This window comes from Labeo rohita, chromosome 22 (assembly GCF_022985175.1).
Source record: "Labeo rohita strain BAU-BD-2019 chromosome 22, IGBB_LRoh.1.0, whole genome shotgun sequence".
Taxonomy (NCBI): Eukaryota; Metazoa; Chordata; class Actinopteri; order Cypriniformes; family Cyprinidae; genus Labeo; species Labeo rohita.
Window position 1 is genome coordinate 9,340,905 of NC_066890.1, and position 62,758 is coordinate 9,403,662.

Here is a 62,758-nt window from a genome sequence, read left to right on the forward strand (position 1 = left end):
CTATTACAGTAAATACAATAAGACTGAATGCCAAATCATCGAAGCTTTCAACAGTACCATACAGAAAATGAGAATGAGAGGAAGAGACTTACAGGGCATGTGTATGAGAAAACGAGGGATAAACAATACATGCCAAGAATACTTTAACTCTTAGGAATCTTTTCCTTTAACCACAGAGAGCGGAGCGGACAGATTAATGGGCTTTATTTATGACCTAAAATTAACAAGCACACTTTTTCTTCTCATTGCCAAGAGCACAGTACATCATTATTTATCCCTCCCATCTCTCTTATTGCTCTGTATATGTCATACAGAACCTGAATATATATCTTTCTCCACTACACACCTGGATTATCTGTGAAATGTTGACCTACTTCTGCTGGATGTCTCACATGATGCATCAAGATTCAGTCTTTCAAAGGCCAAGCTGGATGTACTGTAAATACAATGGTTTGCTTTCAAGACAGGATTTCTTGAAAAAAAAAAAAATAGTACCACTGACATACTATTCCTGTGTTTATAAAAAAATTCCGAAATATTTTAATTTTCTGATTTCATTTTAATTTCAATTATATTTGGTATTTTTGTGTTCTTGTAATTATTATTAGTTTTTAAATAGTGTTAGTTTTATTCTTTATTATTATTATTTCATTTAGTTTATCTAAAGTTCAGTACAAGTTCAGCTCAAATCAGCAGCATTTGTAGCATAATGTTGATTGCTACAACAAAAGTAGTTTCCAAAAAAAGCAAGCAAAAAAAAAATTGGGTTACAGAGAACCCTGTACAATGAAAGTGAATGGGGGCCAATCATTAAAACATCACAGTTTCATAAGTACAGCCATAAGTCATAAATAATATGCATTAACATTCATTCGCCTAACCTTTTCTGCAAGTTATATGCAATTTTTACAACCTTGTTATCATGCCAACTCCATAAAACAACTAATAATTATGCTTTTAGAAAATTACATGCTTTAAATTTACGTTTTTAAATCATTCAACAATTGGCCTCATTCACTTCCACTGAAAATGCCTCACAGTAACCTCCATTTTTGCTTAAAAAGAAATTGATGGGTGAGTGAAAATGATCAGGTCAACTGAGCTTAACCTGTATTGAACAGAGTATTATTATTTTCAGAAATCCATCATCTGCACAGCATTTTCATTTACTGTATACCAGGAGCACAATCTTGGATATAGATCTTGAAAATGCTGGGATGGCAATATTTTGGCTGGACACAGATGTTCATTCACTTCTGCCACTTTGACACAACTCAGACCTCGAATATACACCCCTAAACTCAGGAGGAGACCACCGTGAGGAGGAAGACTAAGTTTATGGAGACTTTTGTTCCATCGGATTCACCAGTTTTGCTTCCCTTCAGCTTTCAATTCATCTCACCATGGTAGTCGTAAGATTACAAAGGCAGGAAACATCTATATTTCCTGTGGAACTCCATTCAGCTCATACTACAGCAACACTGCAAGACAAAAAAAATCCAGCATATGGCCTGTATGAGTCACAGATACTAAGAAAAGAGACTTTGAATCTACATCAAAACACATGTTAGAGCAACAATATTCCTCCAAATGTTCTCAAAGCCTAACAAAGTTGTCTGAACAGTTTCATACTGAGAGTTGGTGTTGATTTGTAAAGGGCTAGCATGTTTCCAATACGCACTGCAGTTAAATTATGCGGTTAGTGTTTCAAGAATATTGTTTTGTTGGTCGGTGTCTTCAGTTATGCAGACGATCTTTTTGTCATCACTGTTAGTTGTTTGTTGTGGTCATGTTAAGAGCTCCTCTTCTTACATAATATAATTTTTGAGTAAATTGTTGACATTTGTTTTTTGGATCTATATTAAAGCATTGCATGCAATGCCTTTGCTTTCAGAGACAAATACTGTAATGTTAATTTCATAACAACTATGGAATTTCTTGCATATCTCCTTTTTTGGATAAGAAATCTTTGGAAATTTAAAGAAATTTTTTGTCTTGACAAACATTCATTGGAATTTAGCCAAATTGTAATAGGGTCAATGCCGATACCAATTATTCTAGATCAAGTAGGCCGCTAACCGATATTTTGAACCGATGGTGTAAAAATTAAAAGAATAACAACAGCTCTGACAAAAACTTTCTTTAAATGCTTTTAAATTATTTTAGCGGCAAATCAGTTTTGACAATGACCGACACCGATAACCATAAAAATGCTTAATATTAGCGGTCATAATCGGCCTGGAGTGCGTTTCCCAAAACCAACTATGGCTGCAAGTTCCATCTTTACCAATAGAGTTCAATGAAACTTACCACCATAGTTAACTAATGATGCTTTTGGGAAATGCAGCCCAGGCCGATAATCAGTCAAGCCCCTAGGTGAAATAACTCAAAAATGTAAAGTAATTATGCTGATTTTGAACATTATTTTCATCAGTTCCTCTGAGGTAAATAGCAATGGTGCAATGGAGGGTCACTAAAGATGGTTTGCACTGGAATTAAGATCTCACTGGAAATAAAATTTAGCAATGAAATTACGTTGTAAAACTGAGAAAAAAATACATAAAAATGAGGCAACCTAATCCATTCAACCCTTATCAATGCAGCCAACATTTTTTTTAAGAAAATGTAAACATTTTTAAGACTGTTTTAAGAGTTTTATGGAGGATCTCAATAATGCAAAAATTCTGAGATCTCAAGAGTTTGCCATCAAGCTCTTCCAAGCTCAAAAGATTTGAGCTGCTATCCACATTTACTCGATAATTTTACTGTACAATAAATCATCACTTGTGTCTATTTTTATACATCCCATAAAATTTAAGGAGAAACATCTCAAATTAAAGCTGCAAGCAGCATTGAAAGGCTCCTCGCATCCGGGCTCACCACTACCCGGTGGCTGTAGCCAAACAGTAAACAGTGTGCAATATGCTTTTAAAGTGGTTAATATAGAAGGAATATGTCAAATCATTTATATGTGCCAAACTTCCTGCTGCCAGCTGGTGGTGCTATGACTATAACTGAACATTGATGTGTACATGTCTTCAAGTCAAAACTTTTATCAAACGTGAAGTCTGTTGCAGTTTGAACATGGTATGTTTGAGTTGTAAAAGATGACATTTCCTGTTGCCAGAAGGTGGTGCTGTGATTATAACAGAATGTTGACGTGTAGATGTTTTCATGGCAGGACTCTTATCAAAGATGTGAAGTTTGGTGCAGAATGGACATTGCATGTTTTAGTTAGTGTAAAACATGACATTTCCTGTTGCCAGCAGGTGGCCCTATGATTATAACTGCATATTGTCATGTAGATGTCTTTGGGCCAGGATTCTTACCAAACATAAAGTTGGACACTGCACGTTTAGGTTAGTGTAAAACAAGTATTTTCCTATTGCCAACAGGTGGCGCTATGAATATAATTAAATATTGGCCTTTAGATGTCCTCAGGCCAGGACTCTTATCAGACACGTGAAGACTGGGGCAGATTGGACATTGTATGGCTGAGTTACATCAACTTCCTTTTCCATGGTGAAACATCGAAATTTGTCAGTCCGCCACAGTCATGCCCTTCAGGGAAAACTTAAGATCTTCATAATTTATCATCTCAAAGGTCTTTAGATTAGACTGACCAATTATAATGTTAATGTCACTAAATCTCTAGTAGGAGTTTGTTACAGCATAAAACATGTCACTTCCTGTTTCCAGCAGGTGGCGCTATGACTATAATTGAAAATGGGCATGGGCATGTGTTCAGGATCGGACTCTTATTAAACGTGACATTGGAAGCAGATTATAGTTATAACATTTTTTCATTTTCATGGCGAAATATAGAAATTTGTCAGGCTGCCATGGACACGCCCTTCAACGACAAGTCAAAATCTTCGCAATTTAATGTCACAAAGAGCTTTAGATTAGACTGACCAAATTTGGTGTTGATCTGAAAAAGGAGGAGCATTTCGTTAAAATATGACGCCTAAAAATGGCAAAAACAGCACTAAATTTGTCAGGAAAATTAAAACTATAAATAAGACTTCCTGTTGGGATTCGGATTTCATACTAGGAGACTTTTTTGTAGGCATTGGTGTGTTACATTTGTGTACCGAATTTTGTACATTTTTATAATTGCTTGTACGTGAAAGACAGCTCGAGGGGCACTTTGTTGAAATTCTATAGGTGGCGCTATCGAGCCATTTTGCCACACCTACTTCTAAAACCCATATCAGATATAAATGTTCACCACTTCTGGCGTGTGTGCAGTTTCATGAGTTTTTGCGCATGTTCAGGCCCTTAAAAATGCAATTCATTGTGGAGAACAATCGGAAGAATAATTAATGGAGCAATTCCAAATAGGAATTCCACCAGCAATTCCAACATCAATGCTTAGGCCCTAATTAAATCACCTTTGAGCAGTAAAATGTTCCTCTAGCCAACTCTTGTTGCGACTGCATCTTACTCTTGATTAAGCACACTATATATTTCACCAGCAACCACAAAATATACACTCTTAATTATCGACAGCCTTTCATCAAGGCTTAGCATGACAAAGACAAGGCCAGTAATCCACAACGCTCCTGCTGTCCAGCCCTTCCTTTGTCAAGCACCCAACACTGTGACCAGCCAAGTATTCCTTCACCTCATACCATATAATACATTCATGTCTAAAATAGCTTAACCAAACACATAAAAATAAACCTAAGCTTTAACCACAAAAGATGAGCTCAAGCAGGTGCAACAGAGTATCTCTGGCAACACATATATCTCTTCACATAAACTAGCTTCTCGAATGTCTATGAGGCATTGAATAATGGAATATATTTTAAGAGACATAGCATTTTTAGTAAGCCAGAGCTTGTCTTTCACTGCACTGCACATGGCGTACTGAGTCCCAAAGGCTTTAACGTCAAATCAAGGGATGAAAATAAAGCGAGAGATGATCTGTCATCTCAACGGTACACAATGAAAGCACACCAAAGGGCTTAGGGAAGGCTTATATATGAAAATGGGCAGCAGTCCTCATCAGAAGCACAACTGTCACACATTTCCACTTCTTTGGCCTTATGAGGAATCGTAAACCAAGAGATTATGCTTTTTTTCAACAGACCTTGTTGAAGCTCACTGATCCTCAAAGCGGGACTGAATGGAATTCGCTCCTTCTAAAGCCAGAGCTGAAGATTTCTCTGTGCGCAGATTTGAATCAAAGGAAATAAGCGGTTCCTGAGAATGAACATCTTTAGCTAATTATCTTGCTAATGCAAATCAGTTGAGCAGTCATCCATCTCACAACCCAACTAATGAGAATGTACCAAAAAACGTAGAAAAGGTGCTTTGGTTGCATTTTTCTTATTCGCACGTCCTGGGATATGCATCATTTTTTAATATTCTTTGATTTCCATTGTTACTTGATTATTCTGGCTATTTTTATGTAAAATTAACTACCTGGTCCCATGGAAAAATGTACCTCTGGGAACTTTTTCGCAAGATGTGAAATACCAATAAGTACACATCACTGCAGTTTCCAACAGAAATGAACAGTAGAGGCGGTAAAACAGGGAGCACTTGTAATTGTTTTCGTACACATTAATGATTACAACGTCGTATGTTTCGCTTTCTGGACGTAACAATCTTGCTCGGTAGCTCAGTCGCCACAGAATTGGACTTAGGATGCGGAATTCTTGGATACGAATCCCGCCAAAAACATGACTCAGGATGAAAGAGCTGAAGATGGGAGATTGAAAAACAAGCTAGAACGCATGCTTGCCATGGTGTTTTTATGACACATTTGCTTTTGTTCAAACTATTGGGTAGGTTTAGGTGTAGTGCAGATGGTATGTTATTTTAAAACGTCACAAGCACTACAGTCATAGCGCTCAACGAACGATTCAAGTCAAAACTGTGGTGACGCATACAAAATTGACGACACATAAAATGTACCATTTGTGCGTTCATCTGTTCCGGGAGAAAAAACAAACAAACATTCGTTTAGCGCTACTCAGTGGACATTTCACATCAAATATGTCACAAAATGTACATGGCGTAAATATATTTTACGTCTTGCAAAAAAGTTCCCAGAGGTACGTTTTCGTCATGAGATCAAGTTGAAATATTTTGCAAAATGTTAAATGCATTATGTTTTAATGTCCACCAGGTGGTGCTTATACCAGTACAACTTTTAGTTCCATTTAAATGTTAAACAATTGTTGTGGATCTACCATTGTTCTCGCAAAGTCATAGACATGAGTTTGAATCTCAGTACCATCATTATCTGAGTGCTTCAAATATTTAAATCTGGATTTAAAATATAAATTTAATATTAAGTTAAATTTTAAGTTAGATTAGGGTTGCCGTCAGTTGTTAAAGGGATAGCTTACCTGAAAATTATAATTTTGTTATCATTTCTTCATCCTTAAGAACAAAAGAAGATATTTTAAGAATGTTGGTACCCAGACAATTGATGGTAGCCATTTTTTTTTTCCATACTATGGAAGTCAGTGGCTACTATCAACTGTTTGGTTGCCAGCATTCTTTAAAATGTGTTCTTTTGTGTCCAGAAGAATCCATTTCAGAACTTTTAGTTGTCAGTAATTTGGAATTAATTTAAACTTGCTACATCACACTGTTCACTTACAATATAGATGGTAAAAATATCTTAGGAAGACAGTTGATTTTCAGCACCAGCTTCCAGAATAAGCTTTCATTAGCTGGATTTCCATCCAAAGTTGTGAATTTGCAAACAAAATTGTCACTTCCTGATAAACTAGCACTAGATATTACTAAGAAATGTATGAGAAGCCACTGAATATAATAATTTTCATATATAATAAAGTCAACCTGATCTCATGACGAAAAAATGGCTGTGTACGTTTCGTGACATTTGATGTGAAATGTCCATTGGGTGGCACTAAAAGAGTGTTTGTTGAATGTACATACAATATGTTTTATGTGACATTGGTTTTGTACGTGTCACCGCAGTTTTCACTTGAAATGTTGAGTGGTGTTATGACTCTAATGCTCTGTGATGTTTTAAAATAATGTACCATCTGCACTTCATCTAAACCTATCCCTTAAAAACATAATTGCAAGCATGCCGTTTATCTTGTTTTTCTATTTCTCATCTTTCAGCACTTTCATCCAGAGTTTTTCACAGGATTGGTACCCAAGGATTCCACATCCTAAATCCAATTCTGTGCTGGCTGAGCTACCGAGCAAGATTGTTATTTTCAAAAAGCAAAACATATGGAGCTGTAATCATAACAGTGTATGAAAACGATTAGAAGTGCTCTCTGTTTTACCGCCTTTATTGTTAATTTCTGTTGGAAACTGCAGTGATATGTACTTATTGGTACGCATTTCACATCCTGCGAAAAAGTTCCCGCAGGTATGTTTTCATCACGAGATCAGGTAGAATAAATTACTTGCGCCTCATAACGAGCAGACGAAACACAATAAATGCACTCATTGCTTTCATAGGTGGACGCCTGCTGTTTGGGAACGCAGTCACGTAAGCCAGTTCTGGGAAGCAATTATACAGAAATACTTTGACGACATACTTTGCTTGGGCATTTAAGAATGATAATAATAACATTTCAGATGCTGTGCAACAAGATCGGTCCACTGGATAGTCAAGCATCCCGTCCCATAGCGCAAAGTGACATTTTTTAATGCGCATGGAGGCATTGACGACACTGAAGAATTTATTTTGCAAATGCGTTTCCATCTCCCATTATTTCCATTACTTTTGCAAATTAAGGGACTTATTTTCAAAATTCCACTCATTTCTGATGCGATACTTCAAAATGCACATTAAAACAGGGTGATGGAAACACAGCTATTGTCATGTTTCGTGTAACTCAACAACTGGGAAGACCCAATTATCATGGTTTTCAGGGAATTATAATCAGTATTCAGACTCCAAGATTCCAGAGTCATATGGTTAATATCACTCCTCACTATGCTAGGAATACTCTGAGAGATCTGAGGAGATTCTGTCTCTATCTTTCACTTTCTCCATTCCCCAATGTCTATCCGTGACATGCCATTCATCAGCCCTTGCTCTGAGTGGAGGTCTGCTGGGACGGAAGCTCCAAACAGACCAAATGTATCACTATGTGGGATGAAGCAGGAGGACGTGTCAATCAGACCTTAGCCGATTGGGAATCAGCATGTGCCTTGGCAACAGCATCCGATAATAACAAATCCAACACTTCATCATCTCTATTATTTTTAACATTTTATGTTTACATGCAGAACAGCTGGTAAAACCAGAGTAAGCCCGGGTGGTCTAATTTCAACGCGTGCATAAAGGAGAGCAGCAAACACTGTGTAAGTTGTGTTTCGGTTGCGTAAGATGCTTATGTTCTGCTGTCTCCACCAAGCAGGTTCTAGCAAGTTCTTCCTCAATCAGCTTTACCAAAAAAGAACAGTATCAAACGGCACTATTCAGTATAAACCAGTCTGAAAATGCACGTTTGTCTAAGAAAGGAGAACATGTACAAACATTAGCATTCATCTCAATGGCAGGTGAAGTTTCGCTTCAGGCCGACAGTGTAATCCAAATCGAACTTTCATAAACATCTTATCAGTTCAAATCTCTCCCTGTCCCAGCGTCCAGACAGAAGTATGGTGGTTTCACTCAGGCGCACACGTTTTGTCTCCATGCACACACGTGAGGTCATCTTTCCTCCACGTGCAGTCAACCTTTAACAAAGCTGTGTGCTACAAATGTCTGGGTCAAACCAAATTCCTTGGTAAATGTTTTCTTTTTCCTTTCCCTGCTATTTTACCACTCTTGTTCTAATTTTAGCAAGAGGTTAGACGTTGGTTGAAAGTACAGAAAAGTACTGACAGATCAGGAAGAGGGAAGCACTTGGGCTGACAGCCTGAGGTAGGCCACTTTTACAGTGAGGTAAACACACTTCGCCTGTCTAAACTAGCCGAGTATCAACTGTTAGCCACAGTTGTGACCTTCACTTAGATTTCACTTGTACGCTTTGATCTAGGTCCATAACTTTGAGGTAAGAACCAAAGAGGGTGCAGAAAGTAACCCAGGTCAACCACAATGTGGCTTGTATTTCATCTGGATAGGTTAATTTATGCAAAAGTGCCTAACAAGGCAATTCAGATTTGAATATACCTGAACATGTTTCATTGACGACACTGAATGTAAACAATGCCACTGAATCGAACAAAACTCGCGTATTTTGCTGAATACTGCCGCTAAAAGAGATCAGTTACTGTCATATTTTGGGCTGCATTAATCGGTCGGACCAAGAAATACATCTGGAGTACTACAGACTACCGAAAGTTATACCAAATCACGGAGAAGAGGAACAAAAGGCGAATCACTGAATCAGGATTTCCAGGGCAAGAATCTGGTCAGATAGATGAAATATTAGGCTAATATCTTAATTAATACTCCTCATACATATTCTTTACAACCAATTAAAAGGGGAAGTTCACTTTCAGAACAAAAATGTACAGATAATTTACTCATCCCCTTATCATCCAAGATGTTCATGTCTTCTTTCTTCAACTGATAAGAAATTATGTTTCTTGAGGAAAACATTTCAGGAATGTTCTCCATATAGTGGACATCAATGGTGCATCCAAGTTTGAACTTCCAAAATGCAGTTTAAATGCAGCTTCAAATGGCTCTAAATGATTCCAGCTGAGGAAAAAGGGTCTTTTTCGACGATCGTTCATTTTCTAAACAAATTGACAATTTCTATACTTTTTAACCTCAAATGCTTGTCTTGTCACGTCTTTGCAATGTGCATGCATATTCTGTGTAATCTGGGTCAATACAGGTCAAAACAGAAAAACTCCTGTCTTGTTTTTTTCTTTAACATTAAAATCGTCCTACACTGCTGTTTTACCTTTTTTTTGTAAAGGGCATTTGATCTTCTTTGCATGTTCACTTTGTAAACACTGGGTCGGTATTTCTGCAGCGATGTAGGACAATTTTGATATTAGGGAAGACGAGACGGGAGTCTTTCGACATACCCTAACTCAGGGGTGTCCATCCCTGTTCCTGGAGATCTACCTTCCTGCAGAGTTTAGTTCCATCCTTGATTAAACACACCTGTTTGTAATTATCACATGCTTCTTCAGATCCTAATTAGTTGGTTCAGGTGTGTTTGATCATGGTTGGAGCTGAACTCTGCAGGAAGGTAGATCTCCAGAAACAGGGTTGAGCACCCCTGCCCTAACTGTATTGACCGTATTGAACCCAGAAAAAAAAGTTGACGAAGAATTAGACAAAACGAGCATTCGAGGTTAAAAAGTATATAAATTGCCAATTTGTTTTGAAAATGACCAATTGTTTCAGCTGGGATCGTTTAGAGACATTTGAAGCTGCATTTAAACTGCATTTTGGAAGGTCAAACTTTGAGGGCACCATTGAAAGCCATTATATGGAGATAATAACATAATTTCTTATCGACTGAAGAATGAAAGACACAAATGTCTTGGATGACAAGGGGGTGAGTAAATTAGCTGTACATTTTTGTTCTGGAAGTGAACTTCTCCTTTAGCTTTAGTTCGTCAAAATATTGCTCCCTTTCCTGCTTACTAAGTCCTTCTCTATATGATTTAGACAGCATAAATTGGCAGAACAATGTATTCAGTAGTACATTAACCGTGCAATCCATGCTGTTGTTTACATCCAAGTATCTCCAATGTGGCTGTGCATCTATGTAACTGACCAAACCGTTGTGTAAGTGCAAACCCTCTATTTTTATTCTTGGATACTGTTATTTTCTCCTGATACTACAGTTGAGTAGGAACATCTCAAAAAACGCTGAAGAACATTAAGGAGATGTGGTCTGCTTCATCTAACTCTATGTAGGCTGATGTCAAACAGCATTTGGCCGTTCCTAGCCTGTGATGAATTGTAGCATGGGAAAAAGTGCACTAAATCATGGCTTGTCAAACTTGTGGTTAACATACATTGCTTATTGGATAATTTATCAGATGGGAAACGAGAGGAATGGCTAGGAAGAGAAAGACAACAAAGGTGGAGAACCTGAGCAAATGCCAACATGGAACACAGCAGCAGAGTGTCTTCCCATACCTTCCAACTGATTCACAAGCTCGGTGGGCCACATATCTCAGCAACAACAGCCAAAACCACAAACGCATACACGGACACAAACATATAGATCCAGACATTCCTGTAAACTCTAAATCTTACAATCTGGTTCTGAGCCCAGAACTGAGCCCCCTGCTGAGCAACCAAAACAAACACTGGGATGTTTGGCGAAGATGACTGAATGACTCAGTTGTGAAGAAGTCTTGCATTATCAAAACTTGTTTATGCTCGACATGTGAAACAATGCAGATTTGCAGATAACTTGACATTATCTACCCAGGTAACGGTAGGTGGCCAAAACAAGAGACAAGAATCTCCACTTCGATTAAATCCACTGATTCATTAAACATATGAAAGAGCTGATTTAAAAGTGAATAATGACTTACGATGACAGCTATAAAATAAACCAGGCTTCACTCACCTCCCATCCCCTCTAGTGTTATTGCACTGTTGCTATCGATGGTTCGAAACAAATTTTGACAAGTTGAGAGAGACGGCAAACACATTTTGTTTGGATGGACTGACAGAAAGACAGATTAAAGACTGTCAAAGCATCTCTGGACAAAACAGGCCTAAGGCGTTTCCAGCAATAATTCAATAATAATTGAGTTCACATGATGATACAGAGGCCATGAGGACTTTAATATAGAACATACAGATCATTATGTAACAGCACTGGAAGTGACAAATTAAAATCATCTGCAACTTATGATCAACTGTGAGGATTTTAGAAAAATATAATAGCGTCATAAGAAATGTCTGAATGAAGCCATTTCTGGTATGAAGCTAATTTGTAGGATTGCCATTTGGTTGGGTCTTTAAAGATTCTTTACATGTTAAAATACTGTCTTTATGTTAGAAACAAACAATCTGTAGGTTGATTTACTCCCTAAAAGTGCTCTGTTTTGTTTGATCCAACCATCCTGGCATAGCAACACTAGCTCAGCATAGTTATGTTTTTGTCACCATTCTAATGCGCATTTTGAAAATTCTAAAAAATAAATAAATAAATCAATAAAAAATAAAAATCCCTTAATTCACAAAAAATTCTTTAGTTGTTGTTACGCTTGCTTGAGGTGGTGAAAAAGGGTTAATGTGAATATCAGGAGATGGAAACACATTTTGCGAATAAATTTGCACCACGTGCACCAAAAACGGGACAGGATAACTTGACTAACCAGCAGACTGATCTAATAGTGTTTCACAACGTGCCATATTGGCGACACTAAACATAAAAAAATCCCACTGAACCAAACAAAAGAAATTTTGCTGATTATTGTTGCTGAATGATCAATTATTGTCATGTTTTGGGCTGTACTTATCGGTCAGACCAGGAAAACCATTTAGAGTACTACACTCTGCCAAAAGTTATAACAAAAGTACAAAATAAGTGCAAAAGATTGTCTGAGGAACAAAAGGCATTTGTGGTTGGCCAAACTGAACCAGAATTTCCAGGACAAGAATCTTGACAACATTCATGTTTGTTTTTATCATTTCCAGTCTGGTAAGTGAAATATCTTAACCCTTTGAGCGGTACGGTCCCACATATGGGATTCTTATTTCTGTGCCCCTGGGAGTACGGTCCCACATATGGGAGTTAGAACGTTCGATGACGTCATGCAACTGCCAAATTCAAACTGCATTTTTGCGCGTTGACTGGTGCTGAGCCAGAGAGAGACGCGCACTGCGCTTGTCATATAATCACAATTATTTAGGTTTCAGACATTTAAATACACATAAGTACTAATAAAAAAAAAAAAAAACATCTAGAGTTTGTAAAGTACACACGAATGTCTACAGCTTCACGCATTTATACATAAATTAGCAGAACAATGTTTTTAGTAATACATTAATCGTGCAATCCATGCTGTTGTTTACATGCGAGTATCTCCAACATGTGTAACTGACCAAACCGCAACATAAGTGCAAACCCTCTATTGCACAGCATCTAAAATGTTATAGTCATTCTGAAATGCCTGAGCAAAGTCTTTTTATTATTATTGGTGGCGCTTGTGTACAAATTGCACACTTTTCAATTAATTTCAAGTTTCAAATAAGCTTTTAAAAAGTTTTATAACAACAAAACTGTAATTAGTTGTAAATATCTGATCAGAAGTTACTAACAGATGTCTTCGACATGGTCGTTGCTTACTCTATCACAGATGAAGTGAATTAAATGCAATATTTGTCAAATACAGACGTTTCAAAGGCATTTTCATGAGAAACAGAAACACTTTTCATATACTGCTTAATATAGAGCCATGAGAGCAAGAACGATGTTCAACATAAACATATTCTATTTAAAAAGTAATAAATTGGGGTTATATAAGCTTTTATCAGTGTTTTATGACAAACGTAACTCAACATAACATTGTGACTACAGTAAAAACTATTTCAATGGGTGTACAATGGGGTTTGAGTTACGTTTTCTCTTGTTTGGTGGGTACGTCAAACGTGTCAGCCCAATCGGCAGCAACATATATATAAACCCGGTGGTATTAAAAAGACACTGATTAATGTAACATAAAAATAATATACATATTGTGACACTTGAATAAACTTATCTATCTGAACTTCTCTCTGATCCTATAATGGTAAATATGGCTATTGCGGTACGTTGATGCCACACGTGACAGTCACGAGGCGTCGGCGCCATCTCAAGTCGGACAAAATTTCTAACCGGCATGCACTGCTTCAAGTCAGAATTTGATCGAGCTGCGCAGCGCTGCGTTAAGTCGAACACACCTATTATCTAAAAAGAAATAGTCACATGAAAAGTCAAAATAACAGTCTTGTGACCCGGATCCAAGTCAGAATCATTAAAAAAGAGCGCCAAAAAGAACCACCATACTGACAGGAAATCCTTTGCCCTCTCAGCCGTCAAAACGTGTGCCAACACAAATCCCTCACACTGACAGAGGCCAGTGTTTTTTTGTACGTGCTGTACGTTTGACTGTTCAGCGTGACGCGAACGGGTCACTTACCGGCATCAATTGAGATCACAGAGACACACGATAGCCAGGAATTCCCAGAACACGGTGCTCTCTTTCTGAAAGACACGTAAGTACAGGAACGACGCAGGACACGGAAATCTAATTACCTTTTCAGTAAATTGTGAAGTGTGAACAAAACAGGCCGAAAGTGTGTTGTCAGATGTTTTTGGAAACCTTTTGGCAATACCTACCCCAAAAGTGGTAAAACCAACGGACCAGAAAGGAGAACCCGGTGCTTTGTGCACGATTCCAGACATCCTCAGCAGGATTTAATGTTAAACAACTAGTTCATACACAGTAATTGGCGTTCTTAGCCAGTTGGCTCTTCAAAAACAATCCCGAAATCTACAGGCTTTAAATCTTGCGTGGAAGAAAAGTGAGAAGGTCTGTTATTTGTATATACAATTTAATCAACATACCTTTGTGTTTACCTGTTTGTCAAACAGCACATCTGTGACGAACTTGCAGTTCGTTTATTGTAATTTCTTCTTTAGATGTTGACTGGAACAGAATGTGTGCGCCCTCTCGCGGCAGACGAGGAAATTGCGAGTGTCATAGAGTGACTTGTGACCAGGTCAATTTACCGTTCACATTTTAGCATTTACATACACATGACTGAACAGGTCAGAACCGCTATGACGACGGCCATGAGGTCATCGTCTACAAAGGAAGAGAAAACGCCTCAGTCTGTGTAAACTACCAACTATAAATAATGAATTATGAGTTATACAGAACTGTTTTATTTAAATGCTAAACTGTAGGACCGAGTAATATTCCGACTTGTCTCTGTGAGGACAGAAAATAACAACCAGAGTGGTCTGGCACCTGCACCAAAACCACTTGCTAATAACAAGAACTGGGAATAACCTCACCATGTTTTTCGCTAGCATAGAAGATTTGCATTTGGTAATGTAATTATGAATTTCTTTAGAACGGGGACATAATAAGGTCATCTCTTGTTTTGAATTTCTGTGGTCAGATCTAGTCTCTTGCCATAATGCTCATCTAACTGGTTTGACAGCTATAGTTTGAGTTAAACATGTTTAAGGGCTAAATGATTAATGTTTAACAGATTCTGAATTTCGCTGGACCTACAGTTTTTGTTTGTTTGTTTATTTTAGCTTGTCTTTCCTCAGTGCAAAGCTGATTAGTTTCAGACACTGATTTGAATCAAAGCAGAACAAAAAGAGGAAATACATATCCAGTGTACAGGTTTGTACTGAATGCAGATTACAATGAATTATCTTCTAGGTATCACAAATGTATTTTCTTGAAAATGGTTCCCCCTGGTGGAGATGCTCTCCTGACTATTACAGAAACTCTACCAAGAGCCCATGAACTTAAAATCACCATGGTTACTAAACTGATAACACAGGGTTATGTGTTACGATTTTAATTTGGTAAAGAAATATATACGATACATAAGTATCTCGATACATAAGATTTGGAAAATAAATTCAGACTCAACAATCTACACGTCATTTCATCAATGTTTAACATACGTCAACAGTTAATTAGTAAAAAAGCAATGAGTCAAACTCTAAAGATTGGTGTGTTTACAGTACATTTATATTATTTTACAATAGAGCACATCAATCAGACAAGGCAAAAACTGGCGGCTGACAATGCACTTGCTGTGCCAAACCTGACGTGTCAAGCTTTGTTCAGACAGGCAGTGAAAAACTGACTGGCATATCCATCTCAAATATTTTTAGTTTGTTGGTGTGTTAACAAGGCTATATCTGTTGTTTTGTTTATTGGAATCAGATTTCATGCAGTTTTTATCATAATTTGGGAAAACAGTACGTCTTTGTATATTCTCGAAAGGAACAGTTTACCCAAAAATAAATATTAGCTAAAATTTACCTCACCATGCAAGAGGTGGATGTGGATGGGTTTTTTTTTTTTTTTTTTTTTTTTTTTTTTTTGTTCATCTGAACAGATTTGGGGAAATTTAGTATTACATCACTTGCTCATTTGCTCACCAATGGATCATCTACACTGAATGGGTGCCATCAGAATGATGTTTTTAACTTCTAAAATATGAGTCTTCTATTGTGAGAAATCATCTAATCTGAATTAGAAGAGAAATATGAGCAAAATTTTTCACAGATTAAGCGAAAAAAAAAAAAAAAAAAAGTCTGAAACACTTCTAAACAAACATGCTAGTGGATTTTGATGTAAGAGGTTACTTTGGAAATGTAATAGGTTACAGATTACAAGTTACTCTATTTAAAATGTAATAAGTGTAACTTTTCAATTACTTTATTAAAGTAATGTAACTTATTACATTTGATTACTTTTTGATTACTTTTCTAAATTTCTAATATTGTCAACTGTTAATCATTTTGAAACATTTAAACCAGGCAGAGTTAACCTTACAGTAGCACTCAACACTGATTACTGTCAGATTTTCAAATTCATTTATAACTTGAATTAGGATTATAATAAGTAAGGGATACTATACATCTTTATTTTGCGATAACAACTGGCTGGATGTACATTATCTCACTTATTACACAGCTGTTTTCCACAGAAGTAAATAAACATAAAACACTGATCTGAGTTGAAATATTTGAACGCAAAGATTCCGTGAAGAAATCAGTTGCTAGCAAGCGGCAAATTCAAACTAGATGGACATTTAAGGGATATGGTGCAGTCATACCACTTTTATTACACTCCATTTCACCACATAAATAACTAAGTACTAGTAATTACAGTACTAGTTTGTTAGCTATCTTATAATCCATTACAGTGTACAAAACAAAATGACAGCAGCTGTGTTCGTATCAAGTGAGAGCAAGTCCACGATACCAGGATGACAGAATTAAGAAATTGTACACATAATATTGAATTGAGTTTTAATATTTTATTAGCTAACCAAATGCAAAGCTTCCACCAAGAAAAACTATCAAGCGTATAGTGCCAACTTAAGTTCCCTGGGTGAGTCTGTGTTGTTACCTTTCACCAGTTGTTATCAGGGAATAACATACCTTGGAATGTCATGATTGGCCAATCAGAATCAAGCATTACACAGAGCCATGTAATAATTTAATTTAAAGCACAGCCACCACAAATTCAAACTTAACACCTCTAATTCATTTTGAGAAAATGTGAGGTTAAATACAGATTTAAAATCATAACAAGAAATAGTTTAATAGCTATGATACTGGTTTTGAAATCGAAAGTCTGCATAGTTATGACAGGAAACACTGGCATCAAACAATGCCTTGAAAAAAAAAAATAAATAAACATTTTAAAACAGCATATGCATAAAACCAAATAGGAAATAAAACAGTTATCAAATAAGCTTGTGTTCTATTCTGTGTCCTAAACTCCTGAAACATTGGTGTCTCATTTTAGAGCAGTCAATGAAGTTTATGAAAGAAGTAAATAAAATCTGTATGTGTGTGTGAAAAAATGTAAATGTAACCCCCTTTGTAATCGTTAACATTTTCAAAAGTAACTGTAATTTAATTACACATTTTTTCTCTGTAACTGTACCTAATTACAATTACATTTATTTTGTAATTAAATTACGTAATTCCTTTACATGTAACTAGTTACTTCCCGACACTGACAATAGGGGATGGACTTCTTATTTTTTTAACTGGAGGAAGCCTTATTATTAACTATGAACTCACATTTTGTTCAAAAGCAACAGTTTAGAGTCAAAATATGTTAACGATAGATTTTTTTTTTTTCTTACAATCATGCATCTCTTCACTTTAGAAGATATTAATTGATGGACTGGAGTGGTTTGGATTATTGTGATGTTTTTATCAGCTGATCGCACCCATTCACTGCAGAGAATCCATTGGTGAGCAAATGATATAAAGCTAAATTTCTCTAAATCTGTTCCCATAAAGAAACAAACTCAACGTAATCTTGGATGGCCTTAAGTTGGCTAAATATTCAGCAATTTTTCATTTCCTCAAACTTTGTGACATTCATTAGTTATTGAATGATATTTATACTTTTGGAATGAGCAGATCAGATTGCATAACCTGAAAAAAGTGTCGACATTTAATCCTAAAGAGTGGAAATTAAAACCAAATCAGATTTGTGTGCAGTGTGAACAAAGCCCAAGAGGATTTTAATAGCATGGGCATAGAATATAAAATTGAGCTGCCAACTCAGCACTGAATCTGGATACAGTTGTACAAACATCAAGAGCTTTCTTAAATGATCTGACTCAAGCTGATATTCCTCCTTGTCTTCATCACTGCTGAGGTGAAGCCCACACTCTCACCAATGATCTACACCACCTAAAAAAGTGTTTTTAGAAGGTGGTTTGTATGTTGTTATTATTTAGATATTGTGATATACAGTATGTATTATTATTATTATTACCTTGCCTTGTCAGTGATCTGTGGATATGTAGCTTTCTTTGCTTTCTTGCTTCTTATTTTTCCATAAATAAAATGATTTCTTGTGGAGGCCTATTTCTGGTGCATGCACAGAGTTGAGAACAGCTGGATTTGAGTTTAAAAAAGGCCTCAGAGCGAATAAAATGAATATCTGAACACCCTTTGGAAATGGAAAACTTGTAATGAATACAGAAGCACTGACAATTTCATTCATAGTCCATTATCAGCTTTTTGTGCATTTTTATGCAATGTGCATTAACTCACCTGTGTTGTGTTTAGGAGACAGAAAACAACACTGAGAATTAATTTGAGAGTTTTTTCGTGGGTGATGAGCAAAATGTAGCCTATGACCCAAGACAAGCCGAGCATCACCGCCAGAGATAAACTACTCAAAATCTTCTTCTTCAAAGGAGTTTTACGTGATCTACAGAGCAACAGTGTGTTATTGGTGGAATATATTCTCATAAATCCACTTTGGTTGACAACTGATAACATTTTCTGGCACTTACGTGTTTAAGTTTGGGTTGGTCTTGCAAATGTTGTGCGAGAAGTGCAGCAGTATTGCTGTGCTTGAGATCAGCATGATCAGTAAAGGGAGTATGAATCCCCAAAACATGGGTTTCTTTATACTGAATGTTTGTTTGTGGTCCACTGAAGCCAGCCAGCAACTGTAGCAAAAAAAAAAAAAAAAAGAGTGACAACTAAACCAACATGTCCAAAAATCAGTGTAATAATTAATAAATAAAATAGTGAGGTTAAAAGTTACAACTATTTGTTACTTACAACTCTTCTTGTCGATAACCCAAAGGCTCATCCACACGGTAAGTGGAACCCAATGAGATACCGACAATAACAGCAGGCAAACCTAAAAAGACAAAGCTTTATAGACACTGATGGCATTGCATATTGGAGACATTAGTTCATGGTTAAGGTTTAGTCATATGTTTATTGTGCAATTAATACCCAGGATGTAGGAGTCGGTGAACTAAGCAATATTCTTTAAAATGTTGGGTGATAACAATACAGATTGGGATATACACTTTTTTAGACAACTGTATATAAAAAATGACTAAAAATTCAAGTCAAGTAAGATTTTTAAACAAGCGGTTCATTCATAAATTCGTATGACCTTCATGCTGTGGAAATATAAAGGGAAGACAAAAGACATAGTACATTTAGCTATATATAGCTTGAACCCATACGGTTTATTGCCAACCTTTACCAAGAAGTTGGTCATAAATTAAACAATACATCAGCATTTTGTGCATGTTCAGTGTCTCCTACCCCATCCAACAGCCATGGAGACTTTTGGAAACCATCGAGGTGTTCCAGATACTGAGCCGTGGAAGAGCATGTACACATTAATGCCGTACAGAGTGTTCCAAGTGAACGTAGCCAACAGGAAATACTGAAGCAGAGCTGTAAATGCCGTACAGGGTCCCTCATCTGGGTACTTGTGGTGGTCAGACTCAGGAACTATATTCTCCCCAGACACCCTTGCTACATTCACATGTTGAACGGGGTTGTTTATGCCGAAGATGAAGAGAAGGTAGAAAACTGTCATGCTTAAGCAGATGTTCACCACTAGCAGAGTAGGACTGCCTCCTCTTGACTTCCTGTTGTATGTGTTTGAATATATAAAAACTGCCTCACCACTTCAAAAAGCTATATGCTTAACAGTGTAAACTGTTACCTGGTTATGATTTGGTACAATGCTGTGGCACACAGTCCCAAAACAGACAGAGCACAGCCAATGATGCTGATCCAATGCAAAGCTTCAGAATAGTTATAGTTGATATCAAATGCCTGCAGAAAATGACACCTGCATTAAATTCTAGTGGAAATACACATTAATTCACAGCTGATCCATTTAACTTAAATATAAATGGTATTTACAAACTGATGCAAATATAACTTACCATCAGAATAGCAAAGTTTGCTTTTTGCTGAATTTTACAGCTGCAACCTGCACTTCCTGAGGAGCTCACAGTTTTGGTGCAACCATCTGTGATCCAGTCATTTTTAGAGTAACTCCAAAACACACATGCAAAGTCGTTGAGAGACATTGTGGAATCAGCCTAAAAGTTCAACAGTGTATTAACTTATCAACACCATTTTTGTTCCAAACTCTGTCAATGTATCTGATAATGAGGAACATCACAGTATAGTTCTGTACACTCTTAAAGGAGTCATGAAATGCAGTTTCAGATTGTTTTTATTGTTTCTCAAGGTTAGGTTTTTTTTTTAAAGTTTGACAGCTTTTCTACACCAAAAATGTTCAATGTTTGTAAAAATGATAATTTTCCATTCTCATGGAAAAAAAGGGACTGAAAGGTGCATTACCTCTTGCAGAAACAGAAGTAAACACCCACTGCTGTGACTGGCTAACTTTATTGCACTCATTAAAAGAGGGAAACTTGGTCACACAATGAAAACACAATGAAAAACAGATACAGCTTAAACGTTACAGTATACACCCTCCTGAAAAGGTTATGCCTATTTGGCATGCTGTTTGGGAAAGGGCTCCGAGCTCGGTAATTATTAGGGAGGTAAAACCCAGTCCGAGCTAGCCATTTTAGCCCACTGGAGACTTAGATGGAGCAGTGACCATGACCATTAAAGGTGGAACCAGGAGACTGAGGCGGACCTAGAAGGGAGGCAGAGCCGGGCGTGCAGGTAGCAGGCGGAGACAAATGGTGGTCCAGAGACCAGTCACAATGAGGCCCAAGTGCAGGGTCCAGAGAGGAAGGAGCCATGGTGGAAACTTGGCAGACAACACCCTGGGGACAGTTGACAGAGATGAAGCTTCTGGAGAATGGGGACCCAGGTGGAGCTGATGAGCCAAGGAGCCCACACAGCATTGATGGCACTGGAGACTTAGGTGGAGCTGTGACCATGACCATCCAAGGTGGAACCAGAGGACTGAGGCGGACCTGTGGGGGAGGCAGAGCCAGACTGAGCTGAAGGTGCAGGTAGGTCCACATCTGGCCAAAGCAAAGATGGAGGGACAAAAAAGCCCGGTGGAGCCGTAAGGACGATAGTTGTGCAGATGTGTCAACAGGCAGTGGCTGGAGCTGGAGACAGGAGATCCCCTGGCCTAGATGAAGCTGGTGCCCTGAAGCATTGAGGCAGATCCACACTTGATGGTGTAGTACAGGGGTCCCCAAGCTCAATCCTGGAGGGACGATGTCCTGCAGAGTTTAGCTCCAAGTTGCCTGGACACACCTGTCAGGAAGTTTTTAGTGTGCCTAGTAAGAGATTGATTAGCTGGTTAAGGTGTGTCTAATTGGGGTTGGAGCTAAACTCTGCAGGACACCGGTCCTCCAGGACCGAGCTTGGGCACCCCTGGTGTAGGAGATGCAGAGGGGCTGAATGATACCAGCGGAGGCAGGCCAAGGAACTGACTGTTAAAGGAGCCACAGGAAACACTGGAGATGCTGGAGATACAGGAATACTGGGTATCACCGCCATAAACCAGTCAATTACAAAACACTGGATACACAGGAGATACAGGAACACTGGGTTTTACCTCCCTAAACCAGTTGATTAAATCCTCAAACATGTCCAAAAGTTTTTCCAAATATCCTCCAGAGGCCTTGCCCATCACATTCACAGTGACAGTGGGTGGGGCTTCCTTCCATCCTTTCAAACTCCACTAATACTCCCATTGACAATCCACAATGTTGATGGCTCACACACCTGGTCAGTCTTCTCATTGGCTCGGGCTCCAGGACAATGGTTGGCTCAGTCCTTATTACTGGCTCATTCATCCAGCAGGCTCAGGCTCCACAGCTGCGGTGGGTTCAGGCAACTCTATTATCCAGGTCATCAGTGGTGGATGGCTGGTCTCTGGATGTGGAGTGGGGTTGGTGTGGTCCTCGGCTAGGCTGATGGTGAATGGGAAATCATTATTCACCAGCAGAGGGTACCAGCAGAAACTATAGTGACTCCCTTGCCACAGATGCAGTAAAGTTGTCCTTTGGACTGTCCACTGGAATGTGTGCCTTAAAAGGTGACAATACACGGGCAATTTTTTGAGGAATGTTGCTTGGGAAATTGAGAATGGGCAACAAATAGGCAACAACTGGTTGTGGGCCCTGTGTCTCCCCTTCCAACCTTGCTCAAAAAGTTGTCCTGTGTATCATCATCTTTAGACTGTTTGTTCAGGTTGGGGTGGTAAGGTGATAATACAGGGGGCAACTTTTTGAGCAATGTTGCCATCAGTGATCAACCAGATCTAGAGTATCCAGATAGAAATTTGGAAAAGTGCCCAAGCAACATAGCCTGTATTTGTTCTGGTCTTCTGTCATGTGTGGGTGCTATACTAACTGGTAAAGGCGAGGAATTTACAGCAACAGACTTTAGGATAAGATAATCCAGACGGTTATTTTCGTCAGTTATGACAGCAGCTCTAGCATTCTGCCCGCTGTGAGATGAAATAGTGTGGTAAGATCACATTTATTTGAATTAATTATAACATTTATTCCAGTAAATTATCGATCGACTGAGAGAGAAAGAGATGACAGTTGTGTGCCTGTCTGCATGCTGTGCGTCTCTTTCTATAAACAACAAATTTATTAAAAAACAGCGGTTTTACCACCTCTTTGCTGAGGAATATAATGTAGCAATCTAGTATCTAGGCTATTTTATTAATATGAAATGCAGGGAAGCGCTGACAACAATGTATGTGCACAGCGCAATGTGATTTCCGACCTCTCTCTCTTTCTGTGTGTGTGTGCGTTTGCGTGCATCAAATAAAGCAGTGCATTAATATAGAATGTTGATTAAACTGACTTGGAACTACCTGTGCATTAAACGGTTTTAGTGCATATCTGCCAGCCAATCAGAATCAAGTATCTAGACATCCTATGGAATAATTTGTCTTTTGTCATTTCAGCCATGCATTTCTGACGCTCATTAGGAAGGCTATGCAAAGTTTTTGCAGGTGAAGTTTCTTTACATCCACTGAAATAACAAGTTTGATGTTCTTACTTGACAGTTTATCTAACAGAATATCACTCTGGACAAACATGAATTGTTCAGAGCACATCTCCTTGATTACATATGCCGATGACAGACGTTAAGGGGTGTCTAATCTGGGTGTTCATATTTTAAACTGGGTAGTGAGTTTTGAGTTCTTAAACTTGCGAGATCCACTTTCCTGAAGAGATTAGCTCTAACTTTGATCAAACTCTGCAGGAAAGTGGACCTCGTGGGCAAGACTTCAGGAGGCAAGACCCTGTTGTAGAGTCACCTTCTATAATATATATGGAAATAACAAGAAGATTTGGATTCTCCATTTCACGACCCCTTTAAAAACAAAGGTTCTTTATTGGCATTGATGGTTCCATGAACAACCTTTAACATCAATAGATGTTAATGTTCCAATCAATGTTTTATTTTGGACTCACTGATGGTGTGATTGTAAAGTGAACAATTTCAGGATTTTCTTCAAGATTAGCAGATATCACTCTTCTTTTGGTATCCAGAGAAGGTTCAAAGCTTTTTGACTGGAAGAACTGATCGTTATCATAGAGGACAAATCCAACATTTTTATTAATCCCTACAGAAAGAGTGAGATTACTTTTAAAATGATCACGCTCAACAGTTCATTTCATGTAGAATAATTACAAAGTACAACAAGAGGAGCAGTAGAGTTATGAAGAAACCAGCTTTACCTTTGCTGAAAGTGACATTCATTTGAAGGTCAACTCTTTCTGTGGGAATATCAGCCTCTGTTGTATATAGTTTTATTCTGTTAGGTGAAAAGTTATCACTCAGCCCTGGGAAAATTAAGATAAGTACGTCTTTTAGTAACACGCTAACAGTACAGCAAACTACTGATTGCAAGTTTGTAATAGTTATAAAATATTCTCTTATGCTAAGAGAATACTAAGTCTGCATCATTTGATAAAATATACAGTAAAATTGTGAAATATCATTACAATTTAAAATTTCATGTTTTCTATTTAAATATATATTAAAGTGTAATTTATTCCTGTGACACAAGGTTGAATTTTTAGCATCATTACTCTAGTCATTACTCTAATAATTTCTGACTATTATAGATGTTGAAAACTGTTGTGCTGATGAATATTATTGTGGACACTTCAAACACTTGCCTTTAAAAGCAGTTAATTGCACTTGTTGGATCGGCTTTGTTGGATCAGCCTGCTCCTTCAGTGACTGCACTGCAATATTCGGTTGCACCAACAATGGATTTGGTTCCTCACGCAGAGAGACTTCCTGTAGAGTTTTTGTTAGTCTGAACAAACAATCCAAAGTCAGACAGAAATAGAGTGTTTATGATTTTTGTATATACTGTAAGATGGCACTGTATGTCAGTGCCAGTGAGTGTGAAAAGTATTGTTACTCAGAAATTGCAGTATTGTCGACAGAAGAGAATATCTCACGACTTGCGTTCAGGAGCTGACTGACTGTAGCGACTACTGATACTGCAATATCCTGCACAATGAAGAAACAAAAACAACTTCTCATGACGTTTCTGGAGAGTATTCAGTATTCAGTATATGAGATGATGTAGCATTCCGTGCTGAACCTGGATTAGTCAATTTAGTATATCTGTAAATATTATAGTGAAATTAGTCAAATTTTAGTATGTCTGTCTATAGTATAGTTAAATTAGTGTATCTGTCCATTTCATGTGAAGTTTGAAAGATGTGACACTGACATGCAATGTTTATACTGCATATGGAAATGACAACATGCAAATTACCATCTTGTATCCTAGCTTGGGAATAACACACCTGAGCTGTTAATAGCTCATTATTGTCCCTCACTATGAGTTCAAATAAATTAGAAAGACAATTATTTCACTCAAATTTTACTGTTGTTTCATTAGTTGTGCAGCAGCTATAAACAATGCTTTACACATAGTTGGGCATAACAGCAACACAGCCTGTGAGTGGACCCGATCTACTGAATTTACCACTAGTAAGCTACTACTAATGTAGAAACTTTAATTTTCTGTAAAGCTGCTTTGCAACGATTTGTATTGTAAAATCGCTATACAAATAAACTTGAATTAAATTGAAATTTGCAGAGTCTCCTTTCCTTTCTACTCAAGCCTCTCTTGTTCTCTCCTGCTTTCTTCCCTATTCACTCTTCACATTTTTAGGGACCATCAATCAATTCTAAGTGAATGAAATACACAATCTTGTCAAAGAAGACTAATCATCCTTATGAACTTGATTGTAATCAAACCTTTCTTCGTTCAACCTAAACCCCTGCATTTAAATGCATGGTCAGAAATGAACTCAATCATGCTTATGAACTGAAACAAGAGCTAAGGAGAGAGAAACATCCCTCAGCCTCACTATTGCTGAACAGAACAGAGTCCCACATCAAAGAACTGGCATCCAATGAAAGAAGCGAAGGGCCACAGCCCAAAACCCCACTGGCCTTCGCCACGCAACTCTTTCCCGTCCCTGAAAGAAGAGAGCCCATCCAAGCAGACCTTGGAGCTGCACATGGGATGACCATCAAAGACCTCAATAAGCTGTCTAACAACATCAGCAAGTTCAACCCAAACTCCAAAGAGGGCCACGACATCCAGGCTCACCTACAAGATGTCAACTTTCACCTGGAAATTAGACCTCTGACAGTGACTGACAGAGACAGGTTGTACAAAGAACCACGTCACGTCCCGAGGTACTAAACTTCTTAGATTGACAACCCAGTCACACCAAGTCAAACTACCAGCTACTTTGTGATGTCCTGACTAAAGAGTTTACAGACCCTGAGTCTAAACATGGACTGTAACATGGTAATCAAACAAGTTCGAAAAGAGACTCCACAAGACTACTGCAGCTGGCTCCAACAAGCCTACTTTGGTGGACACAATTATCCTGACCTTAAAGAGGATGTGTACTTCAATACTTCAATAACATCTGCACACTGGAGTCAGTCGTCATCTAAGCACACTCCATGAACATCCAACAGTTGCATGACCTAACACAAAAGGCCTACAACAAGCAGAAAGTGGTCTCAAAGAAAGATAACAAAACATCCACACTCTTGAACTCTGTCACCAAAAACCTTGCACTGGATGACACCCAGTGGCATCACAACAACAGAATCTTCCATCAAGAGCACAGAGAGCGTGACCCCCATGTCCACGACAACCATCAGCCCAGCCGCTGCAAAAAGCAATGAGACCAGCCACGCTTCTCAAGAAACCCAAAAGAAAGGATCAAGTGAAAACCTAACTGGACGTGGAAAGCCAAACGACTAGCTCGTCCAACTAGAGTGGGTAAGCAAAGACAAACCCCACCTCAGCACTATTCAGACCAGCACAGTACTGAGTTTACCATCAGAAGACATGGAACAAGTCATGAAACAACTGAAAGAGTTCCTTAAAAAAACAGCTAAATATGAAGGACTAGAAACATGAGTCATGCTTGCTGTGACCAGTGACAGAATGGAAAGTCGGCAATCACCAGATACACCACCATATCAGAGATGACAAGCACCTGCTCAACAACCACCCAGAACAAGCAAGTCTCTCACAACCATTTATGAAAGGTACCAAACAACACCACTTGCTCGTTGGCTGCACAACCCGGACAATGAAGACTCCATCCACAGATAGTCCAGCTGATCTGAAGACAATTCGGGGAGGCTCAGGTAGATCTGTTTGCCTCTCCAGAAACATCCCACTGTCAGTTGTTCTACTCCCTGATTGAGGGAACACTCGGCACGGATGCACTGGCACACAGCTGGCCGCTGGGCCTGTGCAAGAATGCATTTCCACCAGTGAGCCTTCTCGCACAGACACTGTGAAAGATTAGGGAGGACAAGGAGCAGGTCCTGCTTTTGGCACCCTACTGGCCCACTCTGACCTGGTTCCCAGAACTAATGCTCCTCGTGACAGCCCCATCCTGGCAGATTTCTCTGAGGAAGGATCTCAGAGAGGGGGCACCCTGTGGCACCTGCATCTGGACCTCTGGAAACTGTATGTCTGGTCCCTGGATGGGACGCAGACGTTCTAGGTGATCTATCCCAAGGAATGGTAGACACCATTACTTCGATGAGAACCCAGTCCACGAGACATGCTTACGCCTTGAAGTGAAACCTATTCGTCTAATGGTGTTGCTCCGAGAGGACAGAGAGGACCCCAGGAGATGCCAGATCAGAGTCGTGCTGTCCTTCTTGCAGCAAGGGTCGGAGCGAAGGCTGTCTCCCTCCCACCTAAAGTCTACGTGGCTGCTATTGCTGCACACCATGGCCCCATAGAGGGGAAGTCGGTGGGGAAGCATGACCTGGTCATCAGGTTCCTCAGGAGGCGAGAAGGCTAAATCCGCCCAGTCCCCCTCCATACCCTCTTGGGACCTCTTTCTAGTGTTTAGAGCAGAGGTCTGAGGTTCCTGGAGGGCCACAGTTTGCAGAGTTTAGCTTACCAGCTCCAACTCACACTTGGTTGGAGTTTCTAGTAATTCTAAATACCTTGATTAGCTGGATCAGGTGTGTTTGTTTAATGTTGGAGCAAAAATCTGCAGAGCTGTGGCCCTCCAGGAATCGAGTCTGAGACCACTGGCTTAGAGCACTACAGCAGGACCCATTTGAGCCTTTGCAATCAGTTGAGCTGAAGTTCCTATCAATAAAAACCCTGCACCTGTTTGCATTGGCCTCCATCAAGAGGGTAGGGGACCCTGCACACATTTTTCAGTCAATGAATCGTGCCTAGAGTTCAGGCCGGCTGACTCAGGCCCCGGCCCAGCTACATCCCCAAAGTTCCCACCGCTTCCTTCAGGGACCAGGTGGTGAGCCTGCAAGTGCTGCCCCCGGAGGAGGGCGGCACCCTAAGATGGTGCATGGACCGGACCTCAGACCAGCTCTTTTCTCCTGTGTTCTCACCTCAAATAGGTAGAAGCACTAATTGGTTCCAGCTCGAGTCGGCTTGCTAAAACCGCTCCAATGTGTCCATACAGTAGACCCTGTTGAGCTCCTCCATCCCCTCGGCAGCCAGACATAGCAGGGTCTCCGGCGCCAGACCCACACTCAATGAATCCATGAGAACCGGTACAGGGCTGGGATCCATATGAGAGATCTAAGTGGATCCTATAGCCTCAGAGCCTGTGTTTCCCCGGCAGACCATTTGCCATTCCAAGAAGGTTACAATTACCTCCAATCTTCCATATGTTCCTGAAAAATTTTGTAGCGACAAGCTGAGGAAAACTTTAAAAATGTACTTATTTTACAGCTATTAATGACACATTTTATTGAGCATATGTTTCATAGTTTCAACAATTAAATTAATGATCATTAGTAATATTTCAGAAAATACTAATACACCTTAAGCAATTAATTTATGGCCATGCAGATGGTGAGAATACACAGTGTACACACACAAACACACACACATATAAACCCACTGTGTTTAAGGATAACTTGGCATATTAGCTAAATCATATAGTGTTGGGTAATAACTGATAAGGCCACATGTAATCTGGATTACATAATCAGATTACACCTACTTTTCTATAGAAAAAAAAAAGAAAATGAAGAAACTGGGGAAAACAGGTAAAATCATGACAAGTAACTTTAAATGTTAAAATCTGTTTAAGGCTTATTACCTTAGTTTCTTTAGTTTGTTTGTCAGAGAGCAGGGCTTTGGCTATTTGAGCTGCATTTGTGATGTTGTGGGGTGTTAGCCGTTCTGGTATGGATGTGAGGATCTGGGTACTGGAGGCTAATTTCTGTTTTTCTTTCACAGTAGCTCCAGAAACCTTGATTTAAAAAAAAAAAAAAGGAAGGAAAAAGGGGATAAAAATCTGTTGTGAAATCAGACTGTCTCTGTATTCCTCTGAGGAAAATTTAAGATTACCCCATCTCCCATTACATACCTCACCATTAATGCTGTCTAGTGTCAAACTACAATTTAGAATATTTGGAAAATCAAATAAGTGAGTATTTCTGTTACAGAGGGCTGAAGCCTGGTGCATGCCAGCTGGAAATAAATAAATAAACAAACAAACAAATATTAGTTAAATGACAATATACGGAAAGTACATTGTTATAAAAAGGAAACTAGTAATGACACTTAAGTACCATTTGTTGTTCCTGGTGGACATCGCTCTTCAGAGGAAGCAAACTGGCCTAAGAAAGTTTCTGGAAAGTTGAATGGGCTAGCTTTTGTGGGGTTTTGTTTAGGGCAAAAATTTGCTGTTAAAAAAAAAACAAAAACAAAAAAAAAAAAACTTTAGTAACCTTGAGATATTTTAAGATTATTCATTTTATATAGTAGTCAACATCTGAAGTGGATCAAACTTTCATCAAAGTTGTCCTAACAACACTTTGATAAACATTTTTGATCCACTTCAAATGTTGACTACTGTACACTGTACAATATTTTCAATGGGTGTTTACAAATGTTGCAGATAGCTCCAGTCCAATTATCTTTGCAGATGCATTCCCCTTGTTGTAAGGTACCCCCATTTTGACACACCAGACGTGGTACGGTCAGTGTTGTGGAGAGGGGGCTAATTGTTGTGATACTGTTTGGTACGGTTACTGTTGTGTGGAGGGGGCTAATTGTTGTGATGCTGTTCGGTTTGGTCACTGTTGTGGAGAGGGGGCTGATCGTTGTGATGCTGTTGTTGTTTGTGTTGTTGGCGCTCACTGAATGATTTAGACACCAAGTCTTCTCCAAAATAGCTGTTGACAGAGACAAAACATCAGGTAAAAGTATCCAATTGTGACCACTTCCATTTAGTCTTGCTAAATCTGGTCCAACTTGACAACTTATATTTCAGCCAATAACCAACACCTTAGGAAAGCCCAGTCTGACTTAAGCCACATTCACATCACCAACAATACGTAGCGATTAATTTCAACATGATCCAGTTATATGAGTAGTGTTGGGAAAACTTACTTTTAAAAGTAATCCATTAGAACATTGTGTTATGCCATAAAAAGTAACTAACTGTGCTATTTAGTTACTTTTTATGGAAAGTAATGCATTACATTACTTTTGCATTACCTTTTGTCCCCTGAGATGGGCTTGCTTATTTATTTTTAATAACAGAAAACAGAAGTTATATTTTTGGCAACTCTAAAGGTTCTTTCACATTAAAAGTGAAATCAATAAGCCACAGTGTGAAGGTAGTGCCTCTGCCTTTGCCTTTGCACATCACTTCCAGTTTCTCTTAACATGGACAGCAAAGGTGTCAGTCAGTAAATGGGAAAATAAAGTAACTGCCGTTACTTATTTGAAAAAAAAAAAAAGTAATGCGTTATTTCGTTAGTCACTTGAAAATGTAATCTGATGACGTAACTCGCATGAATATAATAAAATAATGCATGGAAAAGAAAGTGTCAGATTCATACATTGATAGTTTTTGTTGATTACATGATGGAATGAGCAGTTAAATACTGATGTAGTCCATACTAAAAGTGTTTCCTGTGGATAATATTAATTATTAAGAAAGGAGATTTTTTTCATCAGTATGAGCAGGTCTAATAAAGCAATAAGCCCCAAGATGTTTACGGTGAATTTGTAACCGTTGTTAAGCATGTGAACTACGTGCCTTATCTGATGCAGATCACATAAAAACACATTGGAACTGTTGTCCTGTGCTGTGTTATTTATTTACTTTTATTAACTACTTTTTTATTTACTATTATTAACTTTTTATATTTCCTCACACACATACATCTGCTTAAGTTTAAGCTGAGTACTTTTTTTTTTATATTTGAACACTCTTTGGTGCTGCTCATATGGCAGTCAAAACCACATTTTTTATTTCAATTAATGTACTATATTTTAGTTTGAAAATATTTTGTATTTTCAGGAGATTTTATGGTACTGAATTTTATTTATGAAATAGTTATAATCTATTTATTACCTATTAACCACTATGAGCATAGACCTGAAAATGAAATTTCCAACTTTCCAACTTAAGTTTCCCTAGAGGGCACTGCATCCCATAACTCTGCCAAGGAACCAATTACGGACTCCTCATGTTTCCATTAAGAGGGCAATTTAAGTTGCACACTCTCACACACACATTGCTGAGTATTGTTTGTTTAACCATTTGGAGTTTCTGTGTTTTCCCGTGTTTTCATAGTTCCTTGTTTTCTTGCCGTGCATATATATATATATATATATATACAGGTGCATCATAGATTCATTACATGTAGGGTAAAATATTTCTAAAGTTTTTGTGTTTGTTTTAATTTTGATGATTAGAGCTTACAGCTCATGAAAGTCAAAAAAAAAAGTATCTTAAAATAGTAGAATATTTCCTGAGATCAACCAAAAAATGGATCTGCAAAAAAGAAAAGTTCAAGTTTTTTGAAGTATGTTCATTAATGCACTCAATACTTGGTCAGCAGCACATATTACAGCAAATGACTTGCTCCTAGCACAAATTGCAGCATCAGTGAAATGTGGCAGCGATCAGCCTGTGGCACTGCTGAGGCACTATTGAGCCCTCAGATCGCCTGTGTATTGTTGGATCGACTGTTTCTCATCTTTCTCTTGAAAGTATCCCATAGATTCTCAGTGGTGTTCAGGTCAGGCATGTTGGCTGGCCAATAAAGCACAGTAACATCATGGTCAGCAAACCACTTGGAAGTGGTTTTTGCACTGTGGGTAGGTGCTAAAGTCCTGCTGGAAAAGGAAATCAGCATCTCCATCAAGCTTGTCAGCTCCAAAATCTCCTGGTAGATGGCTGCATTGACTTTGCACTTGATAAAACACAATGGACCAACACCAGCAGATGTCACGGCACCCCAAATCATCACTGACTTCAGAAACTTCACATTGGACTTCAAGCAGCTTGGATTCTGTGCCTCTCCAGTCTTCCTCCAGACTCTGGGATCATGATTTCAACATGAAATGCAAAATTTACTTTTATCTGAAAAGAGGACTTTGGACCAGTCCAGTTCTTTTTCTCTTTAACACAGGTAAGACACTTCTGACTGTAACTCCAACTTCATTTTACTCCTTGTGAACCTCTCCCAAGTGTTTGAATCTGCTTTATTTGACAGTATTCTCAAGCTTGTGGTCATCCCTGTTGCTTGTGCACCTTTGCCTACCCAATTTCTTCCTTCCAGTCAACTTTGCATTTAATATGCTTTGATACAGTGTGACGAGTCGGCTGCCTCCCCCCTAATTATCATCGTCACCCCGTCCGTAATCGCCGCCCTTCACCAGGCTCCCGATGGGAGTGGGTGTGCGAGAGAGGAGGGGCGCTGAAACATCCAGGTCTGGATGAGGCACACCTGACGTGAATGAAGCCTCATTACCGCCTCTGTTAAAATGCCGAGTGCGCCTCTCCTCAGGAGACTGGTCTCTTACCCGTGCATGCACGCTGGTGTCCTCGTGGGTCCAGGAAGGGAGCGTAGAGGGACTGAGCGCCGCCGATATGATAGACGAGCTGCCGGACCCGCAGTCCGGACGTGAAGCCGCACCCAGGCGGCTGCGGGCCAGGATGCCGGCCCGATTTACCCGCCTCAGGGGGCGCCGTAACGAAAGGTGGATGAAGCCGCTGAAGGAAGCCGCTACCCCTCGTGCCGCGGACCCTGGAGGGGAGTGAGTGCGGCCGCCGGACTCCGCCCCTTACCTGGACCCTTCCCTTCTGAACACTGCCCCTCCTTCACGGAACCCCTGCACGTCGAGGACACCAGATTCCCTATTTATTTTGGACACGTTTATTCCCCCCTTTTTGACACTTTTGTTTATTGTTTAATAAAAGCCTCTCCGAGGCCTGACACCACGCCCACTGTGTCTGTCGTTTTGCTCCTCCCGTCACAACAGCACTCTATAAACAGCCACCCCTTTCAGTAATGACCTTCTGTGAGTTACTCTCTTTGTGGAGGGTGTCAATGATTGTCTTCTGGACCATTGCAATATCAGCAGTCTTCCCGATTAGTGTGATTTCAAAGAACAAGAGATACCCCAAATTTATACTGTAGGGATGGACATTTAATGAAACTCAAATGTAAATATTATTTAATATTTTGAGAGACTGAATTTTTGACTTTCATGAGCTGTACGTTCTAATCATCAAAATTAAAACCAAAAAACTTTTGAAATGTTTTACTTTACATGTAATGAATCTAGAATATATAAAAGTTTTTTTTTTAAAATAAGTTAAAAATGAACACATCTGCAGATAAATTAAATTCAGAAAGTATTTTATATTACAGAATTGGCTTGAATACATACGTGGGACAGATCAGAAACAGCTCAAGGTAGTAACTTTGCATAATTGATTTTTGCACCATGTACACAAATATGTTACACAAAAACATTTCTCTTTGTGCCATTTGTTTTTATTTGTTTATACTGTTTGGTATGGACCATTATGTAGTCAAATTAGTTTTGGAGAGCAGAGCACATCACTTTTTGACTTTCTCTATTTTTGTCCACTTCAGGGTTCAGTCTCTCTCTCTCTCTCTCTCTCTCTCTCTCTCTGTCTATCTATCTATCTATCTATCTATCTATCTGTCTGTCTGTGTCTATACATACTTCCATACAAACTTCTTTCAGTAATAGATTTATGTATGGTTAAATAAAAGTTCAGAGATATTATCCAAAGATTTTTAACATTTTGGCATGCTTTTTCCACCCATATATAATGTTGATATGACAGCTAGTAACATATGGTAACACATGGTTGCACAGCACTGTCATATGCAAACGACAGTATGGAAATTAACCCAGAAAAAAAAAAAAAAACAATTAGGAATGCAAGCTGTGCAAACAGGATAAAAAGAGAAATAAAACATATACGTGTCTTGCAGTATTGTACGAACTACTTAGATAAAGCACCAAAAATCTGCTGTATGAAAGAGAAACAATAACCTGACCATTTTTAAATAATAATGACAAATTATCCCAGATAGCACACATACGTCTGCAAGTTGTCTATTAAAGATCTCTTGATCTGGAAAGCATCTGCTGTGTACAAACGTCTGGCAGACATCTGTAAGATGTCAGTTTTACATACATTATAAATCATAAACATCTTAAAGACATCTAATAGACGTCTATTTGACATCTGATAGGAAACGTCTAATAGATGTATTACAGATGAGCAAACTTTGTCTTGCAGATGTAAATGCAGACGTCAAATAGACGTCTCAGAGATGTACATGTGCTATCAGGGATTGTAGTTCAATTTTTTTATGACAAAATATACTCATTATTAATTAGAACATACTTATAACTTTATTAAAATTTTGTTTTACTCCTGGTATTATTTACTACAGTCCATTTTCCAATAAAATGCTATATTTCAAAAGTAAATAATAATAATAATAGTAATTCAATGTGTTACTTGCAGTTTGTGTAATTACTTGAGAAAGTTACTAGCAGTTTCTGAGTGAAAACTGATTCAAAATAAATCCTACACCAGATTTTATACCTTACCTGAGGTAAAGATTAAGAGCAGCAGACGGTAGTCCATTTCACATGTACTAGATATGACATTTGTAAAACTAACTACTAACTACTCTTGTTCTGGTTTATAAAGCAGAGGTGGAGCTGGATCATTGCCGGAGTGGGAAGTCCATCAGTCATGAAAACAGTCATCCATTTACAATGAAACTTACAGAACTAAAAAGACAACAGCATTACACAGTGATAGTATATTACGTATTACTAGGTGTCATTCACACACAGCACATAGCTGGACAAAATAATGTGAAGATCCATTATTTGGGGATTAGTATCACTTTGTAGGATACAGTGCAATTTTGCTATTATATTAGTATATTATATTAGTATAATACTTTAAATTCCCTTTGCAGTAAATAACTGTAATAACCATTGCATCATGGAAATTTTCTGTGAGGCTTACTGTATTTTTTTAAATTGCTGTATACTACTGTATTTGCTGTAACGGCCCCTTTGGTGGCATTCTTTACCACCGGGACACGCCCCCTCAGCCAGACTGAGTGGCAAAAGAGCCTTCAGCAAAAAATGGATTTAATAGGGAAGATGCGAAACGCAAGCAAAACAAACGATAATCAGTTTAAACTAAAGGTTGCTGAACTTGATATAATGTTCGTAACAACTTAACACATATCCAGTGGTCAATAGATATTGATGCAGCCAGGAACACGTATATGTGTCTGATTTTGACCCCGGGGAAAATAAATAAAGCAAATTTGCCTGTGAACTCATTTTGTAAATACAAAATAGGCATGTCTAAACCCTGGTGAGCACTTATATCAGTGTTATATATATCGTCATATCGTCCAGTTAAAAAAAACGTATATAGTTTTTGTCAGAGTTTATTTAAAAACATCCAGTTATGCAGATTTTAAGATAGTAAATATTTAGTTGATGACTTGCCAATACAATGTACTATAATACAATATATAAGATATGATTTTACTGCACAATTCAACATATTAACAAGTGATGAAGGATTTTGTACTTGAGTGCTACTTTAAGGTTAACCCTGCCTGAATTAAACATTTCAAAAGGATTAACAGTTAGTTAGAATTTTAGAAAAGTAAGGTAACACTTTATTTTATGGTCTCTTAGTTGCTTATTAGCATGCATATTGCTAGAATATTAGCCATTTATTAGTACTAATTAAGCACATATTAACTTATTCTACATGACCTTATTCTACATCCCTAATCCTACCCAATACCTAAACTTAACAACTACCTTACTAACTATTATTAAGCAGCAAATTAGCAGTTTATTGAGGGAAAAGTCGTAGTTAATAGTGAATAAGTGTTCCCTATTCTAAAGTGTTACCAAAAGGAATCAATTTGGATTAATTTGTTTGTTTGTTTTTTTCAGATTTAACAATTGTCTAGTCCTTTCCTTAGTTTACAGTAGCCAAACCAGTTAAAGCTGTTGGAGAGCTAATCATTTTGCATGAATTCGGCTATATTCCCCCACATCAGCTCTCACTATCTTTGATCACAGGCAAGTGATTTCATCCAGGAACTGCCAGAGAAAGCGGATTCCACCGCTTACCTGAAATGTGTGTGTCTCACTTCCCCCATCTCAGCATCAGACATTGATTTGAATCAAAGCAGAACAAAAAGAGGAAATACATATCCAATGTACAGGTATGTACTGAATGCAAATTACAATGAATTACAGTTTATGCATCTTCTAGGTATCACAAATGTATTTTCTTGAAAATGGTTCCCCCTGGTGGAGATGCTCTTCTAACTATTACAGAAACTCTACCAAGATCCCATGAACTTAAAATAACACAGGATTATGAAGTTCATTCATTTCAAAATCCATCAATTTTAATTTGGTAAAGAATACATAAGATGTGTATTCCTTTCAAAATCAGTTTTAATTTACATGTCAAGATTACATTGAAAATAAATTTAGACCCAACAGTCTACACGTCATTTCATCAATGTTTAACATTTGTCAACAGTCAATTAGTAAAAAAGTAATGAGTCAAACTCTAAAGATTGGTGTGTTTACAGTACATTTATATTATTTTACAATAGAGCACATCATATTATCAACAACGCAAAACATTAATGACAAAAAAACTGGCGGCTAAACCTGACGTGTCAAGCTTTGTTCAGACAGGCAGTGAAAATCAGACTGGCATATCCATCTCAAATACTTTTATTTTGTTAGTGTGTTAACAAAGCTAAATCTATTGTTTTGTTGTTTATAGGAATCAGATTTCAAGCTATTTCTATCAGAATTTGAGAAACAGCACTTTTTTTGTATATCCTCAAAAGGGACAGTTCACCCAAAAATACAAATTTGCTAAAATTTTACTCACCAACAGGTCATGCAAGATCTGGATGAGTTTTTTTTCATTTGGGAACAGATTTGGAGAAATTTAGCATTACATCACTTGCTCACCAATGGATCCTCTGCAGTGAATGGGTGCCATCAGAATGAGAGTCCAAACAGCTGATAAAAACATCACAATAATCCACAAGTAGTCCACACCACACCAATCCTCAGTTAACATCCTGTGGAGTGAAAAGCTTTGGTTTTGTAAAAAACAAATCCATCATTAAGATGTTTTTAACTTCTAAAATATGTCTTCTATTTTAGAAGTCATCACATCTGAATTAGAAGAGAAATATCCACAGATTAAACAAAAAAAAAAATAATGCTTTAAACAAACATGCCTGTAAGAGGACAATAGGGGATGGACTTTTTTTTTTTTTTTTTTTTTTGGAAGAATCATGCCATTAATTATGGACTCATATTTTGTTCAGAAGCAACAGTTCACAGTTAAAATGGGTTACAATCATGCGTCTTTTCACTTTACAAGATATTAATTGATGGACTGGAGTGGTGTGGATTATTGTGATGTTTTTTCAGCTGCACCCATTCACTGCAGAGAATTGGATTGGTGAGCAAATGATGTAAAGCTAAATTTCTCCAAATCTGTTCCCATGAAGAAACAAACTCTCATCTTGATCTTGGATGGCCTTAAGTTGGCTAAATATTCAGCATTTTTTTTTTTTTTTTTTTAACTATTCCTATGAACTATGTGACATTCATTAGTTATTGAATAGTACTTATACTTTTGGAATAAGCAGATTATATTGCATAACCTGAAAAATGTGTCAACATTTAGTCCTAAAGAGTGGAAATTAAAACCAAATCAGATTTGTGTGCAGTGTGAACAAAGCCCAAGAAGTTCCTAATGACATGAGCATAGAATATAAAATTGAGCTGCCAACTCAACACTGAATCTGGATACAATTGTACAAACACCAAGAGTGTTCTTAAATGATCTGACTCAAGTTGATATTCCTCCTTGTCTTCATCACTGCTGAGGTGAAGGCCACACTCTCACCAACGATCTACAGCACCTAAAAAAGCAGAGTTTTTAGAAGGTGGTTTGTATATTGTATTTATTTAGATATTGTGATATATGTATTATTATTATTACCTTTTCCTGTCAGTGATCTGTGGATATGTAGCTTTCTTTGCTTTCTTGCTTGTTATTTTTCCATAAATAAAATGATTTCTTGTGAAGGCCTATTTCTGGTGCATGCAGAGAGTTGAGAATAGCTGGATTTGAGTTTAAAAAAGGCCTCAGAGCAAATAAAATGAATATCTGAACACCCTTTGGAAATGGAGAAAACTTGTAATGAATACAGAAGCACTGACAATTTCATTCATAGTCCATTATAAGCTTTTTGTGCATTTTTATGCAATGTGCATTAACTCACCTGTGTTGTGTTTAGGAGACAGAAAACAACACTGAGAATTAATTTGAGAGTTTTTTCATGGGTGATGAGCAAAATGTAGCCTATGACCCAAGACAAGCCGAGCATCACTGCCAGAGAAAAACTACTCAAAATCTTCTTCTTCAAAGGAGTTTTACGTGATCTACAGAGCAACAGTGTGTTATTGGTGGAATATATTCTCATAAATCCACTTTGGTTGACAACTGATAACATTTTCTGGCACTTACCTGTTTAAGTTGGGGTCGGTCTTGCAGATGTTGTACAAGAAGTGCAGCAGTATTGCTGTGCTTGAGATCAGCATGATCAGTAAAGGAAGTACGAATCCCCAAAACATGGGTTTCTTAAAATCAAACCTTTGTTTAGTGTCCACTGAAGCCAGCCAGCAACTGTAGCAAACAAGAGTGACAACTAAACCATTACATTTCCAAAATCAGTGTAATAACAAAATAAAATAGTGAAGTTAAAAATGAAGTTAAAAGTTAAAACTATTTGCTTACAACTCTTCTTGACGATAACCCAAAGGCTCATCCACACGGTAAGTGGAAGCCAATGAGATACCGACAATAACAGCAGGCAAACCTAAAAAAGAAAAGCTTTATAGACATTGATGGCATTGCATATTGGAGACATTTTTTCATGGTTAAGGTTTAGTCATATGTTTGTTGTGCAATTAATACCCAGGATGTAGGGGTGGGCGTACTAAGCAGTAGTCTTACAAATGTTGAATGATAACAATACAGATTGTGAATATAATGGACATTTACTTAAAATAATTGTGTAAGTAGTAAAACAATATAAACGATATACACATTTTTAGCCTATATAAAAATGACTAAAATTCAAGTCCAGTAAGATTTTAAAACAAGCGGTTGATTCATAAATTCGTATGACCTTCATGCTGTGGAAATATAAATGGAAGACAGAAGACAATTCTGGCTGTATTAGAAATGTTGTTTATTGTCCCCCCCTTTAACTTTATATATTGCTTAAACCCATACGGTTTATTGCCAAACTTTACCAAGAAGTTGGTCATAAATTAAACAATACATCAGTGTTTTGTGCATGTTCAATGTCTCCTACCCCATCCAACAGCCATGGAGACTTTTGGAAACCATCGAGGTGTTCCAGATACTGAGCTTTGGAAGAGCATGTACACATTAATGCCGTACAGAGTGTTCCAAGTGAATGTAGCCAACAGGAAATACTGAAGCAGAGCTGTAACTGCTGTACAGGGTCCCTCATCTGGGTACTTGTGGTGGTCAGACTCAGGAACTATATTCTCCCCAGACACCCTTGTTACATTCTCATTCTTATGTTGGATGGGGTTGTTTATGCCAAAGACGAAGAGAAGGTAGAAAACTGTCATGCTTAAGCAGACGTTCACCACTAGCAGAGTAGGATTGCCTCCTCTTGACTTCCTGTGGTATGTGTATGAATATATATAAAAAGTGCTTCACCACTGCAGAAAGCTGTATGCTTAACAGTGCTAACTTTTACCTGGTTATGATTTGGTACAATGCTGTGGCACACAGTCCCAACACAGACAGAGCACAGCCAGTGATGCTGATCCAATGCAAAGCTTCAGAATAGTTATAGTTCATATTATATGCCTGCAGAAAATGACACCTGCATTAAATTCTAGTGAAAATGGACTTTAAATCACAGCATCATAGACTCTACTGATCAATTTAACTTAAATATAAATGGTATTTACAAACTGATGTAAATATAGCTTACCATCAGAATAGCAAAGTTTGCTTTTTGCTTATTTTTACAGCTGCAACCTGCACATTCCTGAGGAGCTGTCATTTTTAGTGCAACCGTCTGTGGTCCAGTCCTTTTTAGCGTAATTCCAGGACACACACGCAAAGTCATTGAGGGACATTGTGCGATCAGCCTAAAAGTTCAACAGTGTGTTAACTTATCAACACCATACTTGTACCAACCTCTGTCAATGTATCTGATAATGAGGAACATCACAGTATAGTTCTGTACACTCTTAAAGGGGTCATGAAATGCAGTTTCAGATTTTTTTTTTGTTGTTTTTGTTTTGTTTCTCAATGTTAGTTTATAAAATTTGAAAGCTTTTCTACACCAAAAAGGTTCAATGTTTGTAAAAATTATAATTTTCCATCCTCATGGAACAAAAAGGGAACTGAAAGGGACTGGCTAACTTTATAGCACTCATTAAACAGACTGAGGGAAACTAGGTGACACAATGAAAACACAATGAAACACAGACACAGCATACATGTTACTGTATGCTCCCTCTTGAAAAGGTGCATCCTTGTGCCATACAAACTTTATCCAGCTGAGGAGGGAGGGCGGGGGCTCTGGAGAAGGGCAAAGAACTGAATAAAGGAGGAGTGGATGGTAGGAGCAGCCAATGGGAAGCCAGGAGCAGAGACCAGCCAGAATGAGGCCGAAGGACCTAGTCGAGAGAGGAAGTAGCCATGGTGGAAACTTGGCAGAGAGACAGCCAACGAAGATGTAGCTTCTGGAGAATGGAGACCCACTGGAGCTGATGAGCCAAAGAGCCCATGCAGCATTAATGGCACTGGAGACTAAAGTGGAGCTGTGACAATGAGCATGCATGTCTGCGGTGGGCTCAGGCTCAGGCAACTCTCTTATGCAGGTCATCGGTGGCGGATGGCTGGTCTGTGAATGTGGAGTGGGGTTGGTGGTGTAAACTTGGCAGATGACACCCTGGAGACAACCGACCCAGGTGGAGCTGAGGCAGATCCACACTTGGTGGTGTAGAAGATGCAGAGGGACTGAAGGATACAAGTGGAGGTGGGCTGAGGAACTGGCTGTTAGAGGAGCCACAGGAAACACTGGAGATACAGGGACACTGGGTATCACCTCCCTAAACCAGTAGAAAAAAATTCTCCCTAAAAATGTCTTCCAAAGTATCCTCCAGAGGCCTTATCTATTACATTCACAGTGGTGGGACAGTGGGCAGTCCTTCCTTCCATCCCTTCAAACACCACTAATACTCCCGACAATCCACAATGTTGCTGGCTCGCACACCTGGTCAGACTTCTCGTTGGGCTTGGGCACTGGGGCAATGGTTGGCTCAGTCCTCATTACTGGCTTGTTCATCCAGCAGGCTCTGTGTCTGCGGTGGGCTCAGGAAACTCAATTGTGCAGGGGGTGGATGGCTGGTCTCTGGATGTGGAGTGGGGTTGGTGTGGTCCTAAGCAAGGCCAAAATGGGGCAGCAACTTGAGCAAAGCTTATTTCCCACTGAGAATCACTGGATACCTTAGCTCAATTGTGGGCCCTGTGTCTCACCTCCCAAAAAGCAAAAAGGTGTATCACCAGATACTCATTCAGGGGTATGGTTAAGGTTAGTAACGGCCCAATGAGGGCAAGCAATTTTTTCTACCGAGCAATGTTATACTGTGGAATGCAGAAACTATAGTGCCCGATTAATGACAGCAACTTTTTTGAGCAAGGGCTGAGAATGTATTTTACAGATGGAAATTTGTTGCCCATTCTCAATGAGAAAGTGCCCAAGCAACATGGCTCAAAAAGTTGCCCCATGTATCATCACCTTGGTAAAATACACAGAGCGAGAAGTCCAGGTGTCTGGCATGCAAGATGAAGAAAGTCCAGAGTGTAATCTTCCAGGAAGGCCCATTGAAATGGGGTGAAGAATAAAACAAACCAAAATACTACAAATAATTATGCTATATTTGGTCTGGTGTTCTGTCACACATGGTTTTTATATAAATTGAACAAAGGTTCTAAGAGCTAATGCTCTTTAGGAAGTCTTTGCAGGTGCAGTTTCTTTACATCCACTGACAAAACAAGTTTGATGTTCTTACACTACATCTTCCTGTAACAGCATAATGCTATCATGATTGATGGACAAACATGAGTTGTTCAGAACACACCTCCTTGATTCACTGACAAAAATGCCTTTAATGTTCTTCAATCCAGGCATTTTAGAAGGATAGGTTCATATTTTAAACTGGGTAGCAAGTTTTGAGTTCTAAAACTTGCAGTATGTGTTTATTGTAGAGCAGAGTTCCTCAAATCTGGCACTTGAGATCCACTTTCCTGAAGAGATGAGCTCTAACTTTGATCAGACTCTGCAGGAAAGTGGACCTCGTGGACAAGACTTGAGGATCCCTGTTGTAGAGCAACCACCTATAATAAATATGCAAATAAGAAGATTTTGATTCTCTTTATTTCGCACCCCCTTTAAAAACAAAGTTTCTTTATTAGCTTTGATGGTTCCATGAAAAACCTTTAACATCAATTGAATCTTTCCATTCCACAAAAGTTTTTTTATGGTGGAAAAAAAGTTCTTTAGATTTGTAAAATATTATTCACATCTCATATATGCAAATATAAAGAACATTTTGATTCTCCATTTCAAGACCCCTTTAAGGTTCTTTATTGACATTGGTGGTTCCTTGAAGAAGGTTCCTTTTATATGGTGTAAAAAGGTTCTTTAGATTTTTAAAACACTCTTCACATTTCACATTGCATACTTTCTGTGCTGAGAGAGAAGTGTGATGTTGGACTAGCTGCTTACCGATGATGTGACTGTAAAATGAAACTGAACAATTCCAGGATATTCTTGAAGATTAGCAGATATCACTCTTCTCTTGGTATCCAGAGAAGGTTTAAAGCTTTTTGACTGGAAGAACTGATCATTATCATAGAGGACAAACCCAATATTTTTATTAAAACCTACAGAAAGAGTGAGATTGCTTTTAAAATGATCACTCTCAACAGATCATTTCATGTAGAATAATTATAAAGTACAAGAAGAGAAGTAGCATAATGGAGAATCCAGCTTTACCTTCACTGAATGTGACATTCATTTGAAGGTCAACTCTTTCTATGGGAATGTCAGCCACTGTTGTATACAGTTTTATTCTGTCAGGTGAAAAGTTCTTCCCTGGAAAAATTTAGATAAGTATGTATTTTAGAAACACGCCAACAGTCCAAAATGATATTTAACTCCTTACAGTACACTACTGATTATAAGTTTGGAATCATTACAAAATATTCTCTTATGCTCACTAAGTCTGCATTATTTGATCAAAAATACAATGAAAATAGTAATATTGTGAAATATTATTACAATTTAAAATAGATGTTTTCTATTTAAATATATATTAAAGTGTAATTTATTCATGTGATGCAAAGCTGAATTTTCAGCATCATTACTCCAGTCTTTAGTATCACACATTTCTGATTATTATAAATGTTGAAAACTGTTGTGCTGTTGAATATTATTGTGAACACTTCAAACACTTGCCTTTAAAAGCAGTTAATTGCACTTGTTGGATCGGCTTTGTTGATTGGCCTGCTCCTTCAGTGTCTGCACTGCCATATTCGGTTGCACCAACAATGGATTTGGTTCCTCATGCAGAGACACTTCCTGTAGAGTCTGTGTTAGTCTGAACAAACAATCCAAAGTCAGACAAAAATACAGTGCTTATGATTTTACATCATATACTGTAAGATGGTACTGTATGTCAGTGGCAGTGAGTGTGAAAAGTTTTGTTACTCAGAAATTGCAGTATTGTTGACAGAAGAGAATATCTCACGACTTGCGTTCAGGAGCTGACTGACTGTAGCGACTACTGATACTGTGATATCCTGCACAACAAAGAAACAAAAACAACTTCTCACAACATTTCTGGATAGTATTCAGTATTACATGACATTGTGTAGAGCATTTCATGCTGAACCTGGATTAGTCAATTTAGTATATCTGTTAATAGTATAGTCAAATTTTAGTAGGTCTGTCTATAGTATATCTGTCTATTTCATGTGAAGTTCGAAAGATTTGACACTGACATGCAATGTTTACACTGCGTGTGGAAAAGACAACATGCAAATGATGAAAAAAATAATCATGTATACAAGAGTGAAGAGAGAATGGAAAAAGACATAAACAAGAAATAAATAAAAATGATTTGCTATGTTTTTAGCCTGATCATTTAATTTTAAAAATGGACTCTAATAATGAGTACACCCACTCTGAAACTTAATAAACTCAGCAATTACTCTTTGCCCTCCTGAAAGTTATAAAATAAAACAAACTACATTTCTTCTGGTGCAAGTTAAAGACAATTTTTGACCAGCTAGTGAGTGTTGAAGCAAAACATTTGGAAGAAAACTTGGAAGAGGAATGACAAATCATTATTTAATGTGGGAAATAAGCCAGAAGTAACACAGGAATTCAAAAACAATGTACTTGTTACAAGGTCACTGAAAAAAATCAGATCCACCAATGGTAATGATCAGTGATTTTGTATTTATTTATTTTTTATTTTCTTTTATTTATTTATTATTTATTTATTTATTTATTGGCTGCAAAAGAGCAGAGAAATAGCAAGCAAATGTCTCAGGGCCAGCAAAAACTATGAAAACACTTTTTCATCTCACGTAATAAAACATTTACAAAATATAGACTTCCAGGAGTCCATACTCTGGTTTTATGAGACCAAGTTGATAATTATGAATTTAACAGCATTCTGAAATGTTATGTTGTTGCTAGAGGAGGAGTATAGTCAGTAGTGTCATGTTTCACAGTGATGTTCAGTGGTAGTAAAGCTCTTATGTAGGGATGTATGAGTGCTGAAGGTGTGAGGGAGGTGTGCTTTATCAATGGCTATGTGTACATGGACACTTTTTGCTTCCATCAGAATGAATTCATTCTGATTGATTAATCCGAACATAGTGTTTACATGAATACTAAATAAAGTGATCAGGTTGATGTGCATTTATATGTCAAAAGCTTCTGATTGGATTTAATCATGAACACACTGCATGAATATACAGAGTGTATTATATCTGCTTCGAACCTAATTAGGCAACGAAAACTCAAGATCTTCACAGTTTAATGTCACAAAGGGCTTCAGACTGCCCAAATTTGTTGATCTGTTTAAATCTCTAGGAGGAATTTGTTTAAAAAACACCTGAAAATGGGTAAAATGACAAGTAACTTTAAATGTTAATATTTGTTTAAGGTTTATTACCGTAATATGTGCAGTTTGTTGGTCAGAGAGCAGGGCACTGGCTATTTGAGCTGCATTTGTGATGTTGTGGGGTGTTAGCCGTTCTGGTATGGATGTGAGGATCTGGGTACTGGAGGCTAAATTCTGTTTTTCTTCCACAGTAGCTCCAGAAACCTTGATATAAAGAAAAAGAAAAGAAAAAGGGGGGAAAATCTGTGATGAAATCAGACTGTTTCTGTATTCATCTGAGGAAAATGTAAGAATAAGTATGATAACACTTTATTTTGATAGTCCACTTTAGACATTCTACTAACAGTAAGTAACTTTGCAACTGCATGTCAACTAGTCATTAGAGTCTTAGTAGACTGTCTGCTTAATATCTTCTAACACTCGTCTAAACTTTGCATGTATATGTTAACTTATTACTAACCCTAAACCTAACCTAACAGTCTGCTCTTAGTAGACATGTAGTTGCAAATGAATGAGAATTAGTTGATATGTAGTTGCAAAGTTACTTATAGTTAGTAGAATGTCTAAAGTGGACTATCAAAATAAAGTGTAACCTAAGTAAGATTTATATGACTAAATATTACAATCATTGGGCATATACTACATACCTGTGCATTAATGGTGTCCAGTGTCCAACTACAATTTAGAATATTTGGAGGATCAAATAAGTGAGTATTTCTATTACAGAGGGCTGAAGCCCGGTGCATGCCAGCTGGAAATAAACAAACAAATAAATAACTATTAGTTAAATGACAAGATATGGAAAGTACATTGAAAGGAACCTATGGAAAGTATATTGTTATAAAAAGGGAACTAGTAAAGAGACTTAAATACCATTTGTTGTGTTTGGTTCACATTGCTCTTTAGAGGAAGCAAACTGGCCTAAGACAGTTTTAGGAAAGGTGAATGGTGTGGGCTTTTGTTCAGGGCAGGAATTTGCTGTTAAAAAAAAAAAAAAAAAAAAAAAAAAAACACCTTTAGTAACCTTAAAACATTTTACAAAATTATTCAGTCTATATATCATGCAATATTTTCAGTGGGTTTTTACAAATGTTGCAGACAGCTCCAGTCCAATTTTCATTGCAGATGCATTGCCCTTGTAGTAAGATACCCCCGTTTTGACACACCAGACTTGGTACGGTCACTGTTGTGTTGAGGGGGCTGATTGTTGTGTTGCTGTTCGGTACAATCACTGTTTTGTTGAGGGGGCTGACTGTTGTGATGCTGTTCGTTGTGGTCTCTGTTGTGTGGAGGGGGCTGATTGTTGTGATGCTGTTCGGTTCGGTCACTGTTGTGTGGAGGGGGCTGATTGTTGTGATGCTGTTTGGTTCGGTCACTGTTGTGTGGAGGGGGCTGATTGTTGTGATGCTGTTCGGTTCAGTCACTGTTGTGGAGAGGGGGCTGATTGTTGTGATGCTGTTCGTTGTGGTCTCTGTTGTGTGGAGGGAGCTGATTGTTGTGTCGCTGTTCGGTTCGGTCACTGTTGTGGAGAGGGGGTTGATTGTTGTGATATTGTTGTCGTCTGTGTTGTTGGCGCTCAATGAATTATTTAGACACCAAGTCTTCTCCAAAACAGCTGTTGACAGAAACAAAACATCAGGTAAAAGAATCCAATTTTGATCACTTGCCTTTAGTCTTGCTAAATCTGGTCCACCTTGACAACTTATAGAACCAACACCAAAAGCAAAGGCTGACTAAAGCCACATTCACATCACCAACAATATGTAGCGATTAATTTCAACAAGATCCAATTATATGAGAAGTGTTGGGAAAAGTTACTTTTGAAAGTAACTGTGGTGGGACGAGTAAATGACAGACATAGTGGGTGTGACGTCAGGCCTCAGAGAGGCTTTTATTAAACATAAAATTAAAAAAAGCATCCAAAAAGGGGTAAATGAAGAGTCCAAAATAAACAGGGGATCTGGTGTCCTCGTCGTGCTGGGGGTTCCGTGAAGGAGGGGCAGTGTTCGGAAGGGAAGGGTCCAGGTAAGGAGCGGAGTCCGGCAGCGACACGCGCTCCCCTCTGAGGTCTGTGGTGCGAGGGGTGGCGGCTTCATCGAGCTGCTTTGTCCACCTTGGCCTAAGGCACTTCCTGGAGATTGAACAGCCCAACACGCTGGTTCACGTCCAGACCGCGGGTCCAGCAGCTCGTCAATTTGGCGGCGCTCGTTCCCTTGACGCTCCCTTCCTGGACCCACGAGGACACCAGCGTGCATGCACGCGGTTTCAACAGCGGTGGTGATGAGGCTTCATTCACGTCAGGTGTGCCTCATCACACACCGCCAGACCTGCCTGTTTAGGCACCCCTCCTCTCTCACACACCCACTTCTGTCGGGAGCCTGGTGAAGGGTGGCGATTAGAAGACGGGATGATGATGATAATTAGGGGGAAGGCAGCCGACTCGTCACATCCCCCCCAACCAACATCCCCGTCCTCAGGCCGCCACCCACACGGGAGTCCTCAGCCAGGCTCCAGCGGTCAGAGTGGGCAGGGAATCCTCTCCAGACAACTCCCTCTCACAACGCACCGGACCAGGGACAGAGAAACCAGAATTTAGTCGACAGCCTCAACCAACCGCAGGGTAAGTGGTAATAAATGAAACATCACTTACCCCTTTGGCGGCTGGGAGGCCATCACGTCGTTTCTCCATCCTGGTCCGAGTTTTCATCAACTTCTTTTGCAAGGAGAGGTAATGATGTTATCAGGTGTTTCCCAACTGTGTTGTCTAAGCTCTGCCCTGCCCACATTCTCCACCAGTGTGGTGGGATGAGCAAATGTCACAAATGATTTGCGCGAACATAGATGGATATATGTAGATTGGGAGGCAAATTCCATTCACAAACAAATGTAATCCACTGCATCTTCAGCGGCTCAGATGTCGGGAGTAAATGATGACCACTACGTTCATCATTAGATTCAGCAATACAACACACCAATCTCTCAATCTGAGATATTCTTGTCTAACTTACATGCTCCAGCATCGAAACAATGGAGGTCGGACTGTTACAGCTGATTTAGGGTGGGTCTAAGGCGTAAGGCGCTCATGTCAATCAACTATTGTGGGAGCAGCCTCTGTCGGTGTGACGCCACACCGACAGGCATCTGAGAACGGCTCGATTTTAAAAAGGGGATATTATTTTTACAGATTAATTAAAAACCACTGCATGGATTTTTATCATTATAGGGTAGATGTGTACATGCACTGCCAACACCCATTAATGTTCAAACAACATGTAAAAGTGAACTTTGCATCCAATGACCCCTTTAAGCATGTGAAGCATGTGCCTTATCTGATGCAGATCAAATAAAAACACATACTGGAACTGTTCTCCTGTGCTGTGTTATTTATTTACTTTTTAACACAATGCATTGTATTTCCACACATACATACATCTGCTTAATTCTCAGCTGAGTACTCTTTTATAGTTTAACACTCTGGTGTAGTCAAAACCATTTTTTTTTTTTTTTTTTTAAATTAATGCACTATATTTTTGTTCAAAAATATTTTGTATTTTTAGAAGATTTTATGGTACTGAGTTATATTTATGAAATAGTTATGATCTATTTATTACCTGTTAACCACATTTTTAACATAGACCTGAAAATGAAATTTCCAACTTAAACTTTAATTGTGTTCACAACTTCCCATAACTCTGCCTTAGAACCAATTACGGACTCCTGACATTTCCATTAGAAGGACTATTTAAGTTGCACACTCATTCACACACATTGCTGAGTATTGTTTGTTTCTACACTCTGGGTTAAGGCTGGGTTAAAACAACCCAATTTGGGTTATTTTGGTAACACAACACTGGGTCAAATATGGACAAACCCAGCGTTGGGTCAAATCTTTGAACCAACATGCTGGGTTGTTTTAATTAACTCAAATATTGAATTAAAATTGCTACTGCTGTCTTAAAATGAACCAAAAATAGGATGGAAATTAAAAAGCAGACACAGAATTACTAGAGGCAACAGTAATAATCAAAACGTGAACATTTTTTAATAAGTGAAAACACCCATGGACAAAAATATAAGACAAATTGAGCTATGCAGCATAGTTTTTCAATTTTGCATACATATAAACTCATTTAACAAGCATTTTAGAAATAAAAATATAACATTTAAAAAAATATTTTAATTCAAGTTTATTAAACGGTTCTCTTTTATCCTTTTTAACCGAAATGTGCCGAATCTCGTGCTGGTGTGTCGCTCAAATCTGAGACGGCAATGGGGCTGCTATTCCCCGGGGAAACTGCGAACTTCAGACCGCCACCTCGCATTTCACTCGTAGCTGAAAGTTAACGTGCCTGAATTTGTAACCTGTCAATAAACAAACAGTGCAGTTTTGAGAACGTATTTTAAAATCCAAATTAATTAGAAACAGTATTATAATGATTAAAATCAGTTTATGTTATGCAAGGCTAGGCATTTCCATCATACAAAACTACAGTTGCTGACACATTTCGCTGACTGACATCTCGTCTGTATGTTGCAGTGTGTGAAATAAAATAATTTACAGCAAAATAAAAACTTTATAGATGGAATAAAACGTATACAAACCTTAATTTCACAGAAGAAGCCCATTAAATCGGCAGCTCTGAGGACTCCCTCCTGAGGAGAATGAAAAGCCCGCGCTCCGACTGTAACCCAACAGCTGAGTTAAAGTGCCTACGCTGGGTTATTTCGTAGGAGGGAGGGGAGGGTGTATAGTTTCAGCGGTCAGTGAGATTGATAGATAGATAGACAGACAGACAGACTGATTGATTGATTGATTGATTGACAGACAGACAGACAGACTGATTGATTGATTGATTGACTGACTGACTGACTGATAGATAGATAGATAGATAGATAGATAGATAGATAGATAGATAGATAGATAGATAGAGGTTTCTCAAACAAAATCTGCAGATAAATCAAATTAAAAAAAAAAAAAAGTCATATTACAGAATTGGCTTGAATACATTAGGTTATACCAAAAGTCATTTCTGTGGGACAGAAATTGCATATTTATTTTTTTCATCGTGTACACAGATGTATTGCACAAAAACATTTGCTTGTATTTGTTTATATTGTTTGGTATTGAACATTAGTCAAATTATTTAGGGAGAGCAGAGCACAGCACTTTTTGACTTTCTCAGTTTGTGTAAATCCACTGCAAGCTTCAGTCAATCAATTAATCTATCTATCTATCTATCTATCTATCTATCTGTCTGTCTGTCTGTCTGTCTGTCTATACATAAACCATACATGAACCTATTACTTCTTTCAGTAATAGGTTGATGTATGGTTAGATAAAAGTTATTATCCAAGAGATATTATCCAAGGATTTGTTACATTTTGCCACATTTTTTCCACCCATATAATGTTAATATGACAGCTAGTAACATAATGGTTGCACAGCACTGTCATATGCAAATACCAGTATGGAAATTACCCCAGAAAAACAAACAATTAGGGATGCAAGATATGCAAACAGGATAAAAAGAGAAATAAAACATATGAAGTGTCTTGCAATACTGTACAAACTACTCCAAAAATCTACATTATGAAAAAGAAACAAAAACCAGGCAGTTTTTAAATAATAATGATGACAAATAATTGTTTAAAATATACTCATGATTAATTATAATTAATATACTCAAAGCTTCATTAAGATGTGGTTTTATTCTTCTTATCAATTGTTTATTGCATTTTTAAGAAAATTCTATTTTTTACTTAAACGTTTATATTTTTTAATTCAATGTGTTACTTGCAGCTTCTTTGCAATTATTTGAAAAAAAATGATAACCCTGAGTTTCAAAATGAATACAACACCAGATTTTACACCTTACCTGAGGTAGCGATTAAGAGCAGCAGACAGTAGTCCATTTCACATGTATTAGATATGACATTTGTAAAACTAACTACTAACTACTCTTGTTACTGTCTGGTTTATAAAGCAGAGGTGGAGCTGGATCATTGCTGGAGTGGGAAGTCCATCAGTCATGGAAACATCTATCCATTTACAATCCAACTAATGTTAATGAGAAACTAAAAAGACAACAGCATTACACAATGATAGTATATTACATATTACTAGGTGTTATTCACACACAGCACATAGCTGGACAAAATAATGTAAAGATCCATTATTTGGGGATTAGTATCATTTTGTAGGATACAGTGAAAAAGCAATTTTGCTATTATATGTTATGTTTCCACTGTCTATATGTTGTGTTTAGTACAAGCCATGGGTGAAATGTGTGACTTGTCAGACTTCCAAAAAGGACAAATCATGATAGCCCTTTTAGCAGGAGCACCTGTAACCTTAACAGCGGGGTCATTGGATGCTAAGTTCACTTTTTCATGTTGTTTGAACATTAATGTGTGTTGTCAGTGTATGTACAAATCTACCCTATAATGATAAAAATCCATGCAGTCGTTTTTAATTAATCTGAAAAAATAATATCCCCTTTTTCAAATTGAGCCGTTCTCAGATGCCTGTCGTTGTGGCGTCACACAGACAGAGTCCACTCCCACAATAGTTGATTGACATGAGCTCTTACCTTAGACCAGCTGTCACAGTCCAGTAACTTTCCATGTTTTGATGCCAGAGCAGGTATGTAAGTTACACAAGAATATCTCAGATTGAGCGATTGAGGTGTTGTGTTGCTGGATGTAATAATGAACATAGTGGTCATCATTTACTCCCGACATCTGAGCCACTGAAGATGCAGTGGATTACATTTGTTTGTGAATGTAATGCGCCTCCCGATCTACATATATCCGTCTATGTTCGCGCAAATCATTCATGATCCAGCTTCACTTACAGCAGAAGTGAGTATGAACATTTTTTTATGAATCTTTGCAATCGCCTTTCCTTATAACGTTGTAGTTATGAAGTTGAGCGGCTAAACGCGGCAAATGTAAACAAGACCATCTTTCCACAGAGAGAAGAGAGGGGCGGGGTGAGCAGAGCTCATTTGCATTTAAAGGAACAACCCCCTTAGGATGAGATGATTTTTGCAGAGCTCATTTTGACAAGGTAAAAAGGGTGTTGTTTTACAAAACCATTGAGAATTTTTAATCAAAGTATATTAGAGACTTTTCATTAAGACGCTAAAGAATCATATCAACTTGTGGAAAATGGGCATCCGATGACCCCTTTAAGAACAAGAGTCTTTACAATTATAAAAAAGCATGACAAGCCTGAATCTGCGAACAACTAAAAGTTGAAAAGTGAACAATATAAGGACCGTCAAACATTAAGAAGGTTCGAGTCCAAACAACACAGAACTGTCACAAAGTGACAGCAAACTTCAGTATGCACCTTGAAGACCCTTTTTCCACAGAAAAACGACCACAGAGAACTTCACAAAGCCAATATTCATGACAGATCTGCAACTGATACAATTTTAATCACAGACACCAATGCTAAAATGCTGAAAAGATGGGATCATGATAATAGGAGAACCTGGATGAACTTCAACATCTGTTCTGCTCAGACAAATCACCTGGCTTTAATATTATCAAACCACTGTAGACCATTTTAGAGAGAAGAATTAGAAGCTGATCACCCATTCAATTTGGTAAATGTTTTTATAGACAACATTCAACTGGAGACTAATTGAGAAGTTGTATGAATCTTTTCTAGGAAGGTTGAAATCTGTATTAAAGGCAAATGGTTGTAAAACACCATGCAAATGAAATGTTTCGCATTTATTGTGTATGACCTCTGCATATCTTACTGTAAAGATGTTTTTGTGCTTTTTTATAGTTTACAGCTGCAATTTACGATTTGTAGGAGTCATCTGTGTTCATGGTCGTTTATATTGAGATTATTTTTATCCTTTTCTGAGTTCCTTGTTCCTGGTTTCCCACACTCTTAAAAAAGATGGTTCTTTACATGCAGTAACAGTCTTATTTACCATCCTGAAGAACATTTTTATTCTGAAATGGTTCTTTGTTTTAGAGTTCTGGGTTCTTCATTCTTGCTTTTGTCTGTTAAGATATTTTGAAGAATGTTGGCAACCAAACACTTGCTGGTAGCCACTAACTTCCATAGTATGAAAAAAATATGTAATGTAAGTATGTAAGTCAATGGCTACCAGCAACTGTTTGGTTACCAACAATCTTCAGAATATCCTCTTCTGTGTTCAACAGAAGAAAGAAACTTGTACAAGTCTGAGGATGAGTAATTATTACTGTTATTGTTATTATTAGTTATTACAGGTGTTTTGTTTGTTTTTTTGTTTGTTTGTTTGTTTTTGTTTTTTTTGTTTTTGTTTTGTTTTTTGAGTCTTGGTCATTTATGTTCTGTATTATAGATCAGTGGTTAGATTTTAGACTAGATTACATCTTCTACTTGCCTTTCGTGGAACCTACCCATGAAATTGTGTTGATGTATTAATACAAAATATATTACTAGAGTCATGTGTTGTTTCACACTGGCTGAACCTTGAGACCAATAATAATAAAAAAAATAAATAAATAAAACAAACCACATACATTTTCAGGTAATATTTTTGATCACTTGAAAGTAACATTTTTTGTTTTGTTAAAAAGCACTGTATAAATACTCTACTAAAGCAAGTCCAATATAAATCAAAGAATAATGTAAAGGTTAAAGCACAGTCTGAATTATAATATCAAAATCTTTCTATCAATTTGTACAATATGAGTATATGAGACCTTTGATATTATATTATAAAGATACTACTACAAAGCATACTGTTTTGAGATGCACCTGTATCTCTCTCTCTCTCTCTCTTTCTCTCTATATATATATATATAGGTCTCATTAACAGAAAATTGTCTTGTCATTTTTATCAGTAACAGAAAAATCTGAAGGCCGTCCGTCACTTTGAAAGATTACACTGATTGTGTTCTATTGTCATTTCTAACTGTAATTTCTACCACTGTCCAGTGTAGCAGTACAGCATAGGATACAGAACAAAAACGAAACTGTCACTAATGTTTTGCTATGCATTTGATTACGCACAGGCCAGTACTCAGAAGCTACAACGATCTATCACGCCATATGAAAGAGTGCCAAAACAGTATTTATTGCTTGCATTCCCTAATGAAATTGACAGAATTTGAAATCTGAAACTGTGTTTCATAACACAAAGCTTAGTCTGTTGCGAGGCGCATGTACTGTTCATTCATCAACTGAAAACAGCATAGACCAAAAGATCGATTGGGATTTACAAATCGATATTGGTTCATAAAAAATTAGAAAATAATAAAATTGCTGTCACTGCAAGGTGTGGTGTTGAACATGAAAAGTCACCTAGTCTGGTCAATTCAAAGGTTCTCTTCAAAATAAATGCATAATGCATGTATCGTCCTGTAGGTTCATAATTAAAATGAAAATGTGAACAAAAATAAAAGCGATTAAATGTGTTATTATAATTAAAATATGAAAATTAAAATGATGGGTATAATAGATTACGACAGAATTTTGACGACCCTGTCCGTCAAAATGGCGAACAAAGTCTAACACAACCTCTGAGATAGATATATATATATATATATATATATAGGGCTCTCAAGTTTTAGAAAAAGTTCTGAGTGAGATTATATCTGTTAGGAGTGGAGGCACTCAAAGATTTGCAGCAGCAGCCCCTCAGCCCCACACAATTCTCTCCAGTTTTTGCTAGAACTTGCCCTGAGCATGTATGTCAAGCTCTGTGTCTGAGCGAGAGAGTACATATTTCAGCTTATGAATGACATTTTGATGACAGTGGTCGGGGCTCAAACTCAAACGAGTTGCATGTAATGGAATTACATAATTTAATTACAAAATAATTGTAATTAATCTGTTACAGTTACTGAGAAACAGTGTATAGTTACAGTTACTTATGAAAATTACAAAGGGGGTTACATCTGCATATTTTCACACAGATTTGATTAATTTCTTTCCCAAGTTGCATTGACTGCTCTAAAATATTAGGCAAAAATGTTTTAGACTTTTAGGACACATGTTTATTCAATAACTGATTTATTTCCAAATTGGGTTTATGTATATGCTTTATTTTTTAAGAATAACAGTTTTTCCCCCCAAAGGCATTGTTAGATGCCAAAGTTTCCAGTCATAGCTATGCAAGGATTTGATTATAAAAATTGTATCATAGCTATTAAACTATATGTTCTGATTTTAAATCTGTATTTGGCCTAACCTAGGTGCTAAAGTCTGATTTTGTGGTGGCTGCTTTAAAATTAAATTATTATAATCTTAATTCAAGTGATGAAGGATTTTGTAAGTCTGACAGTAATTAGTGCTGAGAGCTACTGTAAGGTTAACCCTGACTGCATTAAAAGCTTCAGAAGGATTAACAGTTGAAAACATTAGAAATTTAGAAAAGTAATCAATTTGGATTAATTTGTTTGTTGTTGTTGTTGTTGTTTTTATCAGATTTACCAATTATCTAGTTTTTTCCTTAGTTTACAGTAGCCAAAACTTAGTTAAAGCTGTTGGAGAGCTAATAATTTTGCATGAAATTTGGCTATATTCCCCCACATCAGCTCTCACATCTTTTCCATGTTGCCTAGTGACGAACGTAACTGTAGCAGGATCACGTAATTTACACCAAAACAAAAAAATTCTAATTTCTGATATTTGCTGGTAGGTGGAATGTAACTGTTATGACAGCTATGAACTCCCCCTGCAAGCCTGCGCCTCGTCCATTAACATTATATAGCGGGACAAGTTGTTCCTTATCTAAACGTGAGAAATACAAGATGTGGCGTGAGACTTGAGAGCCCTTAAGTACAGTAATTATGAATTTTTGTAGAACGGGGATATAATAAGGTCATCTCTTGTTTCAAATTTCTGTGGTCAGAGATACAGTTTAATCTAGTCTCTTGCCTTAATGCTTATCTAACTGGTTTGACAGCTATAGTTCGAGTTAAACATGTTTAAGGGCTAAACAGATTCATGTTTAACAGATTCTGGATTTCACTGGACCTACAGTTTTTATTTGTTTGTTTATTTTAGCTTGTCTTTCCTCAGTGCAAAGCTGATCAGCATCAGACACTGATTTGAATCAAAGCAGAACAAAAAGAGGAAATACATATCCAATGTACAGGTATGTACTGAATGCAAATTACAATGAATTACAGTTTATGCATCTTCTAGGTATCACAAATGTATTTTTTTGTAAATGGTTCCCCCTGGTGGAGATGCTCTCCTGACTATTACAGAAACTCTACCAAGATCCCATGAACTTAAAATCACCATGGTTACTAAACAGATAACACAGGATAACACAGGATTTTGAAGTTCTGAGTCATTCATTTCAAAATCAACCAATTTTAACCCTGTGATGGATCATGGTCACTACAGTGGACAGCTATTTGGAAGCCATTTTGAACCATTCAAGATGTAGCATCATGTCCCAAATACCAACTGGTGAACCCCCAAAGTGCTGTCTACAATTCCATTTAATTGTTATCTTTGTATCTTTTTTTTGGGTTTGAGATATTACATAATATATTCAAAATGGCGGCAGGAAAAAGGAGTGCACCATGTGCCTTAGGAATAAGTGTTAAATTCTTCTATTCTCAGATAACCAGACAGGTACAAAATAATATTTTTCAGCTAAATAGGATGTCAAAAATACCTTCATCCAGATTTGAACAATATTATTCTTGTCCATTTTTTTCTGTGACAGAAAATATATCTGTTCACTACAGTGGACGTCATGCACAAAAGGGTATAATTCTGCCTATGGGCCTTTGTATATTTTATTAAAATTATGCTATAATTTACACTTGAATGGTTTTATTGACCAGAAATATTAAATAGTCTTCAGATTTGATCATTTATTTCAATGCTTACAATCTATATTTACTAATTAGGTCTTATAAACGTGTAAGCATGTATACATGTATACTGTATGAGTGATATGTGTGTTCATAATTGTGTTCGAGTGCGGTGGGAAGGTGTGTGTTCTTGTGTGTGTTTGTATTTGTGCTCACTTGTGTATGAATAGCCCACACACCCCCATACACCCCCACAAATCTCTGCCCTATAGACACATACTTTTACCTTTTGTTTGGTGGTCCACTAGCATGGTGTCCACTAGAGTGGACAGATATGTAACTCCTTCAAAAAAATACATATTGAAAAAAAAATATATTGGCATGATTTTTCACTTGTTTAAAAGTTAAAAAAAAAAAGTCTTACTTTGTAATATAATAATTAATGCGTCAGAGGGTTAATGTGGTAAAGAAATGTATAAGTCCATACATAAGATGAAAATAAATTCAGACAATGTTTAACAGTCAATTAGTAAAAAAGTAATCTAAACATTGGTGTGTTTACAGTACATTTATATTATTTTACAATCACATTAATGGCCATTGAGTGATTTATAAATTAGTAAAAGTACTTTAAAATCTATTCTAATTGTAACTGGAAGCCAAGGTTGTTATAGTTTTTCTTTTTTTAAATTTGTTTTATTTTAATATTGCTTTGAAATTTGCAATAAAATTTTGTTTCGTTTTTATTAGTTTCATTAATAATTTTATTTTATCTTCCTGCTATAAAAAAGTTATTATGAAAAGAAGATTAATTTTGGACATGCAATTCCCTTTTCTACCAGTAGGGGTAAATTGGAAGGTTGTGAAAAATGCCCACTGTCCCTTCTATTGATTGACACTGGTTTCATGTCTCTACCTCCCTGCTTTAAAAAGTTATTACAAAAAGAAGGTTAATTTTGGACATGCAATTCCCTAATCAGCCATTAGGGGTAAACAAGAGGTTGTGAAAAATGCCCACTGTCCCCCTCTATTGATTGACACTGGTTTCATGTCTCTGTCTCTGTAATGTAAAAAGTTATTACAAAAAGAAGGTTAATTTTGGACATGCTTTTCTACCAGTAGGGGTAAATTGAAAGGATGTGAAAAATGTCCACTGTCCCCCTCTATTGATTGACACTGGTTTCATGTCTCTGTCTCTGTAATGTAAAAAGTTATTACAAAAAGAAGGTTAATTTTGGACATGCTTTTCTACCAGTAGGGGTAAATTGAAAGGATGTGAAAAATGTCCACTGTCCCCCTCTATTGACTGACACTGGTCTCATGTCTCTATGATCCTGCTGACGAAAGTTATTTGAAAAAGAATGTTAATTTTTGGACATGCAATTCCGTAATTAGCCAGTAGGGGTAAAAAAGAGGTTGTGAAAAATGTCCACTGTCCCCTTCTATTGATTGACACTGGTCTCATGTCTATAGGCCCTTTAACCCTTTCATGCATGCATTATGGAAAACATCTAGATTTTTTTTTTTAATGATTCTTGTTATTATTTTAATATGACACTAAAATTGAAATCCTTTTGTTTTAATAAAATTCAGTTTTATTAAAAAAATATTTACCTGACATCATGGAACAAAGGAGAAAAATGGGACATAAAACAACTGACAATATGTAATAATGTGTTTTTTTAATGGCATGTTATGCTATTTATATCAGTTCAGTTATTAAAAACAAAAATATTACAATATAATACCAATAAAACACATATTGTAGGAAGTGGAACAATAACAGTAGTTACATATATGCAGAAACCTATTAGCAATATAGGCAAATCATAAAAATCAAATCAAAAATTGTTGATTGTATGAACTTATTATATTTTCATCCTTATCTTACTTCCACTGTCCTCTGGATATTCTCTATTATTCTGTACTGACTCATTGACCTGTGCTGTACCTGTTTGGCAGGCAAAATGCAAATTTGTCTCTATATGTATGTGTAAAGTTGCCATTTAATGCTATAATAATTCATTTTAAATGGTTATTTATGTTGATATATTTGTTATTTTACAATATAATACAATTTATAGCATCTTTGGAAAAAATAGAATAGATATACTAGTAGATTACAGAAATCAGACTTTATGGAATCTGACTCCACTGTTGCATGACTTCCACATACCTGGACTAGTTTTTGATGAATAAAAAAACTTTTACTCAAACTTTTAGTTTATAAAATACTAACATATTAGTCTAAATGGAGTTAAATAACTGTCCACAAATGTGGACACCATGCTTGAAAGGCTTAACAAAGAAGCTATTACAAAAACACCGCCCACTGAGCTACAGCAAAAAAACGAAGAAAACTTGCACTTTCCCCACGGTCCCTTACTGAACGCTCCGCTGACAGCGAGCTCTCCCGGCTTCATGCACATTGCGACGGCTTGTGCGGGGCAGTGCTCATTATATAGAGCGAAAATACTGAAAATGAAGGCTGTGAAACATGATCAGCTTTGCCCTTTTGGCGGTCACACCGTTTAGACTTTTTTAGAGCTTATTGAAGTTTTAAAGTTATTGGCGTTTATCGCTGAATGTGTCAGGAATATCGAAAACAAAACCAACTTAACCCCGCTACTTTATACCTTACCTGTGGTAAAGATTAAGAGCAGCAGACGGTAGTCCATTTTACATGTACTAGATATGACATTTGTAAAACTAACTACTAACTACTCTTGTTACTGTCTGGTTTATAAAGCAGAGGTGGAGCTGGATCATTGCTGGAGTGGGAAGTCCATCAGTCATGGAAACCAGCATCCTTTTACAATGAAACTTACGTTAATGAGGACCTAAAAAGACAACAGCATTACACAATAATAGTATATTACGTATTACTAGTTGTTATTAACACACAGCACATGGCACATTTGCAATTTGTGGATTGTATCATTTTGTAGGATACAGTTTTGCTCTTACACTGTGTCTTGTCACTGTTAGACATTTCTGTAATATCTATCTTGTGTTGTAACACAAGATACAACCATATTCATATTTTTTTGAGAGTTGAGAACAGCTGGATTTGAGTTTAAAAAAGGCCTCAGAGCGAATAAAATGAATATCTGAACACCCTTTGGAAATGGAAAACTTGTATTAATACAGAAGCACTGACAATTTCATTCATAGTCCATTATCAGCTTTTTGTGCATTTTTATGCAATGTGCATTAACTCACCTGTGTTGTGTTTAGGAGACAGAAAACAAAACTGAGAATTAATTTGAGAAGATTTCTTAATTATCAATATACTCAGGTGATGAGACAAAAAGTAGCCCTCTGTGAACCAAGACAATCCAGCCAGCATCACTGCCACATAGTAAAGCTACTCAAAATCTTCTTCACTTCTTGACGCTCAGGGTACTTTTAAAATTTTTCAACGAGGGTCCTACGTGATCTAATCAGAGCATTAAAGTGTGTTATTGGTGGAATATATTCTTATAAATCCACTTTGGATTGATACGATTTGCAAACAGTCACAAGTGTGTCTTGTATTACACTGACACATTTAACCCAACCCCTGCCTCTAAACCTAACCATTTGTCAACAGAACACAAGATATAACAGGCAGATACAACCATATTCATATTTTTTTCAAAAAGTATTAATATTCGAAGGGTTCCGAAGCAAAACTGTTGATTTGTGTAAAGAATAAATGCGATCGCTGTCTCCGACTGCTGTCCTGTGTGCTGCTGCAGTCTGTCTGTGCACGAATTCAAAAAATGCTGCCAGAAGAAGCGATCCTTGGTTGTGAAATGCCATTGGCTCTTATGTGTCTCATGACTGATTGCATCATGGTAATGTTTAGGAGTATCTTTTTGAATGAGATGTGAGCGCGTTAACAGAGCGGGATCATTTTCAGCGATTAAAACCTTCTGTTATTCGCATAAAGATATTGTACGGCTTCAGACTCAGAATGCAACAGGACTTGTTTGTAATGCTTTTATACTGATTGTTTATGGTCAGTTTTTGCAATAAATACCTGTGACTGTACTTATATTTGCCTGTTGCGTGTTTTATATTGTTCAGAAGTGGGTAGGTTTAGGTAGTGAGGTTAGGTGCTCCAATGAAAGTATACATTTATATAAAATAATTTCTATTACAAATTCATGCAAACTATTAAATTAAGACAAACAACTGAAAACAATGGAGGACCCTGTGCATCGAAAAATGATGCTAAAGGGGTACCTTGAGTGTCAAAAAGTGATGCAAAGGGGTCATGACCAAGCGTCAATATGTGACCAGTTACGAGTGAGAACGTGTTGACCAGTCATCTAGAGAAGACCTAATGAATGAAATTTTGATGTTAATGTGGTGAATTCAAAGGAAAGGAATTTTAATAGGATTCTGTTGGGCTCCAGCCCATATAGGGGTAGTTGGGAATGAAATAAGTGATGAGCTGGCTAAAAATGCTATTAAAAGAAAGGAAATTGATATTAATGTTCCATTAAGTAAAGGGGAAATTAAAAGTATTTCAGGGCTGAATGGTTCATTGTTTTTAATTGGTGTACATGGAAAATGTGAATTTTGTGATGAGAAAGAAACAATTGAGCATGTAATATTTGAATGTGTATAGTGAGGATAGGAAGGAATTAATAGCATGTCTTAAAGATAAAGGTAAGAAGAGTAAAGATTTGGGATATTTATTGGGTTGTGAATTTAATAGTGATAGAACAGGATATAGGCTTTTATTTAATTTTTTGTACAGTACAGGACTAGATAATGGAATATAATATTGTACTGTTTCAGTTCGAAACTTAAGCAGTTCAGTGTGGAGGGTGGAGGAGCAGAACACGCAGCGCCAACCGAAACCTGGACTCTGATGCCTCTGATTTCCTCAGTGCAAAGCTGATCAGCATCAGACATTGATTTGAATTAAAGCAGAACAAAAAGAGGAAATACATATCCAATGTACAGGTATGTACTGAATGCAAATTACAATGAATTACAGTTTATGCATCTTCTAGGTATCACAAATGTATTTTCTTGTAAATGGTTCCCCCTGGTGGAGATGCTCTTCTAACTATTACAGAAACTCTACCAAGACCCCATGAACTTGAAAATCACCATGGTTACTAAACTGATAACACAAGATAACACAGGATTATGAAGTTCTGAGTCATTCATTTCAAAATCCATCAATTTTAATTTGGTAAAGAAGTGTATAAATCCATACATAAGATTTTGAAAATAAATTCAGACTCAACAATCTGCACGTCATTTCATCAATGTTTAACATACGTAAACAGTCAATTAGTAAAAAGGCAAGGAACAGAAACAGCTCACACAAAAATAAAAATTTGCTAAAAGTGACCTCACCATCGGGACATGCAAGAGGTAGATG

The 62,758-nt window shown here is 37.4% G+C and overlaps 2 protein-coding genes across 2 annotated transcripts; both read right to left on the reverse strand.

The window, feature by feature from the left end:
- Positions 1-18,135: 18,135 nt before the first annotated feature.
- LOC127154050 (adhesion G-protein coupled receptor G7-like) lies at positions 18,136-24,155 on the reverse strand. The gene is made up of 10 exons (XM_051095441.1): positions 24,122-24,155; positions 23,855-24,006; positions 20,363-20,521; positions 20,137-20,249; positions 19,728-20,059; positions 19,227-19,308; positions 18,953-19,111; positions 18,708-18,867; positions 18,427-18,603; positions 18,136-18,341 (listed from the first exon to the last, which is right to left on the reverse strand). The coding sequence occupies exons 1-9, from the start codon at positions 24,141-24,143 to the stop codon at positions 18,436-18,438; spliced, it is 1,347 nt and encodes a 448-aa protein (XP_050951398.1). The 5' UTR covers positions 24,144-24,155; the 3' UTR covers positions 18,136-18,341; positions 18,427-18,435.
- A 19,330-nt stretch (positions 24,156-43,485) lies between these two features.
- On the reverse strand, positions 43,486-51,546 carry LOC127154051 (mucin-3B-like). Its single transcript, XM_051095442.1, has 8 exons — positions 51,459-51,546; positions 46,670-47,197; positions 46,456-46,560; positions 46,230-46,333; positions 45,634-45,786; positions 44,157-44,248; positions 43,905-44,046; positions 43,486-43,541 (listed from the first exon to the last, which is right to left on the reverse strand). The coding sequence occupies exons 1-7, from the start codon at positions 51,493-51,495 to the stop codon at positions 43,917-43,919; spliced, it is 1,149 nt and encodes a 382-aa protein (XP_050951399.1). The 5' UTR covers positions 51,496-51,546; the 3' UTR covers positions 43,486-43,541; positions 43,905-43,916.
- Positions 51,547-62,758: the final 11,212 nt, after the last annotated feature.

Bases quoted from the DNA above. Each gene is read 5' to 3' on its own strand.
- LOC127154050 (XM_051095441.1), bottom strand. From the start codon at position 24,143: ATGAATGTCACTTTCAGCAAAG. The intron at 19,309-19,727 runs GTAGGAGACACT...TTGTCTTTTTAG, and splicing joins CTCCATGGCTGTTGGATGGG to GTTTGCCTGCTGTTATTGTC. The intron at 19,112-19,226 runs GTAAGTAACAAA...TTTTTGCTACAG, and splicing joins GGTTATCGACAAGAAGAGTT to TTGCTGGCTGGCTTCAGTGG.
- LOC127154051 (XM_051095442.1), bottom strand. From the start codon at position 51,495: ATGGACTACTGTCTGCTGCTCTTAATCGCTACCTCAG. The intron at 46,561-46,669 runs GTAAAAACCCAC...TTTTTTTAACAG, and splicing joins TGGAGCTGTCTGCAACATTT to CAAATTCCTGCCCTGAACAA. The intron at 44,249-45,633 runs GTAATAAACCTT...TTTGTTGTGCAG, and splicing joins AACAAACTGCACATATTACG to GATATCACAGTATCAGTAGT.